Source organism: Oncorhynchus kisutch, linkage group LG23 (assembly GCF_002021735.2).
Source record: "Oncorhynchus kisutch isolate 150728-3 linkage group LG23, Okis_V2, whole genome shotgun sequence".
NCBI classification, from domain to species: Eukaryota; Metazoa; Chordata; class Actinopteri; order Salmoniformes; family Salmonidae; genus Oncorhynchus; species Oncorhynchus kisutch.
In genome coordinates this window covers 47329647-47401735 of record NC_034196.2, presented here as the reverse complement: position 1 = coordinate 47401735, position 72089 = coordinate 47329647, and the positions used below count along the sequence as shown (strand labels likewise).

Genomic DNA, 72089 nt, shown 5'->3' with positions numbered 1-72089 from the left:
CCACTACATATCTACAATACAACACATTATAACACCACTACATATCTACAATACAACACATTATTACACCACTACTCTACCACTACATATCTACAATACAACACATTATAACACCACTACATATCTACAATACAACACATTATAACACCACTACATATCTACAATACAACACATTATTACACCACTACTCTACCACTACATATCTACAATACAACACATTATTACACCACTACTCTACCACTACATATCTACAATACAACACATTATAACACCACTACATATCTACAATACAACACATTATTACACCACTACTCTACCACTACATATCTACAATACAACACATTATTACACCACTACTCTACCACTACATATCTACAATACAACACATTATTACACCACTACACTACCACTACATATCTACAATACAACACATTACACCACTACTCTACCACTACATATCTACAATACAACACATTATTACACCACTACTCTACCACTACATATCTACAATACAACACATTATTACACCACTACACTACCACTACATATCTACAATACAACACATTACACCACTACTCTACCACTACATATCTACAATACAACACATTATTACACCACTACATATCTACAATACAACACATTACACCACTACATATCTACAATACAACACATTATTACACCACTACTCTACCACTACATATCTACAATACATTATTACACCACTACTCTACCACTACATATCTACAATACAACACATTATTACACCACTACTCTACCACTACATATCTACAATACAACACATTATTACACCACCACTACATATCTACAATACAACACATTATTACACCACTACTCTACCACAACATATCTACAATACAACACATTATTACACCACTACTCTACCACTACATATCTACAATACAACACATTATTACACCACTACACTACCACTACATATCTACAATACAACACATTATTACCCCACTACTCTACCACTACATATCTACAATACAACACATTACACCACTACATATCTACAATACAACACATTATTACACCACTACATATCTACAATACAACACATTACACCACTACATATCTACAATACAACACATTACACCACTACATATCTACAATACAACACATTATTACACCACTACTCTACCACTACATATCTACAATACAACACATTATTACACCACTACATATCTACAATACAACACATTATTACACCACTACTCTACCACTACATATCTACAATACATTATAATACCACTACATATCTACAACACAACACATTTTTTGAGGAAAAAGGGGGAGGCTTGCAAGCCAAAGAACACCATCACAACCGTGAAGCACGGGGATGGCAGCATCATAGAATAGTGTGGAATGCAGTTTATACATGTGAGGTGAGTAATGCTAGACTATGGAGACGTTATTACAGAGGCTAGTGTTCCATTTAAAAGTGATTCCTAGTCTAATCGGCAGCCACCCCTGATGTGCTAGTGATGGCAGTTTAGCAGTCTGACGGCCTTGAGATAGAAGCTGTTTTTCAGCCTCTCGGTCCTTGATTATCTTTTTGGCCTTCCTGTGGCATCAGGTGCTGTAGGTGTCCAGGAGGGCGGGAAGTTTGCCCCAGGTAAATGGGGTAATGGGTTAACCGCACCACCCTCTGGAGAGCCCTGCGGTTGTGGGCGGTGCGGTTGCCATAATAATAATAATAATGCTGTTTCTGCCAAGGCTATGTACCATTCCTTATATGAGGGAGGGTCCACCTCCCTCCAGTGTCTCAATATGGCTGGCTGTGGTTAGAGCATCTTTTAGCCAGTTTAAACATGAGCTTTTCAGTCTATCAAAATCCTTAGTGATATTCAATAATAGGAAAGCAGGATTTTGCAGGTATTGTGGTACCCAGATTATCCCTAATATTTTCCATTACCTTCTGCCAAAAAGGTATGTAAAGTTTGGACAGTCACAGAACATATAAATCATGTCACCTGTACTTGACTTTGATAGACTCCAGCATAGACTGGATTCTATCAAACCTATTCTGTTCAACCTCAGAGGATAATCAATAAAACCTATTGAACACTTTTTAAAAAATTGAATCAGCTTGGACCAGGCATCTCTCATAGGAAGGAGCAGGCATCTCTCATAGGAAGGAGCAGGCATCTCTCATAGGAAGGAGCAGGCATCTCTCATAGGAAGGAGCAGGCATCTCTCATAGGAAGGAGCAGGCATCTCTCATAGGAAGGAGCAGGCATCTCTCATAGGAAGGACCAGGCATCTCTCATAGGAAGGACCAGGCATCTCTCATAGGAAGGACCAGGCATCTCTCATAGGAAGGACCAGGCATCTCTCATAGGAAGGACCAGGCATCTCTCATAGGAAGGAGAAGGCATCTCTCATAGGAAGGAGCATCTGTTGTACTCTTATAATCTACTCCTCCTCTCCAGATGTTACCTCCAGGTCTTTTTTCCCCCATACGGCTTTTAGGCCCTTACAAGTTCCCCCAAGTCCACCTATAAATTGGCTATATGTAAGCTCTGCAGGTATGTGGTAATTGGCAAAGGATTTCTATCTTAACACATATCAGAATGTACAGAAAATGTGTTGTTATTCTGTCCTACCTTAAAATATACAATCTCCGAACTGGAGAAATCTCCAAAAGTCTTGTTTCTCTGTAAATTATACTTGAACTTTAGTTCTTCAAAAGAGGTAAAGGTGTTTTCTTGATAGAGACAACCAATGTTCTCTATCCCCTTTCTATACCAGCCTTTCCAGGAAACCATGTGTCCCCCTAGTTTCATTGTAGTTCCATAATGAAGCAGAGCTTGTCAAGAAAGGTGAAGATTTCTCTCATGAATCTGACTCCACATATTTCTTTGTATGGGACATTATTGCATTCTGCAGTCCCACATTTTGTTGACTCAAATAATCTGATGCTCCGATTGGGGAATTGAGTTCCTCTTCCATGTCCACCCAAATTGGCCTATTGGAGTTCTCAATAAAGAGAGCCTATTAAGAGTTCTCAATAAAGAGAGCCTATTAAGAGTTCTCAATAAAGAGAGAGCATATTAGAGTTCTCAATAAAGAGAGAGTATTAGAGTTCTCAATAAAGAAAGAGCCTATTAGAGTTCTCAATAAAGAAAGAGCCTATTAGAGTTATCAATAAAGAGAGAGCCTATTAGAGTTCTCAGTAAAGAGAGAGCCTATTAGAGTTCTCAATAAAGAGAGAGTATTAGAGTTCTCAATAAAGAGAGCCTAGAGTTCTCAATAAAAAGAGAGCCTATTAAGAGTTCTCAAAGAGAGCCTATTAGAGTTCTCAATAAAGAGAGAGCCTATTAGAGTTCTCAATAAAAAGAGAGCCTATTAGAGTTCTCAATAAAAAATAGCCTATTAGAGTTCTCAATAAAAAGAGAGCCTATTAGAGTTCTCAAAGAACGGCTGGCTGCAAACTTTCTACTTTTAAACTCGGACAAAACAGAGATGCTTGTTCTAGGTCCCTAGAAACAAAGAGATCTTCTGTTGAATCTGACAATTAATCTTAATGGTTGTACAGTCGTCTCAAATAAAACTGTGAAGGACCTCGGCGTTACTCTGGACCCTGATCTCTCTTTTGAAGAACATATCAAGACCATTTCAAGGACAGCTTTTTTCCATCTACGTAACATTGCAAAAATCTGAAACTTTCTGTCCAAAAATGATGCAGAAAAATTAAACCATGCTTTTGTCACTTCTAGGTTAGACAACTGCAATGCTCTACTTTCCGGCTACCCGGATAAAGCACTAAATAAACTTCAGTTAGTGCTAAATACGGCTGCTAGAATCCAGTGCTAGCCTCTCTACACTGGCTTTCTGTCAAAGCAAGGGCTGATTTCAAGGTTTTACTGCTAACCTACAAAGCATTTTTTTAATTTTTTACCTTTATTTAACCAGGCAAGTCAGTTAAGAACACATTCTTATTTTCAATGACGGCCTGGGAACAGTGGGTTAAGCACTGCCCACCCATCTGTCTCCCACCCTGGGAGCATCCTTTAGTTAAGCACTGCCCACCCATCTGTCTCCCACCCTGGGAGCATCCTTTAGTTAAGCACTGCCCACCCATCTGTCTCCCACCCTGGGAGCATCCTTTAGCTAAGCACTGCCCACCCATCTGTCTCCCACCCTGGGAGCATCCTTTAGTTAAGCACTGCCCACCCATCTGTCTCCCACCCTGGGAGCATCCTTTAGTTAAGCACTGCCCACCCATCTGTCTCCCACCCTGGGAGCATCCTTTAGTTAAGCACTGCCCACCCATCTGTCTCCCACCCTGGGAGCATCCTTTAGTTAAGCACTGCCCACCCATCTGTCTCCCACCCTGGGAGCATCCTTTAGTTAAGCACTGCCCACCCATCTGTCTCCCACCCTGGGAGCATCCTTTTCCAGTAGGTGGGTCTCTTGGAGCATAATGAACCTAATCTGTTCACATTCCACAACGTAACAATCACATTGAATGAATACCCCCCACCTAGAACACTAAACTAATGGCTGGTAGTACCCCCCCACCTAGAACACTAAACTAATGGCTGGTAGTACCCCCCCACCTAGAACACCAAACTAATGGCTGGTAGTACCCCCCCACCTAGAACACTAAACTAATGGCTGGTAGTACCCCCCCACCTAGAACACTAAACTAATGACTGGTAGTACCCCCCCCACATAGAACACTAAACTAATGACTGGTAGTACTCCCCCACCTAGAACACTAAACTAATGACTGGTAGTACTCCCCCACCTAGAACACTAAACTAATGACTGGTAGTACTCCCCCACCTAGAACACTAAACTAATGACTGGTAGTACCCCCCCACCTAGAACACTAAACTAATGGCTGGTAGTACCCCCCCCCCACCTAGAACACTAAACTAATGACTGGTAGTACCCCCCCACCTAGAACACTAAACTAATGGCTGGTAGTACCCCCCCACCTAGAACACTAAACTAATGACTGGTAGTACCCCCCCCCCCCAACTAGAACACTAAACTAATGACTGGTAGTACCCCCCCACCTAGAACACTAAACTAATGGCTGGTAGTACCCCCCCCCACCTAGAACACTAAACTAATGGCTGGTAGTACCCCCCCACCTAGAACACTAAACTAATGGCTGGTAGTACCCCCCCACCTAGAACACTAAACTAATGACTGGTAGTACTCCCCCACCTAGAACACTAAACTAATGGCTGGTAGTACCCCCCCACCTAGAACACTAAACTAATGGCTGGTAGTACCCCCCCACCTAGAACACTAAACTAATGACTGGTAGTACCCCCCCCCCACCTAGAACACTAAACTAATGACTGGTAGTACCCCCCCCCCCCACCTAGAACACTAAACTAATGACTGGTAGTACTCCCCCACCTAGAACACTAAACTAATGACTGGTAGTACCCCCCCCCCCCACCTAGAACACTAAACTAATGACTGGTAGTACTCCCCCACCTAGAACACTAAACTAATGACTGGTAGTACTCCCCCACCTAGAACACTAAACTAATGACTGGTAGTACCCCCCCACCTAGAACACTAAACTAATGACTGGTAGTACCCCCCCACCTAGAACACTAAACTAATGACTGGTAGTACCTCCCCACCTAGAACACTAAACTAATGACTGGTAGTACCCCCCCCCCCCCCACCTAGAACACTAAACTAATGGCTGGTAGTACCCCCCCACCTAGAACACTAAACTAATGACTGGTAGTACCCCCCCACCTAGAACACTAAACTAATGACTGGTAGTACCTCCCCACCTAGAACACTAATGACTGGTAGTACTCCCCCACCTAGAACACCAAACTAATGACTGGTAGTACTCCCCCACCTAGAACACTAAACTAATAACTGGTAGTACCCCCCCACCTAGAACACTAAACTAATAACTGGTAGTACCCCCCCACCTAGAACACTAAACTAATGGCTGGTAGTACTCCCCCACCTAGAACACTAAACTAATGACTGGTAGTACCCCCCCCCCCCCCTCCTAGAACACTAAACTAATGACTGGTAGTACCCCCCCCCCCCCACCTAGAACACTAAACTAATGACTGGTAGTACTCCCCCACCTAGAACACTAAACTAATGACTGGTAGTACCCCCCCACCTAGAACACTAAACTAATGACTGGTAGTACCCCCCCACCTAGAACACTAAACTAATGACTGGTAGTACCTCCCCACCTAGAACACTAAACTAATGACTGGTAGTACTCCCCCACCTAGAACACTAAACTAATGACTGGTAGTACTCCCCCACCTAGAACACTAAACTAATGACTGGTAGTACTCCCCCACCTAGAACACTAAACTAATGGCTGGTAGTAAATCCGTTATGTGAAATCCATAGATTAGGGCCTAATGAATGTATTCCCAGTCATATGAAATCCATAGATTAGGGCCTAATGAATGTATTCCCAGTGATGTGAAATCCATAGATTAGGGCCTAATGAATGTATTCCCAGTCATGTGAAATCCATAGATTAGGGCCTAATGAATGTATTCCCAGTCATGTGAAATCCATAGATTAGGGCCTAATGAATGTATTCCCAGTCATGTGAAATCCATAGATTAGGGCCTAATGAATGTATTCCCAGTCATGTGAAATCCATAGATTAGGGCCTAATGAATGTATTCCCAGTCATGTGAAATCCATAGATTAGGGCCTAATGAATGTATTCCCAGTCATGTGAAATCCATAGATTAGGGCCTAATGAATGTATTCCCAGTCATGTGAAATCCATAGATTAGGGCCTAATGAATGTATTCCCAGTCATGTGAAATCCATAGATTAGGGCCTAATGAATGTATTCCCAGTCATGTGGAATCCATAGATTAGGACCTAATGAATGCATTCCCAGTCATGTGAAATCCATAGATTAGGGCCTAATGAATGTATTCCCAGTCATGTGAAACCCATAGATTAGGGCCTAATTCATTTTTCTCAATTGACTGATTTCCTCATATGAACTGTAACTCAGTAAAATCGTTGAAATTGTTGCGTGTTGCGTTTATATTTTCGATCAGTATGAGTCAGTTCTTGCATTAATATCAGTTTGTACAGGGCATTCGGAAAGTATTCAGACCCCATGACTTTTTCTACATTTTGTTATGTTAGTCTTGTTCTAAAATTGATGAAACTGTTTTCTTTTCTACTGAATTTATACACAATACCCCATAATGACAAAGCAAAACTGGTTTTTAGAAATATTTGCAAATGAATTACACAATAAAAATTGGAAATATCACATTTATATCAGCATTCAGACCCTTTACTCCGTACTTTGTTGAAGCACCTTTGGCAGCGATTACAGGCTTGAGTCTTCTTGGGTATGACGCTTACAAGCTTGGCACACCTGTATTTGGGGAGTTTCTCCCATTCTTCTCTGCAGATCCTCTCAAGCTCTGTCAGGATGGATGGGGAGCATCGCTGCACAGATATTTTCAGGTCTGTCCTGTGATGTTCGATCAGGCTCAAGTCCGGGTTCTCACTGGGCCACTCAAGGACATTCAGAGATTTGTCCCAAAGCCACTCCTTCGCTGTCTTGGCTGTGTTCTTAAGGTCGTTGACCTGTTGGAAAGTGAACCTTCACCCCAGTCTGAGGTCCTGGGCGCTCTGGAACAGGTTTTTGTGACAATAAAACGTGTACGAACTCGAACCCAGGCGCAGAGAAACACAGCAAGGAGAGGTAGGGGTAAATCCAGAATGTTTACTTAAGAGTCTTAAAAGAAACAAGACAAGAGCACACTAATAAAACACGAGACCACATCAACGGTACAGGCCAACGGAGGATCCTGAATAACCAGGCAACCAGGTGAACAGAGAAGGTAATTAAACACAGGTGAAACCAATAAGACATAATCAGGGGGACCTGGAAACTAGAGAACAAGGTAAGGGTGCCCTCCAGTGGTAACCTGAGGAAACAACACTCAAATAAAACACAACCCGTGACAGTGATCATCAAGGATCTCTCTATTAAACGGGTCAATGTCTGTCACCTTGATTACTCTCCACCTGTGTGCACATACGTTGTAAACTTTCATTCATTGACTAGATTGTAGCAACCTGATGATGGGTGCAGGGGAAATCTGAGTATCATGTAGTAGCCTAAACCTATACAGTAGATGTAACATTGAACTGGGTGAATGGAATATGAATGACAGTCATCCCAACATGCTGTAATAGAAATAAGGCCATGCTCATGAAAAAAATAAAGATTGTCCTACTTCATCGTCAACGGCAACGACCGCAGCTACAGACCAGACAACCCTGACTATGATGCTATTGCGTATAAGCTAGCTAGCTACCCAATGTCCTTATCCTCTTTATAGATCATATACATAGATTTGTTTTCCAATCACATCTAAAGCTTCCTAATATACCAAGCCAGTTGATAGTACAGTAGCTAGGATGAATGTAATGTGTGACATTAGTTCCTACATGAGTGACGTTAGATAAATGAGTTACAGATATCCACTGGCAAATCTTTACATAAATTAGTTAATCAAAAAAACACGTTGAAATAGCATTAGCCTGAATTAGCTATCTAGCTTTCTTACCTAAAATAAGAAACGCCTTGAGGGGAAGTCCTCCGTGTTGCAGTGTGGCTACTGGCTAGCTACCTGGGGGTGTAAACGTCCCGTTGGTCCTGACTGTCATTTAGCTAGCCAATCACTGGCATTGTAACAAAAAGCAGTGCTGTGACTGACTATCATATTTGAGTAACATGCGACACCCGACACACACATGGAGTTATAGTCACAAATCAAACAAAGGGTTAGTCATAACCATCTTTACTATGGTGGCGGGGCGCAGTTCACGAAAGAAGACGGAGAACAAGGGAAGCAAGGGGAACACATTGTGAGTAAACATGAAGCGAGGCACAAGCCTTCTGGGAGATCTGCCGAAGGACAAGATGGTGGATAAGGAAATTAGTAATTGACAGGAAAAATCATTTCTACATCAATTATAGTCAGTCTCTCCCCTTAATTAACGTAACTAGGGGGAATGGGATGGAGAAATGGTTTACAATAGGCAGGGTGGGGCTCAACAGGTGGAATGAGTCCGGTTAGGTTCTGAACAAACAGAGTAAAAACAACAACTCAAAACAGACAACTAGAAAAAGCTCAAACCAAGCTAATTCAACCACTGGGTCATACAGCCGGGAGAAACAACATACTCCATCTGTTGACCTTATCTGGAGTGGAGTTCCACATCCCTCATGGTCCCGGTTCCTCAGAAACTGGTCTGCCTTATCAGGAACTGAAACCAGACTGTTGCCCTTTGCATCCCTCCTTAGGACCATTCAGATTCAACAGGAACATACTGTATTTGAACAGAATATGAACTTTCCTCACTAAGTAACGTTCTACACACCTAGAACTTCTTGACCCTTCCTAAAATATACGTTCCTTTTCCTTACACATGTAAAGTTATCAATACGTTGTAACATGAATAAGTATATTTCCAGCTATATGGGCAGCCTGATGGATCCAGAGCAGGTTAATTATGGACTTTAATACTACTTACAGGGACCCTGTAATGCAACATGCAGGGACCCATAGGACATTATACAGGGAAAAGTTATAGTATGTTAGCCAGCAATACGCAATGTGGGTGTCGCACCCTGATCTGTTTCACCTGTCTTTGTGCTTGTCTATCCCCCAGGTGTCTCTAATCTTCCCCCGTATCCCTAGTGTATTTATACCTGTGTTCTCTGTTTGTCTGTTGCCAGTTCGTTTTGTTTTCGTGAAACCTACCAGCTTTTGTTTTTCTAGTCCTTCCCGGTTTTGACCCTGAGCCTGCCTACTGTTCTGTACCTTGCCCCACCTCACTGAATTACTGACCCCTGCCTGCCCTGACCCTGAGACTACCTGCTGTTATGGACGTTTTGCACCCTCTCTGGTTTACTGACCCTTGACCTGTCGTTTCCACACCCCTGTACTAGAAATAAACGTTTGTTTCTTCGACACTGTCGGGTGTTTTACAGAAAAAAATATCTTACTTAGCTAGGCATCGTATTTGTCATCTGTCCTCTTGGTGTTGGCATCGGCTGTAGCTGAGCGTCAAACGTTAGCTAAATCCAACTCTTTGTTTCGAATCCCCTGCCCTATATTCCGGTTGAAACATGAATGTTTGAACGTCAACGTGTAGCTAATAGATGCTCCGCTGTTGAATTTGTGTTGATGAGAGGAATCACTTGAAGAGGTAGAGATACTCTGAATGATCAGCTATGGACCCTGACCTGCTGGAGAGGTAGAGATACTCTCAATGATCAGCTATGGAACCCAGACCTGCTGTTTTCAACTCTCTAGAGACAGCAGGAGAGGTAGAGATAATCTGAATGATCAGCTATGGACCCTGACCTGCTGGAGAGGTAGAGATACTCTCAATGATCAGCTATGGAACCCAGACCTGCTGTTTTCAACTCTCTAGAGACAGCAGGAGAGGTAGAGATAATCTGAATGATCAGCTATGGACCCTGACCTGCTGGAGAGGTAGAGATACTCTCAATGATCAGCTATGGAACCCAGACCTGCTGTTTTCAACTCTCTAGAGACAGCAGGAGAGGTAGAGATACTCTGAATGATCGGCTATGAAAAGCCAACTGACATTTACTCCTGAGGTGCAGACCTGTTGCACCCTCGACAACCACTGTGAAAATTATTATTTGACCATGCTGGTCATCTATGAACATTTGAACATCTTGGCCATGTTCTGTTATAATCTCCACCCGGCACAGCCAGAAGAGGACTGGCCACCCCTCAGAGCCTGGTTCCTCTCTAGGTTTCTTCCTAGGTTGACCAGAGCCTTGTGGCACCCTATTCCCTATATAGTGCACTACTGTTGACCAGAGCCCAGTGGCACCCTATTCCCTATATAGTGCACTACTGATGACCAGAGCCCAGTGGCACCCTATTCCCTATATAGTGCACTACCGTTGACCAGAGCCTTGTGGCAAGTAGCCTTGTCCAAGACAGAATGTCCTGTTTCCTGAAGTGTGAGGCAGCTTGATAGACAGGTACACCCCTTGGACACAATACTAGTCTATCGTTGACCCCGATAGGCTGGCCTAGGTCTAAAATAGTGCACTATATTGGGAATAGGGTGCAATTTGAGACACAGGAAACACTTTGATACTGTGGTCCACTAGAACTGCCAGAACATCAACAACATGGCCTGATACTCCAACCTGCCAGTCAGATTCATTACTTCACCTGATCACCAGTCACTAGGTAGTTATCCTCATGTCCTGCTACACACATCACAGCAAGTTATACCATGAGCTAGATGTTATGATGATGCTGAACATCGTATCAGTGAGACAAAAATCAGGTCACCTAATTGTCACATGCTGAACAAACTGCACACAAGTTGATTTTGTTCACCCATACCAGAAGCAAATCAGGACAGCATTACTACAACCGACTGGAGCGTGGACCTAAGTTCATCTTTCAATCACCCACGTGGGTATTTGCTCCTATAAACCAATGAGGAGATGGGACGTGGGTATATACTCCTATAAACCAATGAGGAGATGGGACATGGGTATATACTCCTATAAACCAATGAGGAGATGGGACATGGGTATATACTCCTATAAACCAATGAGGAGATGGGACATGGGTATATACTCCTATAAACCAATGAGGAGATGGGACATGGGTATATACTCCTATAAACCAATGAGGAGATGGGACATGGGTATATACTCCTATAAACCAATGAGGAGATGGGACGTGGGTTTATGCTCCTATAAACCAATGAGGAGATGGGAGAGGCCGGACTTGCAGCGAGTTGAGCATCACAAATAGAACCAAGTTCTATTTTAGCTCCTGGCCACGCAGACTCTCGCGAGCAGTGTGGGTGCAATGACATAACATGTAGATGTACATTTATATTTGCGACGTTCGCACACGGTGTGGTCAGCACGTTAGGTACCATGAGTACAGAAGACTTCACTCACAGAAAAACTTTCAAAGTTGAAATTTTCCCAGTTTGACTGACCTTCACGTCTTAAAGTAATGGACTGTCATTTCTCTTTACTTATTTGAGTTGTTCTTGCCATAATATGGACTTGGTCTTTTACCAAATAGGGCTATCTTCTGTATACCAGCCCTACCTTGTCACAACTCAACTGATTGGCTCAAATGCATTAAGAAGGAAAGAAATTCCACATGAACCTTTAACAAGGCACACCTGTTAATCGAAATGCATTCCAGGTGACTAGCTCATGAAGCTGGTTGAGAGAATTGCAAAAGAGCTGACATCAAGGCAAAGAAAGGGTGGCTATTTGAAGAATCTCAAACAAATAAAAATATATTTTGATTTGTTAAACACTTTTTGGTTATTACATGATTCCATATGTGTTATTTCATAGTGTTGATGTCTTCACTATTATTCTACAATGTAGAAAATAGAACAAATAAAGAAAACCCCTTGAAGGATTAGGTGTGTGTCTAAACCCTTCACTGTGGTAGTGTGTGTTTTATTCATAGAGACTCTGAAGCAGACAGAAATAATAAACCTAGTCCAGTTCCCCACAATAATACAATCTTTTTATTTTATTTGCAATGTTCACAAAGGCCATCAATAGCATGGACACAGACACACACACGCGCAGACACACACACACACAAAATAAGTCTAAACTAGGAAATATACAGTGCATTGTAGACTTGTCAATCAATGAGGTGAACAGATTGACCAGAAGATACTTTAGTTGAAAGAAGAGGGAGACCAGCAGTCTGACTACAGCTCTGATAATCACTCACAACCATGAAGAGAACAGTTGAAAGAGGAGGGAGACCAGCAATCTGACTACAGCTCTGATAATCACTCACAACCATGAAGAGAACAGTTGAAAGAGGAGGGAGACCAGCAGTCTGACTACAGCTCTGATAATCACTCACAACCATGAAGAGAACAGTTGAAAGAGGAGGGAGACCAGCAGTCGGACTACAGCTCTGATAATCACTCACAACCATGAAGAGAACAGTTGAAAGAGGAGGGAGACCAGCAGTCTGACTACAGCTCTGATAATCACTCACAACCATGAAGAGAACAGTTGAAAGAGGAGGGAGACCAGCAGTCTGACTACAGCTCTGATAATCACTCACAACCATGAAGAGAACAGTTGAAAGAGGAGGGAGACCAGCAGTCGGACTACAGCTCTGATAATCACTCACAACCATGAAGAGAACAGTTGAAAGAGGAGGGAGACCAGCAGTCGGACTACAGCTCTGATAATCACTCACAACCATGAAGAGAACAGTTGAAAGAGGAGGGAGACCAGCAGTCTGACTACAGCTCTGATAATCACTCACAACCATGAAGAGAACAGTTGAAAGAGGAGGGAGACCAGCAGTCTGACTACAGCTCTGATAATCACTCACAACCATGAAGAGAACAGTTGAAAGAGGAGGGAGACCAGCAGTCGGACTACAGCTCTGATAATCACTCACAACCATGAAGAGAACAGTTGAAAAAGGAGGGAGACCAGCAGTCTGACTACAGCTCTGATAATCACTCACAACCATGAAGAGAACAGTTGAAAGAGGAGGGAGACCAGCAGTCTGACTACAGCTCTGATAATCACTCACAACCATGAAGCAAGATGGCTGCCAGATCATATATATATAATGCTCACCTAGGCAATCGTCCCAAAATGTCACCTTAAATTCTAGTAGCAAACATTGTTCAAACCTCCACGGTGCGTGTTGCTACTGTCATCTATTGTGGCATAATCAGCTCTAACTAAAAACCTAACAATTATTTACAGGCATTATTCCATTCAATATTGTTTTCCAAGTCTTATTCAACTACACAAGTTGTATAGATTTTTATAAACAAGTTGTATAGATTTTTTATACATCTTTCAATAACATCTGAAATCTTTCAATACGAGACGGGAAGATAAATCTATGATGTATTCCTTATCGCTGTTACTTCTGTCTTTGTCACCAAGGACAATCTTTACATCCCAAATGGCACCCTATTCATTACATAGTGTACTAGTTTTGACCCGGGCCCATCACGAGACCAGGGTCCAGTCAAAACTAGTGCACTTCATAGGGAATAGCATGCCATTTGGCCTTCACCCTGTGTTATTGATGGGGCTCTGGAATCTCAATGGCTTCTGTATCCCTGGTCCGGCCTGAGACTTTCCCTGGGCTTAAACCCTGGTGTCCGGCCTGAGACTTTCCCTGGGGTTAAACCCTGGTGTCCGGCCTGAGACTTTCCCTGGATAAACCCTGGAGTTGCACCCCGTCAGACCACTATCTCCCTAGCCTGGTCATGATGAATTTATATGGTTCTGTTCAGTCGTATCTATAAGGCAGGGGGGGGGGATCCCAAAATGGCACCCTATTCCCTATACATAGAGTACAAAACATTAAGAACACCTGCTCTTTCCATGACATAGACTGACCTGGTGAATCCAGGTGAAAACTATGATCCATTATTGATGTCACTTGTTAAATCCACTTCAAATCAGTGTAGATGAAGGGGAGGACACAAGGTTAAAGAAGGATGTTTAAGCCTTGAGACAATTGAGACATGTATTGTGTATGTGTACCATTCAGAGGGTGAATGGACAAGACTAAATATTTAAGTCCCTTTGACCAGGGTTTGGTAGTAGGTGCCAGACGCACCGGTTTGAGCTAAGAACTGCAACGCTGCTGGGTTTTTCACTCTCAACAGTTTCCTGTCTGCGTCAAGAATGGTCCACCAACCACAGGACATCCAGCCAACTTGACACAACTGTGGGAAGCATTGGAGTCAACATGGGCCAGCATCGCTGTGGAACGCTTTCGACACCTTGTAGAGTCCATGCCCCGATGAATTAAGGCTGTGCTGAGGTCACGTGGCCTCTCTTTTGACCCATAGGGAGACACCCAGACCCTTCTCATTAGACCCGTCTGTACATTCCTCATTAACACTGGAACACATGCCCTCTCTCTCCCCCAGACGTGGGCTATCTGGCTCACCATTGTAAATGAATGGGTCTGTGTCCCAAACTGCACCCTATCCCCTATTTAGTGCATTACCTTTGACCAGGGCTCTGGTCCAATTTGGGACACATCCAGGGACTTTCTGAGCTCAATATGTTAAACGCTCCACTCTACTGATTCATCTCCTGGAATAATGAACAGCAGCTGATTATCTGACTTCACAATACTGCTCTATGTCCAGACAGCCTGGGGAGGGAGAGAGACAGGGAGGCTACATGGACAGAGAGGGAGAGAGAGGGAGAGGGAGACAGGGAGGCTACATGGGCAGAGAGAGAGAGAGAGGGAGAGGGAGAGAGAGAGGGAGACAGGGAGGCTACATGGACAGAGAGGGAGAGAGAGGGAGAGGGAGACAGGGAGGCTACATGGGCAGAGAGAGAGAGAGAGGGAGAGGGAGAGAGCGAGGGAGAGACAGGGAGGCTACATGGACAGAGAGGGAGAGAGAGAGGGAGACAGGGAGGCTACATGGACAGAGAGGGAGAGAGAGAGGGAGAGACAGAGACAGGGAGGCTACATGGACAGAGAGGGAGAGAGAGAGGGAGGCTACATGGACAGAGAGGGAGAGAGAGAGGGAGAGAGAGGGAGGCTACATGGACAGAGAGGGAGAGAGAGAGGGAGAGAGAGGGAGGCTACATGGACAGAGAGGGAGAGAGAGAGGGAGGGAGGCTACATGGACAGAGAGGGAGAGAGGGAGAGGGAGAGACAGGGAGGCTACATGGACAGTGAGGGAGAGAGAGAGAGAGGGAGAGAGAGACAGGGAGAGACAGGGAGAGAGAGAGACAGGCAGGCTACATGGGCAGTGAGGGAGAGAGAGAGAGAGAGAGAGAGACAGGGAGAAAGAGAGAGAGAGAGAGAGAGAGAGAGGGAGAAAGAGAGGGAGAGAGAGACAGGGAGAAAGAGCAGGAGAGGGAGGGAGAGAGAGAGAGAGAGAGAGAGAGGGAGGGAGAGAGAGGGAGAGACAGGGAGAGCGAGAGAGAGAGAGAGACAGGGAGGCTACATGGGCAGTGAGGGAGAGAGAGGGGGAGAGAGAGAGAGACAGGGAGAGAGAGAGAGAGAGAGAGAGAGAGAGAGAGAGAGACAGGGAGGCTACATGGGCAGTGAGGGAGAGAGAGAGACAGGGAGAGAGAGAGAGACAGGGAGAGAGAGAGAGACAGGGAGAGAGAGAGAGAGAGAGACAGGGAGAGAGAGAGACAGGGAGAGAGAGAGAGACAGGGAGAGAGAGAGAGACAGGGAGAGAGAGAGAGAGAGACAGGGAGAGAGAGACAGGGAGGCTACATGGGCAGTGAGGGAGAGAGCGACAGGGAGAAAGAGAGGAGGGAGAGACAGGGAGAGTGAGAGCGAGAGAGACAGGGAGAGAGAGAGAGAGAGAGAGAGAGAGAGAGAGAGAGAGAGGGAGACAGGGAGACTACATGGGCAGAGAGGGAGAGATATAAATTGTTGACATATAATAGATTTAAAAAGTATTCACATTACAAAGTATTCTGTTGTATGTATAGGTTTACCATCTAACCCCAGAGTCTAAGCCTGGTAGCACAGTAGTCACACTACGGATACAGTCACACGACAAAAGACCTAGGCTGTGTCACAAATGGAACCCTGTTCACCCTACATAGTGCACTACAGAGCTATATGGGACTAGGTCAAAAGCAGTAAAAGATAGGGAATAGAGTGCCGTTGTGGACGCACAACCTACAGCTACAGAACTTCCACACTACACAATGTGACACCAATGAAATACACTTTGAAATCACAAAAAGGTTTCAGCCTAAACTTTATATTCCGTCTTCTTCTGTTTAAAATGACAGAACACTGACAGACCAGACAGTCAGAGGAACTTCACGGGACGATGAGGATTGCTTCACGGGAGTGAAGATGAGGATTGCTTCAGGGGACGATGAGGATTGCTTCACGGGAGTGAAGATGAGGATTGCTTCAGGGGACGATGAGGATTGCTTCACGGGAGTGAAGATGAGAATTGCTTCAGGGGACGATGAGGATTGCTTCAGGGGAGTGAAGATGAGGATTGCTTCAGGGGAGTGAAGACGGAGGATTGCTTCACGGGAGTGAAGATGAGGATTGCTTCACGGGAGTGAAGATGAGGATTGCTTCAAGGGAGTGAAGATGAGGATTGCTTCACGAGAGTGAAGATGAGGATTGCTTCACGGGAGTGAAGGTAGAACAGAGCGTCATACTGTAGGGTCAGGCTTTTGTTCCAGCCCTGCACTAACACACCCAATCAGCTAATCATGGTCCAGACCAAAGTGTGTTAGTGCAGGGCTGGAATAAAAGCTTGCACAGCCAGGAAGTAACCCTGAAGGAGCTGAGCAGGAGACTCCTGATGAGTAAGTACAGCTGTGATCTTGTTGGCTCAGGTAACTACAGATCAGCGTACCAGCACATGGCGAGAAAATACATCTGACCAGGCAACAAACAAACACAGAGCAAAGGGAATTCAGCTTTCAGTAGTTCTCATATTTATAAAACCAAAAAGTCAGCGGAGAAGGATTTTATTCTAGAGTTAGTGCTGCTGGAGACCTAGCGATATTGTACCAACATATTAATGATAGCACAGTGAAGCTTACTGTAGGAAGTGCACATCTTATCCCCAAAGACTGGCTGAAGAGAGTAACGCTATTTACAAATGGCACCCTATTCCCTTTATAGGGCCCATAGGGCTCTGGTCAAAAGTAGTGCACTATATAGGGAACAGGGTGCATTTGGGACACAACCCTTCTCTCCTGCCATGGGCCCGTTCTCCCTATTGGAGAATAGTCCAAGCAAGAGTTTTAAAATGAAAAACAGGAAAGAAGAGCGAGCACCAGTAACAAAGAATTAAAACATTTTAACACAGGTTAAAAACAGCCAACACTTTGGATGATTCCATAGCTGTTTCTTTCTTCTTCTTCTCAATGTCACCGTCTCTTTGGACGCGTCCCCAACTGTACCATATTCCTTAAATAGTCCACTACTGTTGAGCAGAGCAGAATGTACGGGCAAGTGTGGGCCCGGGTCAGAAAGTGCACTATTTAGGGAATAGGGTGCCATCTGGGAAATCAGTTCAGTCTGTGTCTGGTATTGTCTCTGGGGGTGATTGGATCCAGGGTATTGTCCCTGTAGGTGGGACTCATGCAGGTAGCTATACGTCCAGGATCTCATCGGCCGTACCTCCGCATCGTAACCTGTAGCGCCCCGTTCTCCAGCTGATGGTGGGGTCCCACAGGGCTGATAGAAAGATCTGGATGGTCATGGACTCTCTGATGAACCAGGCTACAGCGTAGTCCAGTTTGGAGAAGGCCGGCGCACCGCCCTGTGAGATCAAATGAAGGAATATTTCGTTCCGGCTACAGCTTTATTCTCCATGTGTCTGTCTCAAGGTACAGGAAGTCGTCGCTACTCGAGTCTCTTGACTTTCGAACATCTCTGGCTCTAGCTAGCATTGGCCGCACAGATTAAACCTCTCTGTCTCTAGCTAGCACTGGGCTGTACAGATTAAACCTCTCTGGCTCTAGCTAGCACTGGGCTGTACAGATTAAACCTCTCTGGCTCTAGCTAGCACTGGGCTGCACAGATTAAACATCTCTGGCTCTAGCTAGCACTGAGCCGTACAGATTAAACCTCTCTGGCTCTAGCTAGCACTGGGCTGTACAGATTAAACCTCTCTGTCTCTAGCTAGCACTGGGCTGTACAGATTAAACCTCTCTGGCTCTAGCTAGCACTGAGCCGTACAGATTAAACCTCTCTGGCTCTAGCTAGCACTGGGCTGCACAGATTAAACCTCTCTGTCTCTAGCTAGCACTGGGCTGTACAGATTAAACCTCTCTGGCTCTAGCTAGCACTGAGCCGCACAGATTAAACCTCTCTGTCTCTAGCTAGCACTGGGCTGCACAGATTAAACCTCTCTGGCTCTAGCTAGCACTGGGCCGCACAGATTAAACCTCTCTGGCTCTAGCTAGCACTGGGCCGCACAGATTAAACATCTCTGTCTCTAGCTAGCACTGGGCTGCACAGATTAAACATCTCTGTCTCTAGCTAGCACTGGGCTGCACAGATTAAACATCTCTGTCTCTAGCTAGCACTGGGCTGTACAGATTAAACCTCTCTGTCTCTAGCTAGCACTGGGCTGTACAGATGAAACCTCTCTGTCTCTAGCTAGCACTGGGCTGCACAGATTAAACATCTCTGGCTCTAGCTAGCACTGGGCTGCACAGATTAAGTGTGACAATGGACAATGTGAAAGCCGCTATTGCGAGCCAGTATAGTGTTAGGAATAGAGAGTACTCCATCCAGTACCTAAACCAGCCTGTGGACTCCTCGAAGCTGGATGTAGTCAGAGATGAACCATACTAGACAGTGTGTGTGTGTGTGTGTGTGTGTGTGTGTGTGTGTGTGTGTGTGTGTGTGTGTGTGTGTGTGTGTGTGTACCTGAACTCCTCGAAGCTGGATGTAGTCAGGATGAACCATACTAGACAGTGTGTGTGTGTGTGTGTGTGTGTGTGTGTGTGTGTGTGTGTGTGTGTGTGTGTGTACCTGAACTCCTCGGAGCTGGATGTAGTCAGAGATGAACCACGCCAGACAGTGGCACATGAAGAAGACCATAATATCCCAGTGGAACACGTGATGCGCGGCCCAGCCAATTATCAGGCTGGCTAGGAAACACTCTGAGATGGGCTCACAGATGGTGGCGGGGAGCATGTTGATACGAAGCTTGGCCCATCTGAGAGGGAGGATCAGACAGCATAGTAGAAACTGAAGAATTTCCCCCCAAATGTAGCAGGCCAGTCAGTGGACTTCAAATGGACTACTAAGAGACTAATACAACAACTAAATAAACATGCTGATATAAACTAGAACAATGTGTTGAACTCAGTTCCTGGAGGGCTGTGTCTGCTGTGGTCTTCACGCATCCATCAAGTCCAAAGAAGAGCACAATCCCACAGACCCGTGGCCCTCCAGGGAACTCCGTTCCCACAGACCCGTGGCCCTCCAGGGAACTCCGTTCCCACAGACCCGTGGCCCTCCAGGGAACTCCGTTCCCACAGACCCGTGGCCCTCCAGGGAACTCCGTTCCCACAGACCCGTGGCCCTCCAGGGAACTCCGTTCCCACAGACCCGTGGCCCTCCAGGGAACTCCGTTCCCACAGACCCGTGGCCCTACAGGGACCCGTGGCCCTCCTTTCCCACAGACCCGTGGCCCTCCAGGGAACTCAGTTCCCACAGACCCGTGGCCCTCCAGGGAACTCAGTTCCCACAGACCCGTGGCCCTACAGGGAACTCAGTTTTACACCCCTGCTCTAGAACAATGGGTGTGTGAGACACTTTATAGCTCTGGGTCTTCCACTATGAGATACGGGGACAAACACAAAGCCCCGATGGCTTACCTGATCATTCGGGACTGGAACTGAGCAATCGAATAGGACCCAGAGTTCTGCATGGCTACCTGTGTTGCCATGGAGAACTTCCATCCCCTGTGAGAAAAGGGAGGGACAAAGGAAACAATGAGCCTTCAGTTAAAAAGGGAAGGTCAAGTTGCAATCACTCCCTTTGATTGTTAGCTAGCAGTGGTTTGGGTTAAATTAGCTTGCGTTTCTAGTGTTGTTTTACAGAAAACTGACTGTGGATTACAGTTTGTCCTGGCCTATTCAGGGTGAGGAGTGTAGAGAAATGCTATTTCTTATGTAGGTGACCAGACTATTGTTAAGGGGGGGGTACCACTCAGAGTTGAGCCTGTGGGGTCCCCTACAGGATAGCTCCCGCATTACACTAATGGCCAAAACCAGCGCACACACACATGATCTCCTTTGTCTCTTAACATTGTGTGTCCGAAGAGGATTCTACGATGACGGACAGACTACTGAGCCAATGGCGGAAGACTACAGACTACACCCCAGCTGAACCAATCCAAAGATCCGATCTTCCAGAATCAACCTACTTTCTTTTCTATATAATAGTGGTGTACTGATTGTAACGGTCTCTTCTTCGTCTGCGCTTCCGTACGAACCAGCGGGAGAGCCGTAATTACGCTGTTCTAGATATCTTCACTCTGAATAAACTGTAGCTTGTCATACAATTTACCACCTTGTCTGAATCGATCCTTGACCGACTCGTCCGTCTACATATCCAATTTCTAACAGGAGCCTTCATCGTTGACTTCCCGTTTAACACCTATAGTAGGACCTGGACCACAGCCATACACTATTTGTTTTCAGGGTAGCCCAATTAAGACCAGGGTCTCATTCCAATGGAAGTGCATCAATAAACCATATCACAGCATGATCAATTACTGATGTTTAGTGGCACGATAATCAATAAAACAGGCCACTGTGTTGGGGCAGGACGAGAGACGGGCCACCGTATTGGGGGAAGACTAGAGACGGGCCACTGTGTTGGGGGAGGACTAGAGACGGGCCACCGTGTTGGGGCAGGACGAGAGACGGGCCACCGTATTGGGGGAGGACTAGAGACGGGCCACCGTGTTGGGGGAGGACTAGAGACGGGCCACCGTGTTGGGGGATGACTAGAGACGGGCCACCGTGTTGGGGGAGGACTAGAGACGGGCCACCGTGTTGGGGGAGGACTAGAAGGCAAAGACGTAAACAATAGAACTCCGCCTAGCATTAACACAGTCAACTCCGCCTAGCGTTAACACAGTCATCAACTCCGCCTAGCGTTAACACAGTCATCAACTCCGCCTAGCATTAACACAGTCATCAACTCCTAGCGTTAACACAGTCAACTCCTCCTAGCGTTAACACAGTCAACTCCTCCTAGCGTTAACACAGTCAACTCCTCCTAGCGTTAACACAGTCAACTCCTCCCAGCGGTAACACAGTCAACTCCTCCTAGCGTTAACACAGTCAACTCCTCCTAGTGTTAACACAGTCAACTCCTCCTAGCGTTAACACAGTCAACTCCTCCCAGCGGTAACACAGTCAACTCCTCCCAGCGGTAACACAGTCAACTCCTCCCAGCGGTAACACAGTCAACTCCTCCTAGCGGTAACACAGTCAACTCCTCCCAGCGGTCACACAGTCAACTCCTCCCAGCGGTCACACAGTCAACTCCTCCCAGCGGTAACACAGTCAACTCCTCCTAGCGGTAACACAGTCAACTCCTCCTAGCGGTAACACAGTCAACTCCTCCCAGCGGTCACACAGTCAACTCCTCCCAGCGGTCACACAGTCAACACCTCCTAGCGTTAACTCAGTCAACTCCTAGCGTTAACTCAGTCAACTCCTAGCGTTAACTCAGTCAACTCCTAGCGTTAACTCAGTCAACTCCTCCTAGCGTTAACTCAGTCAACTCCTCCTAGCGTTAACTCAGTCAACTCCTCCTAGCGTTAACTCAGTCAACTCCTCCTAGCGTTAACTCAGTCAACTCCTCCTAGCGTTAACACAGTCAATTCCTCCTAGCGGTAACACAGTCAACTCCTCCTAGCGTTAACACAGTCAACTCCTCCTAGCGGTATTACAGTCAACTCCTCCCAGCGGTAACACAGTCAACTCCTCCCAGCGTTAACACAGTCAACTCCTAGCGTTAACACAGTCAACTCCTCCTAGCGGTAACAAAGAAGATAAAGTAATGACTGCACCTGTCAGCGATAGCCTTCGCCATGAAGTAGTCCTCAGCGATGTATTGAGCGAAGGCGATCAGCCCTCCAGCCTGGTCCAGGATATCTTTTCTCATCAGACAGGACATTCCGGTCACACACTTAATACCCGTCACATTGGCTGAGATGTAGGAGCGCGGGTGGGACGTGCCAAAATACACCTGTTAGGAAATGGAGGTAGATTACTGGTAGGACAGATTACAGATCATTGAGACAGGCCTAAGACCCCTAGACCAGGGATAATCAATTAGATTCAGCCGTGGGCCGATTCTTTCTTGAGTGGATGGTCAGGTGGCTGGGTCATAATTACAAATCATTTGTAGACTGCAAATTGTCTGCAATGTGGCCAAACAGATATAATATTTAACTAAAACATAAGCACATTACATTTGTATACAATCACAAACTCGGCAAAAAAACAAGAAAACGTCCCTTTTACAGCATGGAAACAACAAGTTACACCAGGAACATACATCCCCTCCATGAGTTCTCAGACTGTCTGCAATAGGCTGAGAGAGGCTGGACTGAGGGCTTGTAGACCTGTTGTAAGGCAGGTTCTCACCAGTGTCATGACGTTGGCCTCTTTGGGTATAGCAAGCCCATCCCCCTCTCCCTGCCTCCCCCTTGCCTCCTTCAACTAGGCTGCTGTGGTCAAGAGAGAGGTCGTAAATTCCTGAGGAGGACCTCAGGACACACAGTTATAGAGAACTCACAGAACTTGAGGTACGAACAAATGTCATGTTCCGGAGAAAGTATAAAAGATAGTTGAAGAATCCAGCTACGAACTGGTCCGTTTGTCACAACTTGGGAAGCTCATGGGAGATGGTGTGGCCACATTACCATAACGCCGTTTATATAATAGCCCAAGATATAAGGTTTACATCTAATTGTTGAATAAGATGAATGAGTGAGTATGATACTGTTTACACAATTTTCAATGTGATTTTGGACTGTTTAATGAAGGAAAACTCAAAAAGGGAATTGGATTTGAACTAAAATCAGAGGACCGCCCCTGAGCCCAGTTAGGGTAAGACATCCTGGGACAGCCCTCTTCTGCCATTCTGAATAAAATTCAACTTTGAGAAATTATCATCAGACCATGTTTTTCTCCATTAGGAGGGGGACTAAAGGTTGCAGGCCATTGCTGAATCTTTTTAACCATACCACGTGGTTAAACTCTTAGACTATCGATACCGACAGGATAAGAACAAGTCTTTGATACTAATTACTAGTCTGCAGCTAGGAATTCGGTATCATTGAATGCGAAGAACGACAACCGCCGAAACACCCATTCTATAACGAATGTCACTCTGAACAATCCCCTCTAACCACAACCGAGAGAGAGAGGGAGAGAGACGGACAAATCTACAAAATAAATGAACTTTTACCAGCGATCAAGACGACACACAGAGCGTAAATATATATTGTTCCCGACTGAGTGAGCGATGTGTAAGGATTAGCATTTCAATTGTTATAGTTATCACCTTGTAGTGACTTCTCAGTCGACCCCCACTTCCCCTTTTGTCTAACAAGCCGCCATGCCGGTTTAGCCCACTAGGGGCACATCCTCCTATCACCACATTTACCTTGTTTGTTTGTTTGTTTATGCATTTCTGTGAATTACTTAGTTAGTAATAAATAAATGATTTAAGACAATTGATGTATGGATGACTCATAGTGAAGACTGGGTTCATGCAGATAACCAACAATTTACGACATTTGGAATGAGACTAACGTGAGGTAAAGCAAATAATTCATTAATTCGAAGACTAATTGATCAGATAAAATATCAGAAAAGTTAGGAAATGATAACTTTGTAATCTGAATATTTTTTCCTTGGTGCCCCGACTTCCTAGTTAATTAGTTACGTGATTAATCAGTTGATCGCATAGTAACTAATTACAGAGAATCTTTGATAAAAAACGATCAGTCTTCAGTTAATGATAGTAAAGACACGACACCAGGCAGGTTCACACCAGACATCACAGGCAACATTGTCGCCTATGGGCTCAAACCCACCGTTGAGTCGCAGTTTTGTCTCATCAGGTGATGGTCGGATTCGCGTTTATCGTCGAAGGAATGAGCCTAACACCGAGGCCTGTAATCTGGAGCGGGATCAATTTGAAGATGGAGGGTCCGTCATGGTCTGGAGCGGTGTGTCACAACATCATCGGACTGAGCTTGTTGTCATTGCAGGCAATCTTACAGGGAAGACATCCTCCTCCCTCATGTGGTACCCTTCCTGCAGGCTCATCCTGACATGACCCTCCAGCATAACAATGCCACCAGCCAAAATGCTCGTTCTGTGCGTGATTTCCTTCAATACATGAACGTCAGTGTTATGCCATGGCAGCGAAGAGCCCGGATCTCAGTCCCATTGAGCACATCTGGGACCTGTTGGATCAAAGGGTGAGGGCTAGGGCCATTCCCCCCAGAAATGTCTGGGAACTTGCAGGTGTCTTGGTGGAAGAGTAGGGTAACATCTCACAGCAAGAACTGGCAAATCTGGTGCAGTCCATGAGGAGGAGATGCACTGCAGTGCTTAATGCAGCTGGTGGCCACACCAGATACTGACTGTTACTTTTGATTTTGACCCCTTCTTTGTTCAGGCACACATTATTCCATTTCTGTTAGTCACATGTCTGTGGAACTTGTTCAGTTTATGTCTCAGTTATTGAATCTTATGTTCATACAAATATTTACACATGTTAAGTTTTCTGAAAATAAACAAAGTTGACAGTTTATTTTTTTGCCCAGTTTATATATATCTCTCTATAATGCGTGGGACTACTTTGGAAAACATTTTCAAAATCACTGGTGTTTTTAGACTTATGTCCATCTCACCAAAAAACAAGTAAATATTTGTTTTGCTCAGAAAACACAGATAAAAATAAAAATCCCGCCAGTTGGGGAACCCTGTCCTAGAACTTGCCCAAGTACACCTGACAAAAAATACATATACAATACCAGTCAAAAGTTTGGACACAAGGGTTTTTATTTTTTACTATTTTCTACATTGTAGAATAATAGTGACGACATCAAAACTATGAAATAACACATATGGAATCATGTGGTAAACAAATCAATGTTATATTTGAGATTCTTCAAAGTAGCCACACTTTGCCTTGATGACAGCTTTGTACACTCTTGGCACTTTCTCAACCAGCTTCATAAGGTAGTCACCTGGAATGCATTTCAATAAACAGGTGTGCCTAGTTAAATGTTAATTTGTGGAATTTCCTTAATGCATTTCAACCAATCAGTTGTGTTGTGATAGGGTAGGGGTGGTATACAGAAGATAGTTGTATTTGGTAAAAGGCCAAGTCCATATTATGACAAGAATATTATGACAAGAACAGCTCAAATAAGCTAAGAGAAATGACAGTCCATCATTACTTTAAGGCATGAATGTCAGTCCATCCAGAAAATATAAAGAACTTTGAAAGTTTCTTTTAGTGCAGTCGCAAAAACCATCAAGGGCTATGATGAAACTGGCTCTCACGAGGACCGCCACAGGAAACTGGCTCTCGCGAGGACCGCCACAGGAAAGAGGCTCTCACGAGGACCGCCACAGGAAAGAGGCTCTCACGAGGACCGCCACAGGAAAGAGGCTCTCGCGAGGACCGCCACAGGAAAGAGGCTCTCGCGAGGACCGCCACAGGAAAGAGGCTCTCGCGAGGACCGCCACAGGAAAGAGGCTCTCACGAGGACCGCCACAGGAAAGAGGCTCTCACGAGGACCGCCACAGGAAAGAGGCTCTCACGAGGACCGCCACAGGAAAGAGGCTCTCACGAGGACCGCCACAGGAAACTGGCTCTCACGAGGACCGCCACAGGAAACTGGCTCTCACGAGGACCGCCACAGGAAACTGGCTCTCACGAGGACCGCCACAGGAAAGAGGCTCTCACGAGGACCGCCACAGGAAAGAGGCTCTCACGAGGACCGCCACAGGAAAGAGGCTCTCACGAGGACCGCCACAGGAAAGAGGCTCTCACGAGGACCGCCACAGGAAAGAGGCTCTCACGAGGACCGCCACAGGAAAGAGGCTCTCACGAGGACCGCCACAGGAAACTGGCTCTCACGAGGACCGCCACAGGAAACTGGCTCTCACGAGGACCGCCACAGGAAACTGGCTCTCACGAGGACCGCCACAGGAAACTGGCTCTCACGAGGACCGCCACAGGAAAGAGGCTCTCACGAGGACCGCCACAGGAAAGAGGCTCTCACGAGGACCGCCACAGGAAAGAGGCTCTCACGAGGACCGCCACAAGAAACTGGCTCTCACGAGGACCGCCACAGGAAACTGGCTCTCACGAGGACCGCCACAGGAAACTGGCTCTCGCGAGGACCGCCACAGGAAACTGGCTCTCGCGAGGACCGCCACAGGAAACTGGCTCTCACGAGGACCGCCACAGGAAACTGGCTCTCACGAGGACCTCCACAGGAAAGAGGCTCTCACGAGGACCTCCACAGGAAAGAGGCTCTCACGAGGACCGCCACAGGAAAGAGGCCCGCCACCATTTTGTTTGTTGCTACATCTTGTTCAGCCAGTGTTGTGTCAAGTCACTCTGGTTCACACTGACCATGGCGTGTTGCAGAAAGTAGCCCTTCACAACTTTATCCAACTGATCTGTCGCCTGCTACATTCAGGGCATAGCCCTTCACAACTTTATCCAACTGAACTGTCGATAGCGCCTGCTACATTCAGGGCATAGCCCATCACGTTTTCCAACTGATCTGTCGATAGCGCCTGCTACATTCAGGGCATAGCCCATCACGTTTTCCAACTGATCTGTCGATAGCGCCTGCTACATTCAGGGCATAGCCCATCACAACTTTATCCAACTGATCTGTCGCCTGCTACATTCAGGGCATCAATGTTGTGGAGAAAAGTAGAAAAACATATCATTCTCGATGGCTAATGTTATATATTTAAACACCACCACGGTATAAAAGGACAATCAACACATACTGAGTAATGTAGCAGGAAGCCCTGTCTGTAAGAACACTCACCTGTTCTAGTGTAGCAGGAAGCCCTGTCTGCAAGGCCACTCACCTGTTCTAGTGTAGCAGGAAGCCCTGTCTGTAAGAACACTCACCTGTTCTAGTGTAGCAGCGAAGCCCTGTCTGTCGGCCACGTAGGGAAGGCCATGGACTAACCCCACCTTCTCCGTCATCTGATAGGCCATATCCGTCAGGGTGTCCGGTTTCACTGGCAAGTAAGAGGACAGGATTGGCCAATCAATCAATAGTTGTCACCAAAAGCTTTTACAAATCAGGAAATGGGATAAAATAACTTATCATGGGCAAAGTATTTAATCCAACAGCAGTATTTGAATCAAATAGTAACATGTTTGTAAGTAGAGCAATCAAAGCCTGATGACAGTTGAAGTCAGAAGTTTACATGGAGTCATTAAGGTTGGAGTCATTAAGGTTGGAGTCATTAAGGTTGGTGTCATTAAGGTTGGAGTCATTAAGGTTGGAGTCATTAAGGTTGGAGTCATTAAGGTTGGAGTCATTAAGGTTGGAGTCATTAAGGTTGAAGTCAGAAGTTTACATACACTTGGAGTCATTAAGGTTGGAGTCATTAAGGTTGGAGTCATTAAGGTTGGAGTCATTAAGGTTGGAGTCATTAAGTTTTTCAAAAACTTCAAATGTATTGCTAACAGACTATAGTTTTGGCAAGTCGGTTAGGACATCTACTTCGCATGACACAAGGAATTTTTCCAACAATTGTTTACAGACAGATTATTTCACTTATAATTCACTGTATCACAATTCGAGTGCGTCAGAAGTGTACATACACTAAGTTGACTGTGCCTTTTAACAGCTTGGAAAATTCCAGAAAATGATGTCATGGTTTTAGAAGCTTCTGATAGGCTAATTGAAATCATTTGAGTCAATTGGAGGTGTACCTGTGGATGTTTTCAAGGCCTACCTTCCAACTCAGTGCCTCTTTGCTTGACATCATGGGAAAATCAAAAGAAATCAGCCAAGACCTCAGAAAAATTATTTTAGACCTTCACAAGTCTGGTTCATCCTCGGGAGTAATTTACAAATGCCTGAAGGTACCACGTTCATCTGTACAAACAATAGTATGCAAGAATAAACACCATGGGACAACGCAGCCGTCATACCGCTCTGGAAGGAGACGTGTTCTGTCTCCTAGAGATGGATGTACTTTGGGCGAAAAGTGCAAATCAATCCATGAACAACAGCAAAGGACCTTGTGAAGATGCTGGAGGAAACAGGTACAAAAGTATCTATATCCACAGTAAAACAAGTCATATATCGACAAAACCTGAAAGGCCGCTCAGCAAGGAAGAAGCCACCGCTCCAAAACCGCCAGACTACGGTTTGCAACTGCTCATGGGGACAAAGATCGTACTTTTTGGAGAAATGTCCTCTGGTCTGATGAAACAAAAATAGAACTGTTTGGCCATAATGACCGTCGTTATGTTTGGAGGAAAAAGGGGGATGCTTGCAAGCCGAAGAACACCATCCCAACCATGAGGCCCTGGGGTGGAAGCATCATGTTGTGGGGGTGCTTTGCTGCAGGAGGGACTGGTGCACTTCACAAAATAGATGGCAAATGATGTGGAAGCAACATCTCAAGATGGTCACAAATGGGTCTTCCAAATGGACAATGACCCCAAGCATACTTACAAATTTGTGTCAAAATAGCTTAAGGACAACAAAGTCAAGGTTTTGGAGTGGCCATCACAAAGCCCTGACCTCAATCCTATAGAAAATGTGTGGGCAGACCTCAAAAAGCATGTAGCTCGAGGAGGCCTTCCAACCTGACTCAGTTACACCAGCTCTGTCAGGAGGAATGGGCCAAAATTCACCCAACTTATTGTGGGAAGCTTGTGGATGGCTACTCGAAACACTTGACCCAAGTTAAACTATTTAAAAGGCGATGCTACCAAATACAAATTTTGTGTATGTAAACTTCTGACCCACTGGGAATGTGATGAAAGAAATAAAAGCTGAAATAAATCATTCTCTCTACTATTCTCTCTAGCCCTAGTGAAAAGACACACATCAGCCCTAGTGATAAGACACCCATCAGCCCTAGGGATAAGACACACATCAGCCCTAGGGATATTCTGACATTTCACATTCTTAAAATAAAGTGGTGATCCTAACTGACCTAAGACAGGGAATTTATACTAGGATTAAAATGTCAGGAATTGTGAAAAACATGTATTTGGCTAAGGTGTATGTAAACTTCCCATTTCAACTGTAGGTTCAAGGTTCAAAACTAGAGCTGAATGGAACCTCCATTATCTAATGGGAAATACATCAGCCCTAGGGATAAGACACACATCAGCCCTAGTGATAAGACACACATCAGCCCTAGTGATAAGACACACATCAGCCCTAGTGATAAGACACACATCAGCCCTAGGGATAAGACACACATCAGCCCTAGTGATAAGACACACATCAGCCCTAGTGATAAGACACACATCAGCCCTAGTGATAAGACACACATCAGCCCTAGTGATAAGACACACATCAGCCCTAGTGATAAGACACACATCAGCCCTAGGGATAAGACACACATCAGCCCTAGTGATAAGACACATCAGCCCTAGGGAAAAGACACACATCAGCCCTAGTGATAAGACACCCATCAGCCCTAGGGATAAGACACACATCAGCCCTAGGGATAAGACACACATCAGCCCTAGTGATAAGACACACATCAGCCCTAGGGATAAGACACACATCAGCCCTAGTGATAAGACACATCAGCCCTAGGGAAAAGACACACATCAGCCCTAGTGATAAGACACCCATCAGCCCTAGGGATAAGACACACATCAGCCCTAGGGATAAGACACACATCAGCCCTAGGGATAAGACACACATCAGCCCTAGGGATAAGACACACATCAGCCCTAGGGATAAGACACACATCAGCCCTAGTGATAAGACACCCATCAGCCCTAGGGATAAGACACCCATCAGCCCTGGGGATAAGACACCCATCAGCCCTAGGGATAAGACACCCATCAGCCCTAGGGATAAGACACCCATCAGCCCTAGGGATAAGACACACATCAGCCCTAGGGATAAGACACATCAGCCCTAGTGATAAGACACACATCAGCCCTGGCGATAAGAATGATGAAATTGGAGTAAGAATGCGTCCCAAATGGCACCCTATTCCCTATGCAGTGCACTACCTTTGACCAGGGTAGTGCACTGTAGGGAATAGGGCACCATTTGGGACAGAGTGTTTCCTACCTCGTATTCCACTGTCGCAAATCCACACCAGGCCATGCTTTGCCCCCTCATAACCTGGCATCAGGTTATTAATCTTTGGGTTGATGCCAACCTTCTTCCCTCCTGGAATGAAAACAAACAATGTCAGCTTTCTGGCCTGAGGTGTCCCAGCCATAATGACAGACTGATCGACAGAGACATTTTCTTCAACCTGTATTCTTTCACTTCCATTTAAAGCAGAAATCCTTAAAAATGGGGAAAACACCACTTCCTTTTCCAACAAAGGAGTCACAGCGAACAGCGAACACTTGTCTTTTATTCTCGGGCGTCATTGCACACGCAATAGAAGAGCAGAATATGTACTGTAACGTGTGTTACCACGACGCAACAACACAAAAACAACAGCTGTTTCCTCCTTTAGGATCTCACCTTACAGACAAATAGGATTGGGAGAGGGTCGTCTGTTAATCTAAATGGCCACACCAAGCCGTTCAGGGTCGTCTGTTAAACTAAATGGCCACACCAAGCCGTTCAGTCTAACAGAGAGTATAATGGCCACACCAAGCCGTTCAGTCTAACAGAGAGTATAATGGCCACACCAAGCCTTTAGGTCTCTAACAGAGAGTATAATGGCCACTCCAAGCCTTTAGGTCTCTAACAGAGAGTATAATGGCCACACCAAGCCGTTCAGTCTAACAGAGAGTATAATGGCCACACCAAGCCTTTAGGTCTCTAACAGAGAGTATAATGGCCACACCAAGCCTTTAAGTCTCTAACAGAGAGTATAATGGCCACACCAAGCCTTTAGGTCTCTAACAGAGAGTATAATGGCCACTCCAAGCCTTTAGGTCTCTAACCGATGGGCAGAGGCTAATGGCCACACCAAGCCTTTAGGTCTCTAACAGAGAGTATAATGGCCACTCCAAGCCTTTAGGTCTCTAACCGAGAGTATAATGGCCACTCCAAGCCTTTAGGTCTCTAACCGAGAGTATAATGGCCACACCAAGCCGTTCAGTCTAACAGGGAGTATAATGGCCACACCAAGCCTTTAGGTCTCTAACAGAGAGTATAATGGCCACTCCAAGCCTTTAGGTCTCTAACCGAGAGTATAATGGCCACTCCAAGCCTTTAGGTCTCTAACAGAGAGTATAATGGCCACACCAAGCCGTTCAGTCTAACAGAGAGTATAATGGCCACACCAAGCCTTTAGGTCTCTAACCGATGGGCAGAGAGTATAATGGCCACACCAAGCCTTTAGGTCTCTAACAGAGAGTATAATATAGTCACATTTTGCAACCCTTTAAAAAGCAACAAATCCCTTTGAAAACAGCCTGTGTGGCATCAACATGAGTCAGAAACATTTATTCTCGTGTCAAAATACACTACAAAGTGTAAATAGGATATTTTTGGTCATGAAGTCAGTCTGGTAGAAAACAGAGATTTGAAAATCCGTGCGTCACAAACGGGTAAATGAAGGTTGTGGTTTTATTTGTCCATTTGCTCACTAACATGGAGTGAACAGCTGCTGTGTTGCTCTCTATCCAATACCACAGACGGTGAGAAAGAACTGCTTAGGAGCTCTGACTGTTTACACAAGACAACACGGCGTCTCTAGGGTTGTACATTTTGGGGAATACGTAGAGGTGGAAACTTTCCTTGGGAATTAACGGGAATATATGCAAATTCATATTAATACTATTTAAAATGTAGATGTTCTTTTTTGCATTGGATATATTGTCCATATCATATGGAGACAGAAACAGAAAACTTTAACCTTACCATAAGTAGACATCATTGCAAATGATTAAATCCTTCCAATAGAAATGTTAAAAACTATTTAGTTATGAATTGAACTTTAATTAAATGAGTTGACTCTTCACATGGGATGATTTCACTGAACAACCAAAGAAAGGGAATATTGAATGATCCCCAATGATCCATCGCATCTCCCAAAAACATTTAACATCTGTAAAATGATAGTTTAGAAACTAAAGCTTTGATTGGCTTCCTCTCAGGCTTCCATGTCTTCTCCCTGGTCCTCTTCAATGTCCACCTCTTGAACATCAGACTCTGAGGCCTCATCTTCACCGTCACTTTCCAACCTTGTTGAGGATGGCTCGTTGTCAGGCTCAAAAAGCCTCAAATTCACCCGGATAGACAATTTTTCAATCCTTGTATTGGTCAGCCTGTTGCGTGCTTTGGTGTGTGTGTTCCCAAACAAGGACCACTTGCGCAGTTGATGTTGGTGGGATTTGGAAGATGATGGAGGCAACATGGGAAAGAGCCTCAGATCCACGTGTATGGGCTTCAGGCAGAAGTCTTCACGCTTTTTGATGTATTTCAGAACTGCAGTGTCCTCTGCTTGGAGCAACAGTGAAGTGGGCAGGGCAGTACGGATTTCTTCTCTTACATCTGCAAGCAGAGTCTGAACATCAGACAGGATGGCATTGTCTCCCTCAATCCGTGCAATGGCTACTACTATAGGTTTCAGGCTGCTTACCACTCTCTCCCAAAATATAACATCCAGGAGGATCTTCTTGATGGAGCGGTCCATATCGGCAGACTGTGAAATGGCCATTTCTTGGAGAGACTCCTTCCCATCCAGGAGACTGTCAAACATGATGACAACACCACCCCAACGGGTGTCGCTGGGCAGCTTCAATGTGGTGCTCTTATTCTTCTCACTTTGCTTGGTGAGGTAGATTGTTGCTATAACTTGATGACCCTTCACATACCTAACCATTTCCTTGGCTCTCTTGTAGAGTGTATCCATTGTTTTTAGTGCCATTATGTCCTTGAAGAGCAGATTTAATGCACAAGCAGCACAGCCAATGGGTGTGATGTGAGGGTAGGACTCCTCCCACTTTAAACCAAGCAGCCTTCATGTTCGCAGCATTGTCTGTCACCAGTGCAAATACCTTCTGTGGTCCAAGGTCATCGATGACTTCCTTCAGCTCGTCTGCAATGGAGAGACCGGTGTGCCTGTTGTTCCTTGTGTCTGTGCTCTTGTAGAATACTGGTTGAGAGGTGGAGATGTAGTTAATTATTCCTTGCCCACAAACATTCAACCACCCATCAGAGATGATTGCATTACAGTCTGCTTTCTCTATGATTTGCTTGACCTTCACTTGAACTCTGTTGAACTCTGCATCCAGCAAATGAGTAGATAAAGCATGTCTGGTTGGAGGGGTGTATGCTGGGTGAAGAACATTCAGAAATCTCTTCCAATACACATTGCCTGTGAGCATCAGAGGTGAACCAGTTGCATACGCAGCTCAAGCAAGATATTCATCAGCATTTCTGTGACTACGTTCCTCCATTGAGTAAAAAAAAAAACGTGGATTCCCGGAGGACCGTGAACTGTTGCTATCGAATAAGGTGTCTGATTCATCATTTTCACCTCAAATAGAAGTAGGGGGACTTTTGTCAGAGGTTGCTTGTTGTGAGCGCTGAGGGAACTTTATGCACTTGGCCAGATGATTCTGCATCTTTGTTGCCTTCTTCACATATGATTTGGCACATTATTTGCAAATGTACACAGCTTTTCCTTCTACATTAGCTGCAGTGAAATGTCTCCACACATCAGATAGTGCCCGTGGTATTTTCCTGTAAAGATTAGAATTGTTTTTGTTGTAAAAAACCCCACATACAATTGCATGTACATATAAATAGTTCAGCAGTTAGATTAAACAACTCCTTTGTAAGATTAATGTTTTACAATGAAACATGTATGGAAACAGGTGAAATAACACTCCTCAGTTAGCAGGCTCAAGCAAGCTAAAACCCACATGGTAGCAAAAACTATCTAGCAGAAATTGTTGACAAGTTAGAAATTACTTAAACACACTTTGCTGTAGGCTACTATTTACTAGTTAACAAAAAAATCATGCATGTTGTATAAAGTATATTCACCCCACCCAGTATTGTAATCAAAACTTACCAGAAAGCATGTTGTCCTTGGCTCAGACAGTGTAGCAGTCTGGGCTCAATAGCATCTCATTAGTGTGCAATATCTTGAGAATCAGCTGTACATGTGATGGAAAAATGCACATCTGGAGTATCTGGAGCATCAGCATTTGTGGGTTCGATTCCAGGCTCAAAGTGGCCAGAAACAAAGACCTTTCTTCTAAAACTCGTCAGTCTATTCTTGTTCTGAGAAATGAAGGCTATTCCATGTGAGAAATTGGCAAGAAACTAAAGATCTCGTACAGCGCTGTGAACTACTCCCTTCACAGAACAGCGCAAACTGGCTCTAACAAGAATAGAAAGAAGAGTGGGTAGGCCCCGGTGCACAACTGATGAAGAAGACAAGTACATTAGAGTGTCTAGTCCTCAACTGGCAGCTTCATTAAATAGTACCCGCAGAACACCAGTCTCAACGTCAACAGTGAAGATGCGACTCCGGGATGCTGGCCTTCTAGGCAGAGTTCCTCTGTCCAGTCTCAACGTCAACAGTGAAGAGGTGACTCCGGGATGCTGGCCTTCTAGGCAGAGTTGTAAAGAAAAAGACATCTCAGACTGGCCAATAAAAATAAAAGATTAAGATGGGAAAAATAACACAGACACTGGACAGAGGAACTCTGCCTAGAAGGACAGCATCCCGGAGTCGCCTCTTCGCTGTTGACGTTGAGACTGGACAGAGGAACTCTGCCTAGAAGGACAGCATCCCGGAGTCGCCTCTTCGCTGTTGACGTTGAGACTGGACAGAGGAACTCTGCCTAGAAGGACAGCATCCCGGAGTCGCCTCTTCGCTGTTGACGTTGAGACTGGACAGAGGAACTCTGCCTAGAAGACCAGCATCCCGGAGTCGCCTCTTCGCTGTTGACGTTGAGACTGGACAGAGGAACTCTGCCTAGAAGGACAGCATCCCGGAGTCGCCTCTTCGCTGTTGACGTTGAGACTGGACAGAGGAACTCTGCCTAGAAGGACAGCATCTCAGAGTCCCAAATCCTGTTTTTGCTTTGTCATTATGGGGTATTATATTGGATTGATAAGAAAAAACATTTATTGTAACGTAACAAATGTGGAAAAAGTCAAAGGGGTCTGAATACTTTCCGAATGTGCACATATAAAAACATGGACACCATTTCAAATTTGTAGATTCAGCTATTTCAGCCACACCTGTTGCTGACAGGTATATAAAAATCCAGCACACAGCCATGCAATCTCCATAGACAAACATTGGTAAGGCCATTCTACTGCCAAAGAGCTCAGTGACGTTCAACATGGCACCGTCATAGGATGCCACCTTTCCAACAAGTCAGTTCGCGTCTAATTTCTGCCCTGCTAGAGCTGGGTCAACTGTAAGTGCTGTTATTGTCAAGTGGAAAACGTCTAGGAGCAACAACGGCTCAGTCGCGAAGTGGTAGGCCACAAAAGCTCACAACAAGACGGCCGAGTGCTGAAAAGCGTATTGATCGTCTGTCCTCGGCTGCAACACTCACTACCAAGTTCCAAACTGGAAGCAACATCAGCACAATAACTATTCAGGAGCTTCATGAAATGGGTTTCCATGGCCGAGCAGCGGAACACAAGCCTAAGATCACCATGCGCAAAGCCAAGCGTCAGCTGGAGTGGTGTTAAGCTTCCCCCCTATTGGACTCTGGAGCAGTGGAAACTGGCCCATTAGTTCCAGGGAAGGGAATTCTTAACACTACAGCATACAATTACATTCTAGACAATTCTGTGCTTCCAACTATGTGGCAACAGTTTGAGGAAGACCCTTTCCTGTTTCAGCATGACAATGCCCCCGTGCACAAAGCGAGGTCCATACAGAAATGGTTTGTTTAGATCGGTATGGAAGAACTTGACTGGCCGGCACAGAGCCCTGACCTCAACCTCATTGGGGCGGCAGCGTAGCCTAGTGGTTAGAGCGTTGGACTAGTAACCGGAAGGTTGCGAGTTCAAACCCCCGAGCTGACAAGGTACAAATCTGTCATTCTGCCCCTGAACAGGCAGTTAACCCACTGTTCCCAGGCTGTCATTGAAAATAAGAATGTGTTCTTAACTGACTTGCCTAGTTAAATAAAGGTAAACATTTTTTTTTAAATCTAACACCTTCGGGATGAATTGGAAGGCTGACTGCGAGCCAGGCCTAATTGCCCAACATCAGTGCCCGACCTCACTAATGCTCTCGTGGCTGAATGGAAACAAGTCCCTGCAGCAATGTTCCAACATCTAGTGGAAAGCCTTTCCAGAAGAGTGGAGGCTGTTATAGCAGCAATGTTCCAACATCTAGTGGAAAGCCTTCCCAGAAGAGTGGAGGCTGTTATAGCAGCAATGTTCCTACATCTAGTGGAAAGCCTTCCCAGAAGAGTGGAGGCTGTTATAGCAGCAATGTTCCTACATCTAGTGGAAAGCCTTCCCAGAAGAGTGAAGGCAGTAAAGGAGGGGACCAACTCCATTTGGAATGAGATATTCGACAAGCAGGTGTCCACATACTTTTGTTAGTGTAGTGTAGGCTTCCATGTGTACAGTGTCTCATAGGGGACAAACATCATAAACCAAACAGTGAATCGGTCAGGAGACACACCTCCCAGACTAGAATCTAGTTTTTATAATAATAATAATAAGAAGAAGTGCCAATCGGTGGCGCTTTAAAGGGATACTGTGAGATTTTGGTTGTTGATCTACTTACCAGTCAGACAAACTCATGGATACCATTTTCCTGTCCCTGTGTGCAGTTTTATTAGGACATTTACTGTTGGATTAAAACATGGCAACTAGCAGGGGGTTATATTTACAATTAACTAATGAGGTTCCACTTCCTCGGGTGATGAATTAGCACCAATTCAATAAGGCCTTCATATAGTATTGGTGTAAATAAAAGATTAAAAAGGCGAATTCAATTCTAATTAACCATTTTTTTTTGCCTAATTGTCACCCCAAAATTCATGACAATCACTGAATAAGGCTGCAAATCCTCCCTTCCTGCATGTTACATGTAACAACGTCTTTATCGAATACCATGTCAGGAGTCTATTGCACCTCTTAATAAAGCTGTGAATGACTTTATACTGACTTCATAAGATCTATTGGAGGGCCTCCCGGGTGGTGCAGTGGTTAAGGGCGCTGTACTGCAGATAACTACTACTCAAATGTAGTCTAATGGAGGGCCTCCCGGGTGGTGCAGTGGTTAAGGGCGCTGTACTGCAGATAACTACTCAAATGTAGTCTATTGGAGGGCCTCCCGAGTGGTGCAGTGGTTAAGGGCACTGTACTGCAGATAACTACTCAAATGTAGTCTATTGGAGGGCCTCCCAAGTGGTGCAGTGGTTAAGGGCACTGTACTGCAGATAACTACTCAAATGTAGTCTATTGGAGGGCCTCCCAAGTGGTGCAGTGGTTAAGGGCGCTGTACTGCAGATAACTACTCAAATGTAGTCTATTGTTTCACGCTGCAGAATCTTTTTTGGGGGGGGCCACCGACTGAAATATTCCTGCCGTTCAGACAGCACAGTGTGGATCCCTGTCTGTCAGACAGCACAGTGTGGATCCCTGTCTGTCAGACAGCACAGTGTGGATCCCTGCCTTTCAGACAGCCCAGTGTGGATCCCTGTCTGTCAGACAGCACAGTGTGGATCCCTGTCTGTCAGACAGCACAGTGTGGATCCCTGTCTGTCAGACAGCACAGTGTGGATCCCTGTCTGTCAGACAGCACAGTGTGGATCCCTGTCTGTCAGACAGCCCAGTGTGGATCCCTGTCTGTCAGACAGCCCAGTGTGGATCCCTGTCTGTCAGACAGCACAGTGTGGATCCCTGTCTGTCAGACAGCCCAGTGTGGATCCCTGTCTGTCAGACAGCCCAGTGTGGATCCCTGTCTGTCAGACAGCCCAGTGTGGATCCCTGTCTGTCAGACAGCCCAGTGTGGATCCCTGTCTGTCAGACAGCCCAGTGTGGATCCCTGTCTGTCAGACAGCCCAGTGTGGATCCCTGTCTGTCAGACAGCCCAGTGTGGATCCCTGTCTGTCAGACAGCATACTTGAGGACTCAGATGTTGCTAATGAGCTAGAATCAACAGCTTCTCCAAATGGCCTCACTGTGTTGGCTAACTACACACAGCTTGTTTATGGAATAGGGTGACATACTACACACACAGCTTGTTTATGGAATAGGGTGACATACTACACACACAGCTTGTTTATGGAATAGGGTGACATACTACACACACAGCTTGTTTATGGAATAGGGTGACATACTACACACACAGCTTGTTTATGGAATAGGGTGACATACTACACACACAGCTTGTTTATGGAATAGGGTCTATAGTCTATATATAAAACACACACACTATACTATCTATATACACACTATACTAATATACATACACACACACACACACACACACACACACACACACACACACACACACACACACACACACACATATATATACTAGTATGCCTTGGATGCAGTGTATAAAACTGTTAATACCAGCGAGTTCCTCACTTCAATACTACACATAAACATATTTATTAGACAGATTGTAGAAATGTCAGAAACATGAATAATAATAAACAGTTTGTTCTAATAATACATCAAGTCAAGCTCTTACCTATAAACAACCTGGCATCTACGTTGGGATATTTGCCCAGGAGCTTTTTACACACATCAACGGCTGGGTCGTCATAGTCCTGCACACATAACAGGATCTCATACTGCGGAGAGAAACACAGACAGAGAGAAACATTAGTAAAATACTGTAGAGAGAAACACAGACAGGGCCTCCCGGGTGGCGCAGTGGTCTAAGGCACGCATAGCTTTCGACCTTCGCCTCTCCCGAGCCCGTACGGGAGTTGCATCGATGAGACAAGACTGTAACTACTAACAATTGGATACCACAAAATTGGTGAGAAAAAAGGGGTAAAAATATATATATTCTTTTACTTAAAATAAGAGATACACAGACAGAGAGAAACATCAGTCCAATACTGTAGAGAGAATAAGTCACGGACAGCCTTAACAGAGACATCTTAAGAGGGATCTGGGCCAAGGACTCGAACGGAGGCTTACGGAGCACAAATCACACAGGAGGAGTTTGCCGCGAGACACCGGTATGAGCCGCCTCGGGACACCGGTCTGAGCCGCCTCGGGACACCGGTCTGAGCCGCCTCGGGAGTCGCAGAAATCACAGAGTGATGCAGCGAACTAAGGCACTGCATCAGTCCTGAGGCGCCACTACAGCCTAGGGTTTGAGCCTCATATTGACAGCTGCCATGTTATTACCCTGGTCTGGTTAACGGGCCTCATATTGACAGCTGCCATGTTATTACCCTGGTCTGGTTAACGGGCCTCATATTGACAGCTGCCATGTTATTATCCTGGTCTGGTTAACGGGCCTCATACTGACAGCTGCCATGTTATTACCCTGGTCTGGTTAACGGGCCTGCCATGTTATTATCCTGGTCTGGTTAACGGGCCTCATACTGACAGCTGCCATGTTATTACCCTGGTCTGGTTAACGGGCCTCATACTGACAGCTGCCATGTTATTATCCTGGTCTGGTTAACGGGCCTCATACTGACAGCTGCCATGTTATTACCCTGGTCTGGTTAACGGGCCTGCCATGTTATTATCCTGGTCTGGTTAACGGGCCTCATACTGACAGCTGCCATGTTATTACCCTGGTCTGGTTAACGGGTCTGCCATGTTATTACCCTGGTCTGGTTAACGGGCCTGCCATGTTATTATCCTGGTCTGGTTAACGGGCCTCATACTGACAGCTGCCATGTTATTATCCTGGTCTGGTTAACGGGCCTCATACTGATAGCTGCCATGTTATTATCCTGGTCTGGTTAACGGGCCTGCCATGTTATTACCCTGGTCTGGTTAACGGGCCTCATACTGATAGCTGCCATGTTATTACCCTGGTCTGGTTAACGGGCCTCATACTGCCATGTTATTACCCTGGTCTGGTTAACGGGCCTCATACTGACAGCTGCCATGTTATTACCCTGGTCTGGTTAACGGGCCTCATATTGACAGCTGCCATGTTATTACCCTGGTCTGGTTAACGGGCCTCATATTGACAGCTGCCATGTTATTACCCTGGTCTGGTTAACGGGCCTCATATTGACAGCTGTATTGTTATTACCCTGGTCTGGTTAACGGGCCTCATATTGACAGCTGCCATGTTATTACCCTGGTCTGGTTAACGGGCCTCATACTGCCATGTTATTACCCTGGTCTGGTTAACGGGCCTCATACTGACAGCTGCCATGTTATTACCCTGGTCTGGTTAACGGGCCTCATACTGCCATGTTATTACCCTGGTCTGGTTAACGGGCCTCATACTGACAGCTGCCATGTTATTACCCTGGTCTGGTTAACGGGCCTCATACTGCCATGTTATTATCCTGGTCTGGTTAACGGGCCTCATACTGATAGCTGCCATGTTATTACCCTGGTCTGGTTAACGGGCCTCATACTGATAGCTGCCATGTTATTACCCTGGTCTGCTTAACGGGCCTCATACAGACAGCTGCCATGTTATTACCCCCATCTTGTGATGCTAGCATAAAGATCTGCATGTCAATGTGTCAGTCAGGGGAAAACACTGCATGAAACCTTTACTCTTCAGTTAAACACACACACACACACACACTGCCTTCAAAAAGTATTGACCCTTGACCTTTCCCACATGTTATTGTGTTACAGCCTGAATTTAAAATGTATTACATTTAGATTTGTCTACACACAATACCCCATAATGACATCACAATACCCCATAATGACATCACAATACCCCATAATGTCAAAGTGGAATTATATTTAGACATTTTAACAAATTAATTTTAAAAACTGAAAAGCTGAGATGTCTTGAGTCAATACGTATTCAACCCTTTTGTTATGTCATAAATAAGTTCAGCAGTAAAAATGTGCTTAACAAGTCACATAATAAGTTACAGGATTGTTTAATGATTACCTCATCTCTGTACCCCGCACATACAATTACAGAGAATTGTAAGGTCCCTCAGTCCAGCAGTGAATTTCAAACACAGATTCGACCAGGGAGGTTTTCCAATGCCTCACAAAGAAGGGCACCGATTGGTAGATGGGTAAAAAAATAAAACTGACATGGAATATCCCTTTGAGCAACATGGTGGAGTTATTAATGACACGTTGGATGGTGGATCAATACACCCAGTCACTACAAAGATACAGAGGTGTCCTTCCTAACTCAGTGTATCAATACACCCAGTCACTACAAAGATACAGAGGTGTCCTTCCTAACTCAGTGTATCAATACACCCAGTCACTACAAAGATACAGGCGTCCTTCCTAACTCAGTTGCTGGAGAGGAAGGAAACTGCTCAGGGATTTCACCATGAGGCCAATGGTGACTCTAAAACAGTTACAGAGTTTAATGGCTGTGATTGGAGAACACTGAGGATGGATCAACAACATGGTAGTTACTCCACAATACTAACCTAAATGACAGAGTGAAAAGAAGGAAGCCTGTACAGAATACAAATAAATATATTCCAAAACATGGATCCTGTTTGCAACAAGTGTAATGCTCGTCGTCATAAAGAGTGGACCAAAGCGCAGCGTGGAAAGTGTTCATGATCTTTATTGTCAAGAATCACTCAAACAAAAATAACGAATACAAAAACTAAAGCGAACAGTTCCGTCAGGTACAGATACTAAACGGAAAATCACAACTTATATATGATCCCCAATCAGAGACAACGATAGACAGCTGCCTCTGATTTGGGAACCACACATGGCAAAATCAACAAAGAAATAGAAAACATAGAAAACATAGAAACAGAAAACCTAGAACGCCCACCCTAAATCACACGCTGACCTAACCAAAAATAGAGAAATAAAAGGCTCTCTATGGTCGGGGCGTGACAACAAGGCACTATAGTAAAACTGCAAAAAATGTGTCAAAGCAATTATATTTTTGTCCTGAAGACAAAGTGTGATGTTTGGGGCAAATCCAATCCAATACATTATGGAGTACCACTCTCCATATTTTCTAGCATAGTGGTGGCTGCATCAAGTCATTTACCGAGATGATGGATAATGTTCTTGAGTTGCCAAGTAACACTTTAGACATAAAAATACGTGAAAATCTATGGCCTGAAAATGGTTGTCTAGGAAACAACCAATTTGACAGCGCTTGAATCATTTTGAAATGAATAAATGGGCAAATGTTGCATCATCCAGGCTTTTATAGACTTACAGCTGTAATCGCTGCCAAACGTGCTTCTACAAAGTATTGATTCAGGGGTGTGAATACTTATGGAAATCAGATAGGAAAAATATATATAAAAACCGGTTTTTCACCTCTCCAATAGTGTGTGTAGATGAGTGAGAAAATAAAATAAAAAACATACAATCCATTTTAAATTCAGGATGTAACACAAAATGTAGAATAAGCATATATACTTTCAAGGCAATGTACACACATTGCTTCAAACTGTTAAAAAAAACACTAGGCACCAAACATTATTTAAAAGAGCACCAGAAATAAATAGATTTTAGACAGGTTTCCATGAATGAAACCTACCTTTGAAACACATCTCATGAGTAGCAGAACACGTTCCTTTCTTCCTGTCCCAATCAAATTAGCCTAAACCTACTGTCAGGTTGACAGGTTGTTAGCTAGTTAAGTAAAGTGACTGAACAACGTTGTTTGTTATCAAACCAATAATTAGCGACCCAGGATTCGTTTTTAAAAAACATCCCGCGACATGGTTTGTTAAATTAAATCAAATGTAATTTCACACAGGATTGAAAAAAAAAAAAAATGGCCCCAGTAATATAATTAATTTTTTTACCGTTTGAGATGAGACTTTTTCTTTGCTGTAAAGCCTGTAGTGTAGCTCCTCTGTCACTCAGAGGCCACGTGACAGCAAACTTGCAATTGAAAAGCCTACACAGGCAGGCCGGTGCTCTTGGTTATTTTTATTTATTTAACTAGGCAAGTCAGTTAAAACTTCTGCAGGATTGGTGGGTCCCCTGCGCGACGGTTGAGCTAACGGAAGCTAATGCTTTAGCATGAAGTTGTAAGTAACATTTCCAAGGACATAGACATGTCTGATATTGAAAGAAAGCTTACATTCTTGTTAATCTAACTGCATTGCCCAATTTACAGTAGCTATTACAGTGAAATAATACCATGCTACTGTTTGAGGAGAGTGCACAGTTTCGAACTTGAAAAGTAATTAATAAAGAAATTAGGCACATTTGGGCAGTCTTGATACAACATTTTGAACAGAAATGCAATGTGGATTAGGATAAAACTTAGCACGTGCACTGTTGCCATCTAGTGGCCAATATCTAAATTGCACCTGGGCTGGAATAATACATTATGGCCTTTCTCTTGCATTTCAAAGATGGAATATCATTTTTTTTCTTTGTTTTATCTTTTACTTTTTTAAAGTGTTATATTCTCCAACATTCCTTTCACATTTCCACAAACTTCAAAGTGTTTCCTTTCAAATGGTACCAAGAATATGCATATCCTTGCTTCAGGTCCTGAGCTACAGGCAGTTAGATTTGGGTATGATATTTTAGGAGAAAATTGAAGAAAAAAAAGGGCCAATCCATAAGAGGTTTTAAGAACAAATTCTTATTTACAATGATGGCCTAGCAGGGAACAGTGGGTTAAACTGCCTTGTTCAGGGGCAGAACAACAGATTTTTACCTTGTCAGCTCAGGGATTCGATCCATCAACCTTTCGGTTACTGGCCCAACGCTCTAACCGCTAGGCTACCTGCTGCCCCAGGCAATGAAATGATAGTGTATTAAAAGTTGGGTGCTCTGCACGCTGCTCCAACGTATCAACACTGCTCAACAGGGGCTGCATCCCACTCGTCATCACGGCTACCTAGTTCGTTTTGTTTTATAACAGACTAGCCTTAACCCATCCCTCCTCACCTCATGTTGAAGTGATGTATGTACCGTGGTATAATGTTGACGCAAATCAACATCAAGTAATAGTTGTGAAAGGCTAACGTTGTGTCAATCATCTGGCTTGGTTGGTAACCTGCACCAACATCAAGGATACTTTGTGTAATGTTTTCACAAGTATATTGAACAAGTTGTTGCTACAGGAATCTGCACTTGTAGCTACAGGAAGCAGCACGTAGTACTTGTACTACAGGAAGCAGCACGTAGTACTTGTACTACAGGAAGCAGCACGTAGTACTTGTACTACAGGAAGCAGCACGTAGTACTTGTTCTACAGGAAGCAGCACGTAGTACTTGTACTACAGGAAGCAGCACGTAGTACTTGTTCTACAGGAAGCAGCACGTAGTACTTGTTCTACAGGAAGCAGCACGTAGTACTTGTTCTACAGGAAGCAGCACGTAGTACTTGTACTACAGGAAGCAGCACGTAGTACTTGTACTACAGGAAGCAGCACGTAGTACTTGCTCTACAGGAAGCAGCACGTAGTACTTGCTCTACAGGAAGCAGCACGTAGTACTTGTTCTACAGGAAGCAGCACGTAGTACTTGCTTGTGGTGCCTGCAACCTATAATGCATGACTTTGCCCTGTCTAACTGCACTGCAACATTCTAACAGCAGACTGATAGAGAGTCACTGAAACCTTGTGGCGAGACCGTCTGGGAGAGAAACAGTGTTGTTCGTACCGTGGGGTAGTTATGCTCAAGCCTATAGAAGAGGTTCCAATTAGGATATAGACACGTACAATATAGAACAGGTAGTACCTTGGGCGAGGGTATAGACACGTACGATATAGAACAGGTAGTACCTTGGGGTAGGATATAGACACGTACGATATAGAACAGGTAGTACCTTGGGGTAGTTGAGGGATAGGATATAGAACAGGTAGTACCTTGGGGTAGTTGAGGGATAGGATATAGAACAGGTAGTACCTTGGGGTAGTTGAGGGATAGGATATAGAACAGGTAGGATATAGAACAGGTAGTACCTTGGGCTCGCCCAAGCCTCTCCAGGTTCTCCTTTAACCAAATCCAGATAGCAGATATTCTGAAAGAGCTGCAAAACCTGGACCCGTACAAATCAGCTGGGCTTGACAATCTGGACCCTCTATTTCTGAAACTATCTGCCACCATTGTCGCAACCCCTATTACCAGCCTGTTCAACCTCTCTTTCATATCGTCTGAGATCCCCAAGGATTGGAAAGCTGCCGCAGTCATCCCCCTCTTCAAAGGGGGAGACACCATGGACCCAAACTGTTACAGACCTATATCCATCCTGCCCTGCCTATCTAAGGTCTTCGAAAGCCAAGTCAACAAACAGGTCACTGACCATCTCGAATCCCACCGCACCTTCTCCGCTGTGCAATCTGGTTTCCGAGCCGGTCATGGGTGCACCTCAGCCACACTCAAGGTACTCAACGATATCATAACCGCCATCGATAAAAGACAGTACTGTGCAGCCGTCTTCATCGACTTTGCCAAGGCTTTCGACTCTGTCAATCACCATATTCTTATCGGCAGACTCAGGAGCCTCGGTTTTTCGGATGACTGCCTTGCCTGGTTCACCAATTACTTTGCAGACAGAGTTCAGTGCGTCAAATCGGAGGGCATGCTGTCTGGTCCTCTGGCAGTCTCTATGGGGGTGCCACAGGGTTCAATTCTCGGGCCGACTCTTTTCTCTGTGTATATCAATGATGTTGCTCTTGCTGCGGGCGATTCCCTGATCCACCTCTACGCAGACGACACCATTCTATATACCTTCGGCCCGTCTTTGGACACTGTGCTATCTAACCTCCAAACAAGCTTCAATGCCATACAACACTCCTTCCGTGGCCTCCAACTGCTCTTAAACGCTAGTAAAACCAAATGCATGCTTTTCAACCGGTCGCTGCCTGCACCCGCATGCCCGACTAGCATCACCACCCTGGATGGTTCCGACCTAGAATATGTGGACGTCTATAAGTACCTAGGTGTCTGGCTAGACTGCAAACTCTCCTTCCAGACTCATATCAAACATCTCCAATCGAAAATCAAATCAAGAGTCGGCTTTCTATTCCGCAACAAAGCCTCCTTCACTCACGCCGCCAAGCTTACCCTAGTAAAACTGACTATCCTACCGATCCTCGACTTCGGCGACGTCATCTACAAAATGTCTTCCAACACTCTACTCGGCAAACTGGATGCAGTCTATCACAGTGCCATCCGTTTCGTCACTAAAGCACCTTATACCACCCACCACTGCGACTTGTATGCTCTAGTCGGCTGGCCCTCGCTACATATTCGTCGCCAGACCCACTGGCTCCAGGTCATCTACAAGTCCATGCTAGGTAAAGCTCCGCCTTATCTCAGCTCACTGGTCACGATGGCAACACCCATCCGTAGCACGCGCTCCAGCAGGTGTATCTCACTGATCATCCCTAAAGCCAACACCTCATTTGGCCGCCTTTCGTTCCAGTATTCTGCTGCCTGTGACTGGAACGAATTGCAAAAATCGCTGAAGTTGGAGACTTTTATCTCCCTCACCAACTTCAAACATCAGCTATCTGAGCAGCTAACCGATCGCTGCAGCTGTACATAGTCTATTGGTAAATAGCCCACCCTTTTTCACCTACCTCATCCCCATACTGTTTTTATTTATTTACTTTTCTGCTCTTTTGCACACCAATATCTCTACCTGTACATGACCATCTGATCATTCATCACTCCAGTGTTAATCTGCAAAATTGTAATTATTTGCCTACCTCCTCATGCCTTTTGCACACATTGTATATAGACTCCCCCTTTGGTTTCTACTGTGTTATTGACTTGTTAATTGTTTACTCCATGTGTAACTCTTTGTTGTCTGCTCACACTGCTATGCTTTATCTTGGCCAGGTCGCAGTTGCAAATGAGAACTTGTTCTCAACTAGCCTACCTGGTTAAATAAAGGTGTTCTCAACTAGCCTACCTGGTTAAATAAAGGTGTTCTCAACTAGCCTACCTGGTTAAATAAAGGTGTTCTCAACTAGCCTACCTGGTTAAATAAAGGTGTTCTCAACTAGCCTACCTGGTTAAATAAAGGTGTTCTCAACTAGCCTACCTGGTTAAATAAAGGTGTTCTCAACTAGCCTACCTGGTTAAATAAAGGTGTTCTCAACTAGCCTACCTGGTTAAATAAAGGTGTTCTCAACTAGCCTACCTGGTTAAATAAAGGTGTTCTCAACTAGCCTACCTGGTTAAATAAAGGTGTTCTCAACTAGCCTACCTGGTTAAATAAAGGTGTTCTCAACTAGCCTACCTGGTTAAATAAAGGTGTTCTCAACTAGCCCACCTGGTTAAATAAAGGTGTTCTCAACTAGCCCACCTGGTTAAATAAAGGTGTTCTCAACTAGCCTACCTGGTTAAATAAAGGTGTTCTCAACTAGTCTACCTGGTTAAATAAAGGTGTTCTCAACTAGCCTACCTGGTTAAATAAAGGTGTTCTCAACTAGCCTACCTGGTTAAATAAAGGTGTTCTCAACTAGCCTACCTGGTTAAATAAAGGTGTTCTCAACTAGCCTACCTGGTTAAATAAAGGTGTTCTCAACTGGCCTACCTGGTTAAATAAAGGTGTTCTCAACTAGCCTACCTGGTTAAATAAAGGTGAAATAAAAAAAATAAAAAAAAGGTAGTACCTTGGGGTAGGATACAGACACGTACGATATAGAACAGGTAGTACCGTGGAGGGATAGGGTATAGATATGTAGGATATAGAACAGGTAGTACTGTGGGGGGATAGGGTATAGATATGTAGGATATAGAACAGGTAGTACTGTGGGGGGATAGGGTATAGATATGTAGGATATAGAACAGGTAGTACTGTGGGGGGATAGGGTATAGATATGTAGGATATAGAACAGGTAGTACTGTGGGGGGATAGGGTATAGATATGTAGGATATAGAACAGGTAGTACTGTGGGGGGATAGGGTATAGATATGTAGGATATAGAACAGGTAGTACTGTGGGGGGATAGGGTATAGATATGTAGGATATAGAACAGGTAGTACTGTGGGGGGATAGGGTATAGATATGTAGGATATAGAACAGGTAGTACTGTGGGGGGATAGGGTATAGATATGTAGGATATAGAACAGGTAGTACCGTGGAGGGATAGGGTATAGATATGTAGGATATAGAACAGGTAGTACCGTGGAGGGATAGGGTATAGATATGTAGGATATTGAACAGGTAGTACCGTGGGGTAGTCGAGCTCAAAGAAAGTCTCCAGGTTATTGATGAGGTTGGGGTCTACTCCTTTCAGAGGCTTCAGTAGAGAGACCCCCGACAGCTTACTGTAGGGCTGCTTGTCAGGGCTCTTCTTATTGAGACAGAGTCGGCTACAGGAGAGACAGACAAGCACAATTACAACGTTATTGTCAGGGCTCGTCTTATTGAGACAGAGTCGGCTACAGGAGAGACAGACATTTGCTTCTGCGTGTGTTGCTGCATTGTAGGGGTAAGGCCTAGGCAACCAAAGACTTGTTTGTTGCTTGTTTCAGCAAGAGGCAACGCAGTTTAATCACGCTGTTAAGAGTCTATGTTACCACAGAACGGACTCAACCACACGAATAGGGCTGGGCGAAATGGCCACAAAAATCATATTTCAATTTTTTTTCAAACTTAACAGCGATTGACGAGATAATATTGATAGATATTATACATCTATATACTACATTATATTAGAAAAATTATTATTATTATTATTATAATTATTACTACAAAATATTCTCTAAATAAGCTTTGTTGTACAATTAAAAAGGTAAAAATACTCCACATTTCAAACAGCAATAATTTAATGAATTCAGTGTTTATGAAATCAGGCTAATAATATCATTATTTTATCAAAATAGTTTAACCTGTTGTTTTGTTGTTGTTGCAATAACCAGTGATCTGGCTTTCAGGTCGATCTACGAAAACAACCTTTTTGTTCAATTTAACCAGTACGCACATCCACTAATAAATACTCCCTACTGTATATAGCCTGTCTTTTTACTGTTGTTTCATTTCTTTACCCATCTATTGTTCACCGAATACCTTTTTTTTTTGCACTATTGGTTAGAGCCTGTAAGTAAGCATTTCACTGTAAGGTCTACTACACCTGTTGTATTCAGCATTTCACTGTAAGGTCTACTACACCTGTTGTATTCAGCATTTCACTGTGAGGTCTACTACACCTGTTGTATTCAGCATTTCACTGTGAGGTCTACTACACCTGTTGTATTCAGCATTTCACTGTAAGGTCTACTACACCTGTTGTATTCAGCATTTCACTGTCAGGTCTACTACACCTGTTGTATTCAGCATTTCACTGTAAGGTCTACTACACCTGTTGTATTCAGCATTTCACTGTAAGGTCTACTACACCTGTTGTATTCAGCATTTCACTGTAAGGTCTACTACACCTGTTGTATTCAGCATTTCACTGTAAGGTCTACCTACACCTGTTGTATTCAGCATTTCACTGTAAGGTCTACTACACCTGTTGTATTCAGCATTTCACTGTAAGGTCTACTACACCTGTTGTATTCAGCATTTCACTGTAAGGTCTACTACACCTGTTGTATTCAGCATTTCACTGTAAGGTCTACTACACCTGTTGTATTCAGCATTTCACTGTAAGGTCTACTACACCTGTTGTATTCAGCATTTCACTGTAAGGTCTACTACACCTGTTGTATTCAGCATTTCACTGTAAGGTCTACTACACCTGTTGTATTCAGCATTTCACTGTAAGGTCTACTACACCTGTTGTATTCAGCATTTCACTGTAAGGTCTACACCTGTTATATTCAGCATTTCACTGTAAGGTCTACACCTGTTGTATTCAGCATTTCACTGTGAGGTCTACTACACCTGTTGTATTCAGCATTTCACTGTAAGGTCTACTACACCTGTTGTATTCAGCATTTCACTGTGAGGTCTACTACACCTGTTGTATTCAGCATTTCACTGTAAGGTCTACTACACCTGTTGTATTCAGCATTTCACTGTAAGGTCTACTACACCTGTTATATTCAGCATTTCACTGTAAGGTCTACTACACCTGTTGTATTCAGCATTTCACTGTAAGGTCTACACCTGTTACATTCAGCACTTCACTGTAAGGTCTACTACACCTGTTGTATTCAGCACTTCACTGTAAGGTCTACTACATCTGTTATATTCAGCACTTCACTGTAAGGTCTACACCTGTTATATTCAGCACTTCACTGTAAGGTCTACCTGTTGTATTCAGCGCACGTGACAAATAAACTTTTATTTGAAAGACCAACTTCTGGTAGCAGGCAGTATAGATCATTAACAAGGCCTCATAAACAATCTCTCAAGCACAAGTCCACATGCTAGTGAGTAGCCAGCTAAACTTCATATTTAAAGTCCAGATGTTTTAACAACAAGCCTGGTGGCTTTGCCTACATGGCGAAATCAAGTGGCCTACCTGGATAAGATGCTTATTTCTCAGAATGAGAAGCCAATTCTTTATAAAAAACAAAGTGTATTTTTATGCTCACTGAACATGAATAAAAGGAAACACATCTGCTCTGTTCATTGATCCTCTCGTTTTAGTAGGATCTGCTCTGTTCATTGATCCTCTCGTTTTAGTAGGATCTGCTCTGTTCATTGATCCTCTCGTTTTAGTAGGATCTGCTCTGTTCAACATGTTCATTGATCCTATCGTTTTAGTAGGATCTGCTCTGTTCATTGATCCTCTCGTTTTAGTAGGATCTGCTCTGTTCATTGATCCTCTCGTTTTAGTAGGATCTGCTCTGTTCAACATGTTAGGAGTTGAGACATAAATAGGGTATTATTAGAAAGGTCAAGGTCTCCTCTATTACAGTCAAATAGTGTCTCTATGCTTCGGGGTCCATATGACCGATTCTGTTGTAGCAAACCTCAAATAGCGAGTTGAATCTGCTCGTTGTCAGAGAACAAGATATCTTTTGTCTTCTGTTGTTGTTGTTGTGAGCGGCAGAGGGAGGGGCTTGGCGTCTGTGGAGAGGGAAGGTGCACAGTGCACAGAAGGAGATGAGACCAAAGACACAGAACGCTCTTAAAAAATGTCAATAAAAACCTTGATTCTTGCGCTATACTTTAAGCAATAAGGCACGAGGGGGTGTGGTATATGGCCAATATACCACGGCTAAGGGCTGTTCTTAAGCACGACGCAATGTGGAGTGCCTGGATACACAGAACACTGGCATCCTTCATAGCGACCTAGCGAGAGACAGAAAGAGAGGGGAGGGACACAGAACACTGGCATCCTTCATAGCGACCTAGCGAGAGACAGAAAGAGAGAGGAGGGACACAGAACACTGGCATCCTTCATAGCGACCTAGCGAGAGACAGAAAGAGAGAGGAGGGACACAGAACACTGGCATCCTTCATAGTGACCTAGCGAGAGACGTAAAGAGAGAGGAGGGACACAGAACACTGGCATCCTTCATAGCGACCTAGCGAGAGACAGAAAGAGAGAGGAGGGACACAGAACACTGGCATCCTTCATATCGACCTAGCGAGAGACAGAAAGAGAGAGGAGGGACACAGAACACTGGCATCCTTCATAGCGACCTAGCGAGAGACAGAAAGAGAGAGGAGGGACACAGAACACTGGCATCCTTCGTAGCGACCTAGCGAGAGACAGAAAGAGAGGGGACACAACACAGGCAGGTCGGCCAACATGCAGACAGTCAGAACCATGGCCTAGGCCTACCATGGCCTAGGCCTACCATGGCCAGTCAGAACCATGGCCTAGGCCTACCATGGCCTAGGCCTACCATGGCCTATCTATCGGCAATTAAAAGCTGTATCTTGCAATGTCTCACAACTTCTGTAAAGCAGGTCCTATCATTAATGAATAAGCTAGGATATTGATATGAGTGAGATGCAACACTCGGCTCTCACACAGTATCTGAGCATGTGCAAGGGTTTGCTGTTAGCCAGGGCACCTAAACAGACGCAAAATGGAACCTCCTAGCTTCAACGCTCTTCGTTGTTGCGGAAACTGACCCACTTGGCGGTTTACATAATAAAAACATTTTGATTCGGGATTTTAGGATGTTTTAAAGCTGCAATCTGACCAAATTCACATAGAAATGTGAGTTATAGATCTTTTTTATTTTTTTATTTTACCTTTATTTAACTAGGCAAGTCAGTCATTGAAGCCAAGTCTATATTCTGTGTGTGTTATTTCTATGCTATCTGTGCTTAAGTTTTGCTTTTGCATCTTTTACGTTTGGTTTTGTCCACCAGCTTCAAACAGCTGATAACTCAAAATATTGTATTATGGAACATATATTTCACAGCGGTTTAGATGGTACAATGCCTCCCGGGTGATGTGGACAACAAGGACTTGAAGCTCTCAACCTGCTCCACTACAGCCCCATCGATGAGAATGGGGCCTACTCGGTCCTCCTTTTCCTGTAGTCCACAATCATCTCCTTTGTATTGCTCACGTTGGGGGAGAGGTTGTTGTCCTGGCACCACACGACCAGGTCTCTAACCTCCTCCCTATAGGCTTGTCTCATTGTTATCGTTGATCAGGCCTACCACTGTTGTGTTGTCGGCAAACTTAATGATGGTGTTGGAGTCGTGCTTGGCCACGCAGTCATGAGTGAACAGGAAGTACAGGAGGGGACTAAGCGCACACCCCTGAGGGGCCCCCCATGTTGAGGATCAGCGTGGCGAATGTGTTGTTGTCTACCTGGTCAGAGTTGCCAAATGGAGGGCGAGGGAGAGCTTAGTTCCGCGTCTCTGTGTGTGGAGTAAAGGTGGCCTAGAGGTTTTTTTCCACTCTTGTTGCACATGTAACAGTTTCCCTGCATTAAAGTCCCCGGCCACTAGGAGCGCCACCTCTGGATCAGCATTTTCTTGTTTGCTTATGGCCTTATAGAGTTGGTTGAGTGCGGTCTTCGTGCCAGCATCGGTTTGTAGTGGTAAATAGACGGCTACGAATAATATAGATGAGAACTTTCTTGGTAAATAGTGTAGTCTACAGCTTATCATGAGATACTCTACCTCAGGTGAGCAAAACCTTGAGACTTCCTTAATATTTGATTTTGCACACCGGCTGTTGTTGACAAATAGATACAGACCACCAGCCCTTGTCTTACCGGAGGCAGCTGTTCTATCTTGCTGATGAACGGAAAACCCAGCAAGCTGTTATCCGTGTCGTCGTTCAGCCTCGGTGAAAAATAAGATATCACAGTTTTTAATGACCTGTTGGTAGGATAGTCTTGAACCGAGCTCAAATGTATAAACGTATAAACCATGTTTCCTCTAACTACAGTCTATGCTATACCATTTTGAAGCCGTCTTTACTTTTATACAAAGCAAATCACTCGAAGGGATTTTTAACGTCAACTTCATATTCATTATCTTCAGCAGCACTCCAACATAAGCTTATGTAAAAACAGCGTTTCTATGTTTCGCGGTCAAAAAGATAGATGTGTTTTCAATGACTTTATTTGTATACATACCGTGTGATTACAATGCTTCCTTTAAACTGTAGCCTCCATGTTTTAGTGTTTTATGTTGTTGTGTCTTGTATGTACCACTTGCACAATACCCTAGATGCAGTTGCACCCCTAAAAACTAAAAACATTTGTCATAAGAAACTAGCTCCCTGGTATACAGAAAATACCCGAGCTCTGAAGCAAGCTTCCAGAAAATTGGAACAGAAAGGGCGCCACACCAAACTGGAAGTCTTCCGACCAGCTTGGAGAGACAGTACCGTACCGTACCGAAGAGCCCTTACTGCTGCTCCACCAAACTGGAAGTCTTCTGACCAGCTTGGAAAGACAGTACCGTACCGAAGAGCCCTCACTGCTGCTCCACCAAACTGGAAGTCTTCCGACTAGCTTGGAAAGACAGTACCGTGCAGTATCGAAGAGCCCTCACTGCTGCTCCACCAAACTGGAAGTCTTCCGACTAGCTTGGAAAGACAGTACCGTGCAGTATCGAAGAGCCCTCACTGCTGCTCCACCAAACTGGAAGTCTTCCGACTAGCTTGGAAAGACAGTACCGTGCAGTATCGAAGAGCCCTCACTGCTGCTCCACCAAACTGGAAGTCTTCCGACTAGCTTGGAAAGACAGTACCGTGCAGTATCGAAGAGCCCTCACTGCTGCTCCACCAAACTGGAAGTCTTCCGACTAGCTTGGAAAGACAGTACCGTGCAGTATCGAAGAGCCCTCACTGCTGCTCCACCAAACTGGAAGTCTTCCGACTAGCTTGGAAAGACAGTACCGTGCAGTATCGAAGAGCCCTCACTGCTGCTCCACCAAACTGGAAGTCTTCCGACTAGCTTGGAAAGACAGTACCGTGCAGTATCGAAGAGCCCTCACTGCTGCTCCACCAAACTGGAAGTCTTCCGACTAGCTTGGAAAGACAGTACCGTGCAGTATCGAAGAGCCCTCACTGCTGCTCCACCAAACTGGAAGTCTTCCGACTAGCTTGGAAAGACAGTACCGTGCAGTATCGAAGAGCCCTCACTGCTGCTCCACCAAACTGGAAGTCTTCCGACTAGCTTGGAAAGACAGTACCGTGCAGTATCGAAGAGCCCTCACTGCTGCTCCACCAAACTGGAAGTCTTCCGACTAGCTTGGAAAGACAGTACCGTGCAGTATCGAAGAGCCCTCACTGCTGCTCCACCAAACTGGAAGTCTTCCGACTAGCTTGGAAAGACAGTACCGTGCAGTACCGAAGAGCCCTCACTGCTGCTCCACCAAACTGGAAGTCTTCCGACTAGCTTGGAAGGACAGTACCGTGCCGTATCGAAGAGCCCTCACTGCTGCTCCACCAAACTGGAAGTCTTCCGACTAGCTTGGAAGGACAGTACCGTGCAGTATCGAAGAGCCCTCACTGCTGCTCCACCAAACTGGAAGTCTTCCGACTAGCTTGGAAAGACAGTACCGTGCAGTATCGAAGAGCCCTCACTGCTGCTCCACCAAACTGGAAGTCTTCCGACTAGCTTGGAAAGACAGTACCGTACCGTATCGAAGAGCCCTCACTGCTGCTAGATCATCCTATTTTTTCAACTTAATTGAGGAAAATAAGAACAATCCTACATGTATTTTTGATACTGTTGCAAAGCTATCTAAAAAGCAGCATTCTCCAAGAGAGGATGGCTTTCACTTCAGCAGTAATAAATTACTTAACATCTTTGAGGAAAAGATCATGATCATTAGAAAGCAAATTACGGACTCCTCTTTAAATCCTTCAAAGCTCAGTTGTCCTGAGTCTGCACAACTCTGCCAGGACCAAGGATCAAGGGAGACACTCAAGTGTTTTGGTACTATATCTCGACACAATGATGAAAATAATAATGGCCTCTAAACCTTCAAGCTGCATACTGGACCCTATTCCAACTGAACTACTGAAAGAGCTGCTTCCTGTGCTTGGCCCTCTTATGTTGAACATAATAAATGGCTCTCTATCCACCGGATGTGTACCAAACTCACTAAAAGTGGCAGTAATAAAGCCTCTCTTGAAAAATGCCAAACCTTGACCCAGAAAATATAAAAAACTATCGGCCTATATCGAATCTTCCATTCCTCTCAAAAAAAAATTAAAAAGCTGTTGTGCAGCAAGTCACTGCCTTCCTGAAGACCAACAATGTATACGAAATGCTTCAGTCTGGTTTTAGACCCCATCATAGCACTGACACTGCACTTGTGAAGGTGGTAAATGACCTTTTAATGGCGTCAGACCGAGGCTCTGCATCTGTCCTCGTGCTCCTAGACCTTAGTGCTGCTTTCGATACCATCGATCACCACATTCTTTTGGAGAGATTGGAAACCCAAATTGGTCTACAAGGACAAGTTCTGGCCTGGTTAGATCTTATCTGTCGGAAATATATTAATTTGTCTCTGTGAATGGTTTGTCCTCTGAAAAATCAACTGTAAATTTCAGTGTTCCTCAAGGTTCCGTTTTAGGACCACTATTGTTTTCACTTTATATTTTACCTCTTGGGGATGTCATTTGAAAACATAATGTTAACTTTCCCTGCTATGCGGATGATACACAGCTGTACATATTTCAATGAAACATGGTGAAGCCCCAAAATTGCCCTCGCTAGAAGCCTGTGTTTCAGACATAAGGAAGTGGATGGCTGCAAACTTTCTACTTTTAAACTCAGACAAAACAGAGATGCTTGTTCTAGATTCCAAGAAACAAAGAGATCTTCTGTTGAATCTGACAATTAATCTTGATGGTTGTACAGTCATCTCAAATAAAACTGTGAAGGACCTCGGCATTAGTCTGGACCCTGATCTCTCTTTTGACGAACACATCAAGATTGTTTCAAGGACAGCTTTTTTCCATCTACGTAACATTGCAAAAATCTGAAACTTTCTGTCCAAAAATGATGCAGAAAAATTCATCCATGCTTTTGTTACTTCTAGGTTAGACTACTGCAATGCTCTACTTTCCGGCTACCCGGATAAAGCACTAAATAAACTTCAGTTAGTGCTAAATATGGCTGCTAGAATCCTGACTAGAACCAAACAATTTGATCATATTACTCCAGTGCTAGCCTCCCTACACTGGCTTCCTGTTAAGGCAAGGGCTGATTTCAAGGTTTTACTGCTAACCTACAAAGCATTACATGGGCTTGCTCCTACCGATCTCTCTGATTTGGTCCTGCCATACATACCTACACGTACACTACGGTCACAAGACGCAGGCCTCCTAATTGTACTTAGAATTTCTAAGCAAACAGCTGGAGGCAGGGCTTTCTCCTATAGAGCTCCATTTTTATGGAATAGTCTGCCTACCCATGTGAGAGACGCAGACTCAGTCTCGACCTTTAAGTCTTTACTGAAGACTCATCTCTTCAGTGGGTCATATGATTGAGTCTAGTCTGGCCCAGGAGTGTGAAGGTGAACGGAAAGGCTCTGGAGCAACGAACCGCCCTTGCTGTCTCTGCCTGGCCGGTTCCCCTCTCTCCACTGGGATTCTCTGCCTGAGTCACTGGCTGACTGGTGCTCTTCCATGCCGTCCCTAGGAGGGTTGCGTCACTTGAGTGGGTTGAGTCGCTGATGTGGTCTTCCTGTCTGGGTTGGCGCCCCCCCCTTGGGTTGTGCAGTGGTGGAGATCTTCGTGGGCTATACTCGGCCTTGTCTCATGATGGTAAGTTGGTGGTTGAAGATATCCCTCTAGTGGTGTGGGGGCTGTGCTTTGGCAAAGTGGGGGGTGTTATATCCTGCCTGTTTGGCCCTGTCCGTGGGTATCATCGGCCACAGTGTCTCATGACCCCTCCTGTCTTAGCCGCCAGTATTTATGCTGCAGTGGTTTATGTGTCGGGGGGGGGGCTATGTGTCAGGGGGCTAGGGTCCGTCTGTTATATCTGGAGTATTTCTCCTGTCTTATCCTGTGTGAATTTAAGTATGCTCTCTCTAATTCTTTCTTTCTCTGAGGACCTGAGCCCTAGGACCATGCCTCAGGACCACCTGGCATGATGACGCCTTGCTGTCCGCCAGTCCACCTGGCCGTGCTGCTGCTCCAGTTTCAACTGTTCTGCCTGTGGCTATGGAACCCTGACCTGTTCACCGGACGTTCTACCTGTCCCAGACCTTCTGTTTTCAACTCTCTAGAGACAGCAGGAGCGGTGGAGATACTCTCAATGATCAGCTATGAAAAGCCAACTGACATTTACTCCTGAGGTGCTGACCTGTTGCCTCGACAACTACTGTGATTATTATTATTTAACCCTGCTGGTCATCTATGAACATTTGAACATCATGGCCATGTTCTGTTATAATCTCCACCCGGCACAGCCAGAAGAGGACTGGCCCCCCCTCAGAGCCTGGTTCCTCTCTAGGTTTCTTCCTAGGTTTTGGCCTTTCTAGGGAGTTTTTCCTAGCCACCGTGCTTCTACACCTGCATTGCTTGCTGTTTGGGGTTTTAGGCTGGGTTTCTGTACAGCACTTTGAGATATCAGCTGAATACATTTGATTTGATCACCACACATGAAGTTCGCTCCCAGGAAATAAATGTTATTTGGAACGGCAGAGGGGCAAGGAACTCTTTGTTATTGGTCTATTAACCACATGATGAAGTCACCTGGGAAAGACTAAACTCCCACCTATACAAACCTGCTGATTAGAAGGTCCTGTCTAGATAGTTGCTGGTTGAAAAAACAAAAGCAGGATTAACACTGATAAATAAAATAAAATCACATCGACAGAACTGGGCCTTTTAAAAACTTACAGAAAGCAAATAATTTCTCCAAAACTAAATATAAGTGTTGATACTAGTTGTGTTTTGATGCATTTGATGTAAGCAGCAAACCCATTAGCTACACATGTATACATTACAATGGTCAGCCTCCCCATCCATTAGCTATAGTAGTGAACTGAATAGGGTTCCACATCTCCAAGAACACCACATCTCTCCTGTCCAGACTCCTGTGTGCATCCCAAATGGCACCCTATTCAGTTCACTACTTTAGATCAGATCCCTATATAGTGCACTACTTTAGACCAGAGCCCTATTCCTTATATAGTGCACTACTTTAGACCTAGGCCCTATAGAACCCTATTCCCTATATAGTGCACTACTTTAATCCAGAGCCCTATTGTACCCTAATAGGGGACTTGCCTAGTTAAATAAAGGTATGTAGGGCACTACTTTAGACCAGAGCCCTATTCCCTATATAGTGCATTACTTTTGACCAAAGGACATATTGCACTACATAGAAGGGAATAGAGAGGCATTTCTTGGGCACCCCCCAACACTTGATTTTACCTTTATTTAACCAGGCAAGTCAGTTAAGAACAAATTCTTATTTTCAATGACGGCCTAGGAACAGTGGGTTAACTGCCTGTTCAGGGGCAGAACGACAGATTTGTACCTTGTCAGCTCGGGGTTTGAAATTGCAACCTTCCGGTTACTAGTCCAACGCTCTAACCACTAGGCTACCCTGCCGCCCCAACTTCCCTATCCCAGGCTCTGAGTAAAGAATTTACAAATCAGCTATGTCTATGTACATATGAGTAAGAGCCTACATCTGTCTAGACTCAAAACTAGTAGTTAGAAATGAAATACTATCTACATCTGTCTAGACTCAAAACTAGTAGTTAGTATTTAATTTCTATCTACATCTGTCTAGACTCAAAACTATTAGTTAGTATTTCATTTCTATCTACATCTGTCTAGACTCAAAACTAGTAGTTAGTATTTCATTTCTATCTACATCTGTCTAGACTCAAAACTAGTAGTTAGTATTTCATTTCTATCTACATCTGTCTAGACTCAAAACTAGTAGTTAGTATTTCATTTCTATCTACATCTGTCTAGACTCAAAACTAGTAGTTAGAAATGAAATACTAACTACATCTGTCTAGACTCAAAACTAGTAGTTAGTATTTCATTTCTATCTACATCTGTCTAGACTCAAAACTAGTAGTTAGAAATGAAATACTATCTACATCTGTCTAGACTCAAAACTAGTAGTTAGAAATGAAATACTATCTACATCTGTCTAGACTCAAAACTATTAGTTAGTATTTCATTTCTATCTACATCTGTCTAGACTCAAAACTAGTAGTTAGTATTTCATTTCTATCTACATCTGTCTAGACTCAAAACTAGTAGTTAGTATTTCATTTTACAATGGTTCGTGTAATGTGCACATGAGCAGCTAGAACACATTGATCGTGTTTTATTTCCTTCCTGTCGGCAAAGCTGATTTAGTGTGTCTGAACTCTGTCTAGAGAGGTTTGTGCCTGAGACAGAAACGGGGCTGACCTAAAAAAAAAACGATGGCTCCACCTCGTAGAGTTGAATCGACTAACTCGCCATCAAATAGGGGTTACGGTGCTTTCTCACGGTAATGAAAATGACAAGAGGTAACGGGTGTCCTTATCCCCAAGAGCGGGTACTACTAGATACCAAGCCACTAGGTAAAGGAACCATCTAGTTACTGTAGATCACACCACATCAGAAACACAAGGAAGCGCTGAGAAACACCGGTTTAAACAACAACAAGTAGCATTAGTTACCAGTATCTTTGGTAGTATCTTACAAAATAGTTAGCTAACAACTGTTACTAGTTACGTTTTTAGTTAACCAACTTTACAGTGCCCACTTAACCTTAGTTAGGTAACTAGTCAGCTGACTTTAGTGTTTCTCTCGCCATGTGGTTCACGGTGACTAGCTAGTTATATGCGAGGTTAGGAGTACTAAAACAAAATCAGTATAACGGGATAGATAACTAGTTAGATAGATAGCAAGCTGCTACTATTTGACAACTTTGAGTTGCCCACCGTTAGCTTGCTTCCCTTGTGTTGAGCGACTTACCCAGCCGACTGAACTCAACGCTTTACGGTTGAGCGGCGACTGGTTTGGACGGACCGGACTACTACTGATTTCAGCACCCAAACAATAGGCCGTAATTACGCATAATAATGTCCTGTGTAAAATTGCAGGCTATTCTATTCTTTGGGTGCTGAAATCGTTCGTTTTTGATTAAAAACTTCATTTGATGTGACTCAGAGCTCATCTCTGCCCACACTCATGTTAGTTACGGATCAACTCGTCGGTTAAATCGGCTCCGGTACTAAAACCAGGCAATACTTACACATAGATGATGGACATGAAATGCATAAACCAGAGTACGAGAAAAAGAATGAATCCAAAGACGGAGAGCCCTTGCATGGCAAGATCCACAAGGTCCATGTTTGCGCCTTGTTGTTGTAGCTACACCACGGGTGTAAATACCCACGCAGACTGGTGAGCGAATCACCGAGGTACAGACTCTGCTCCAAAACGTCGCGTACGGTACGAACTGGGCGGGGTACGGCACTTCCGCCCATGACAACAGTAGTCTTCTGACTCAAAAAAGACCTCGACTTCTTAGAACAGAGAACCACGTCTCTCTCGTCCACTACTACAGATCATATTGCGCTATATTGCAGACAACAGACAATCGAGCAAGGGGGTACAATATCACATTACAATTACAACACGGACCTAAAGGGACATACAATTCTAACAGATGTTTTGTTAGTAGAGCATTTAACCGTCTTAAAATACAGTTCAATTTATTTTTGTTGGGTACGAAAATGTGGTTTTCGTTTTGTAAATTTACATTTGTGGATATGAAATTTGGCCAAAAGAATAATGAAATTAATTACATAAAATGGTTCCGCTTATTTCTATTGTATGTAAAGAATCCAAACAGTACATCTCTCCACAATAGTGTAAAATCTTCATAAATGTGTTCAATTATAAACCTACTGATGTCTTGCCACAGTTTTCTTACATGCATACAATGGCAAAAAAAGATGCAACACTGTTTCTGGGTGGTCATTACAAAAGGAGCAATTTGAGTTGATGTTTTCCTTAAACTTCTTCATATAGTGGTTGGCAGGATAATATTTATGAATAATTTTAAAGGAAACTTCCTTCATTTTGTTGACAAGTAGGTATGTGTGTGGCAACATCCAAACTTTTTTCCAACAGATATTATCAATAAATCCATTCAAATAAGGCATGACATAAGGTATACAACATCCTGCTGAAACAAGGATCGTATCGCTCTGTTGTTGAATGGACCAAAAGAGAAACAAACCTTTCCTACTGATGAGTCAACAGGGTCAATAGAAGGTAGGCTCTGAGGGTCAAGTCTTGACACGTTCCTGAATAACAGAGCAACAACTGAGGGAATGGCATCTAAAACAATGGCAAAATCTTTAGGTGTTACAGGGACCTTGTAAAGTGATAAGAATTCTTTATAACTGAGTAAACGACCCTCTGCATTTACCAGTTGGCTCACCAATAGGATATTATTTCAGAACCAATATTCTAAAAACAAAGAAGTATTTTCATACAATATATCCCGATTATTCCATATATAATATCTGTGTGGAGAAACATTGTGTTTATAAATTAAGGACCATGACAAGAAAACCTGCAGATTTCCATTGTCAGTGAGAGTGAGGCAATACTGAGCAGGTAAGAGATGTTGGCATATTAAATATCGGTGGAAAGATACAGTGAGGCAATACTCAGCAGGTAAGAGATGTTGGCATATTAAATATCGGTGGAAAGATACAACCGAAGGAGAAACTCCAGTCACATGACACCATATCCATGGGAACAAGAGTACCATCATTCATTCTTATAGAAAGGATTGGGTGTGATGTTCTAGACAGGAGATGTGATTGTGTTGTTACCAAGTATACCCATTCAGTACACAATAGGTCATAAATATGTCATTTTCAAAGTAATTCCCAAAAACAACAAATTGAAAACTTTGTGACACATGAAACGTTCATGAATGAATTAACACACAAACTGGCCACACATGAACAGTACAAAATATTTCAACATTAACAAATAACAGACAGGTGATAATCTATCAAAATGAATCCATAGAGCGTACATTTATTTATCTAGGCAAGTCAGTTAAGAACAAATTATTTTTTACAATGACGGCCTACCCCGGGCCTAACCCGGACGACGCTGGGCCAATTGTGCGCCGCCCTATGGGACTCCCAATCACTGCCTGGTTGTGATACAGTCTGGAATCGAACCAGGGTCTGTAGTGACACCTCTAGCACTGAGATGCAGTGCCTTAGATCTCTGCGCCACTCAGGAGCCTAAAATACATAACCTTCATCCATACAGTATGTTGGTTTGTTTACTACAATAAACTTGACCTTTCTGGTGCTCTTTAACAACCTCTGACGCGAGAATACTGATTACTGTAGTAACACTCAGACTTTGTCCTGTAAAATAATCTCACCCTTCTCCATAAAATCATTCTAAATGTATTAAGGCTCATTCAACAGTGTCTTACTGTTTTACAGCATATTGTTTTCAATGGGGATTGACTCACCCTATTCCAATGAAATGCTGTTGTAATGGAACAGACAATTATGGATTTACTTTTGTTTTTAGCTAGGTAGTAACCTAGCCTCTGGGGGAAGTAACTGGTTTATGATAGTAAAGGCGTCCATCTTGTGGTGGATTGAAGGTGTTGCAGTAGTTGAGGCGTTTACAAGCCTCGTAAGAAGAAAGGGACAGTAAAAGAGTCTCCAGTTTTGAGTGAGGGTAGCCTGCATTAAAAAAAGAACAGAAGTGGAGAAAACCACTCAAAGTGTGAATGACCTATGACCTCCCCAAATAGAAAAGGTAACTCAGTGTGAATGACCTATGACCTCCCCAAATAGAAAAGGTAACTCAGTGTGAATGACCTATGACCTCCCCAAATAGAAAAGGTAACTCAGTGTGAATGACCTATGACCTCCCCAAATAGAAAAGGTAACTCAGTGTGAATGACCTATGACCTCCCCAAATAGAAAAGGTAACTCAGTGTGAATGACCTATGACCTCCCCAAATAGAAAAGGTAACTCAGTGTGAATGACCTATGACCTCCCCAAATAGATTAGGTAACTCAGTGTGAATGACCTATGACCTCCCCAAATAGAAAAGGTAACTCGGTGTGAATGACCTATGACCTCCCCAAATAGAAAAGGTAACTCAGTGTGAATGACCTATGACCTCCCCAAATAGAAAAGGTAACTCAGTGTGAATGACCTATGACCTCCCCAAATAGAAAAGGTAACTCAGTGTGAATGACCTATGACCTCCCCAAATAGAAAAGGTAACTCAGTGTGAATGACCTATGACCTCCCCAAATAGAAAAGGTAACTCAGTGTGAATGACCTATGACCTCCCCAAATAGAATAGGTAACTCAGTGTGAATGACCTATGACCTCCCCAAATAGAAAAGGTAACTCAGTGTGAATGACCTATGACCTCCCCAAATAGAAAAGGTAACTCAGTGTGAATGACCTATGACCTCCCCAAATAGAAAAGGTAACTCAGTGTGAATGACCTATGACCTCCCCAAATAGAAAAGGTAACTCAGTGTGAATGACCTATGACCTCCCCAAATAGAAAAGGTAACTCAGTGTGAATGACCTATGACCTCCCCAAATAGAAAAGGTAACTCAGTGTGAATGACCTATGACCTCCCCAAATAGAAAAGGTAACTCAGTGTGAATGACCTATGACCTCCCCAAATAGAATAGGTAACTCAGTGTGAATGACCTATGACCTCCCCAAATAGAAAAGGTAACTCAGTGTGAATGACCTATGACCTCCCCAAATAGAAAAGGTAACTCAGTGTGAATGACCTATGACCTCCCCAAATAGAAAAGGTAACTCAGTGTGAATGACCTATGACCTCCCCAAATAGAATAGGTAACTCAGTGTGAATGACCTATGACCTCCCCAAATAGAAAAGGTAACTCAGTGTGAATGACCTATGACCTCCCCAAATAGAAAAGGTAACTCAGTGTGAATGACCTATGACCTCCCCAAATAGAAAAGGTAACTCAGACCTTTCTATTGCGTCTATTCAACTAGTAAGAAAAACGTTTTTTTTTGTATTATTATTTATTTTATTTAACCTTTATTTAACCTTTATTTAACCTTTATTTAACCTTTATTTAACCTTTATTTAACTAGGCAAGTCAGTTAAGACCAAATTATTATTTACAATGGTAGGCCTTCAAAAGGCAAAAGGCCCCCTGCGGGGACGGAGGCCTGGTATTAAAAAAAGAACTATAAAATATAAGGACAAAACACACATCACGACAAGAGAGACTCAACACTACATAAAGAGAGACAACACAACACTACATAAAGAGAGACAACACACCACTACATAAAGAGAGACAACACAACACTACATAAAGAGAGACCTAAAGACAACACAACAAGGCAGCAACACATGACAACACAACATGGCAACATGGTAATAACACAACATGGTAGTAACACAACATGGTAGTAACACAGCATGACAACAACATGGTAGCAGCACAACATGGTAGTAACACAACATGGCAACATGGTAGTAACACAACATGGTGGTAACACAGCATGACAACAACATGGTAGTAACACAACATGGTAGCAACACAACATGGTGGTAACACAGCATGGTAGTAACACAACATGGTAGTAACACAACATGGTAGTAACACAACATGGTAGTAACACAACATGGTAGTAACACAACATGGCAACATGGTAGTAACACAACATGGTAGTAACACAACATGGTAGTAACACAGCATGGTAGTAACACAGCATGGTAGTAACACAACATGGTAGTAACACAACATGGTAGTAACACAACATGGTAGTAGCACAACATGGCAACATGGTAGTAACACAACATGGTGGTAACACAACATGACAACAACATGGTAGAAACACAACATGGTAGTAACACAACATGACAACATGATAGTAACACAACATGGCAACATGGTAGTAACACAACATGGTAGCAACACAACATGGTAGTAACACAACATGACAACAACATGGTAGCAGCACAACATGGTAGTAACACAACATGGTAGCAACATGGTAGCAACACAACATGGTAGCAACACAATATGGCAGTAACACAACATGGTAGTAACACAACATGGTAGAAACACAACATGGTAGAAACACAACATGGTAGCAACACAACATGGTAGTAACACAACATGACAACAACATGGTAGTAACACAACATGGTAGTAACACAACATGACAACAACATGGTAGTAACACAACATGGTAGCAACACAACATGGCAGTAACAACATGGTAGTAACACAACATGGTAGAAACACAACATGGTAGTAACACAACATGGTAGTAACACAACATGACAACAACATGGTAGTAACACAACATGACAACAACATGGTAGTAACACAACATGGTAGCAACACAACATGGCAGTAACAACATGGTAGTAACACAACATGGTAGAAACACAACATGGTAGAAACACAACATGGTAGTAACACAACATGACAACAACATCGTAGTAACACAACATGGTAGTAACACAACATGACACCAACATGGTAGTAACACAACATGGTAGCAACACAACATGGCAGGAACCACATGGTAGTAACACAACATGGTAGAAACACAACATGGTAGAAACACAACATGGTAGTAACACAACATGGTAGAAACACAACATGGTAGAAACACAAGATGGTAGCAACACAACATGGTAGTAACACAACATGGTAGTAACACAACATGGTAGTAACACAACATGGTAGTAACATAATATGACAACAACATGGTAGCAACACAACATGGTAGCAACACAACATGGCAGTAACAACATGGTAGTAACACAACATGGTAGAAACACAACATGGTAGTAACACAACATGGTAGAAACACAACATGGTAGAAACACAACATGGTAGCAACACAACATGGTAGCAACACAACATGGTAGTAACACAACATGGTAGTAACACAACATGGTAGTAACACAACATGGTACAAACATTATTGGGCACAGACAACAGCACAAGGGGCAAGAAGGTAGAGACAACTATACATCACACAAAGCAACCACAACTGTCAGTAAGAGTGTCCATGACTGAGTCTTTGAATGAAGAGATTGGAGTTAAAACTGTCCAGTTTGAGTGTTTGTTGCAGCTCGTTCCAGTCGCTAGCTGCAGCGAACTGAAAAGATGAGCGACCCAGGGATGTGTGTGCTTTGGGGACCGTTAACAGAATGTGACTGGCAGAACGGGTGTTGTATGTGGAGGATGAGTGCTGCAATAGATATCTCAGATAGGTGGGAGTGAGGCCTAAGAGGGTTTTATAAATAAGCATCAACCAGTGTGTCTTGTGACGGGTATACAGAGATGACCAGTTTACAGAGGAGTATAGAGTGCATTGATGTGTCCTATAAGGAGCATTGGTGGTAAATCTGATGGCTGAATGGTAAAGAACATCTAGCCGCTCAAGAGCACCCTTATCTGCCGATCTATAAATTATGTCTCCGTAATCTAGCATGGGTAGGATGGTCATCTGAGTCAGGGTTAGTTCGGCAGCTGGGGTGAAAGAGGAGCGATTACGATAGAGGAAACCAAGTCTAGATTTAACTGTAGCCTGCAGCTTTGATATGTGCTGAGAGAAGGACAGTGTCCCGTCTAGCCATACTCCCAAGTTCTTGTATGAGGTGACTACCTAAAGCTCTAAACCCTCAGAGGTAGTCATCACACCTGTGGGAAGAGGGGCATTCTTCTTACCAAACCACATGACCTTTGTGTTGGAGGTGTTCAGAACAAGGTTAAGGGCAGAGAAAACTTGTTGGACACTAAGAAAGCTTTGTTGTAGAGCATTTAACACAAAATCCAGGGAGAGGCCAGCTGAGTATAAGACGGTATGATCTGCATATACATGGATGAGAGAGCTTCCTACTGCCTGAGCTATGTTGTTGATGTAATTTGCCTAGGATTGAGCCTTGGGGAACTCCCTTGGTGACAGGCAGTGGCGGAGACAGCAGATGTTATGACTTTATACACTGCACTCATTGAGAGAGGTAGTTAGCAAACCAGGCCAAAGAGCCCTCAGAGACACCAGTACTCCTTAGTCGGCCCACAAGAATGGAATGGTCTACCGTATCAACAGCTTTGACCAAGTCAATAAAAAATAGCATCACAATATTGCTTAGAATCAAGGGCAATGGTGACATCATTGAGGACCTTTAAGGTTCCAGTGACACATCCATAACCTGAGCGGAAACCAGATTGCATACCAGAGAGAATACTATAGACATTGAGTGATGGTAGCCAATATGTACTGTTTAAGCAGGCACAGTAAAAAAATTAAAATAAAAATTAAAGATTTATTTAACCAGGTAGGCCAGTTGAGAACAAGTTCTCATTTACAACTGCGACCTGGCCAAGATAAAGCAAAGCAGTGCGACACAAACAACAACACAGAGTTACACATGGAATAAACAAGCGTACAGTCAATAACACAATTGAAAACAACGTTTATATACAGTGTGTGCAAATGGCGTGAGGAGGTAAGGCAATAAATCGGCCATAGTTGCGAATTAATTTTTATTTAGCAATTTAACACTGGAGTGATAGATGAGCAGATGATGTGCAAGTAGAGATACTGGTGTGCAAAAGAGCAGAAAAGTAAATAAAAACAACATGGGGATGAGGTAGATAGATTGGATGGGCTATTTACAGATGGACTATGTACAGCTGCAGTGATCGGTTAGCTGACAAGATAGCAGATGTTTGAAGTTAGTGAGGGAGATAAGTCTCCAACTTCAGCGATTTTTGCAATTCGTTCCAGTCACAGGCAGCAGAGAACTGGAAGAAAAGGCAGCCAAATGAGGTGTTGGCTTTGTGGATGATCAGTGAAATACACCTGCTGGAGCGCGTGCTACGGGTGGGTGTTGTTATCGTGACCAGTGAGATAAACCTGCTGGAGCGCGTGCTACGGGTGGGTGTTGTTATCGTGACCAGTGAGATAAACCTGCTGGAGCGCGTGCTACGGGTGGGTGTTGTTATCGTGACCAGTGAGATAAACCTGCTGGAGCGCGTGCTACGGGTGGGTGTTGTTATCGTGACCAGTGAGCTGAGATAAGGCGGAGCTTTACCTAGAAAAAACTTATAGATGACCTTAAAGAGGACTTAAAATGACGACTTAAAATGACATTACCCTATCTTCATCTGGTGATGACAAACAACTGCCACTGGGAAACCACTAATAAAATCATTAAAGGGGAAATCAGGAAATTCACACAATAATGTCTATGTCATTCCTTTAAAAGTCTATGTAACGATCCCAGATTGGTCTTTTAAAAAGATCCAATGCAGACATTTTTTTTATCTCAAAATCAAATCACTTCTGGGTAACAATTAACTACCTTACTGAGATTATTTTCAATTAAAATGGTAATTTTTATTTTTTAAATAGCTTTTTAGCAAAGAGCAATTTCTCAAGCAAGAAGTGGTTTCAGTGGGGAGGGGAAAACTGAAAATTAGTTGTTATTGGCAGAGAGGTTTGGAACTGTTTCTTATTGGTCTAGCTAGGGGGGTCCCCTGAGCATCGTTACCCATCATTACCCAAGCTTCAGAAAGGAAATGAACAACCTCACCTCTCTGTCATATTTAAAATAATGTATTTCTACATACATTTTGGCCTCAGCTCAGCTCTTTTACAGACAGATGGCCTTCTGTAGTTCCTAATGTTCCTTATTTGTTTGCCATGCATTCTCGATAAAAAAAAATGTTTGCCTTTATTCCAATGCATTCGAGGTATCAGTTAATTTATCATTGTTTGCTTTTGTCAGTCAGCTCATTGCCAGTCAGCTCATTGCTTTGTTTTTCAGGTGCGTGCTGGGTATTGAGTGTTCTCTGAGTTGTCCGTGGCCACAAGAAGTAGACCCTTTCATTTTAGCTCTATTCTTTTCTATCAATACTTGTTTTCGTTCCTGGATCAGCTGATGATGGTCGACAACATCACTGATATTAGCCTACAGCTAGACACCAATATCACTAGACAACAATATCACTGGACAACAATATCACTAGACAACAATATCACTAGACAACAATATCACTAGACAACAATATCACTAGACAACAATATCACTAGACAACAATATCACTAGACAACAATATCACTAGACAACTGGCCTACAGCTAGACACCAATATCACTAGACAACTGGCCTACAGCTAGACACCAATATCACTAGACAACTGGCCTACAGCTAGACACCAATATCACTAGACAACTGGCCTACAGCTAAACACCAATATCACTAGACAACTGGCCTACAGCTAGACACCAATATCACTAGACAACTGGCCTACAGCTAGACACCAATATCACTAGTCAACTGGCCTACAGCTAGACACCAATATCACTAGACAACTGGCCTACAGCTAAACACCAATATCACTAGACAACTGGCCTACAGCTAGACACCAATATCACTAGACAACTGGCCTACAGCTAAACACCAATATCACTAGACAACTGGCCTACAGCTAGACACCAATATCACTAGACAACTGGCCTACAGCTAGACACCAATATCACTAGACAACTGGCCTACAGCTAGACACCAATATCACTAGTCAACTGGCCTACAGCTAGACACCAATATCACTAGTCAACTGGCCTACAGCTAGACACCAATATCACTAGTCAACTGGCCTACAGCTAGACACCAATATCACTAGACAACTGGCCTACAGCTAAACACCAATATCACTAGACAACTGGCCTACAGCTAGACACCAATATCACTAGACAACTGGCCTACAGCTAAACACCAATATCACTAGACAACTGGCCTACAGCTAGACACCAATATCACTAGACAACAATATCACTAGACAACTGGCCTACAGCTAAACACCAATATCACTAGACAACTGGCCTACAGCTAGACACCAATATCACTAGACAACTGGCCTACAGCTAGACACCAATATCACTAGACAACTGGCCTACAGCTAAACACCAATATCACTAGACAACTGGCCTACAGCTAGACACCAATATCACTAGACAACAATATCACTAGACAACTGGCCTACAGCTAAACACCAATATCACTAGACAACTGGCCTACAGCTAGACACCAATATCACTAGACAACTGGCCTACAGCTAGACACCAATATCACTAGACAACTAGCCTACAGCTAGACACCAATATCACTGGACACCAATATCACTAGACAACTGGCCTACAGCTAAACACCAATATCACTAGACACCAATATCACTAGACAACAATATCACTAGACAACTAGCCTACAGCTAAACACCAATATCACTAGACAACAATATCACTAGACAACAATATCACTGGACAACAATATCACTAGACAACAATATCACTAGACAACAATATCACTAGACAACTGGCCTACAGCTAGACAACAATATCACTAGACAACTGGCCTACAGCTAGACACAAATATCACTAGACAACTGGCCTACAGCTAGACACCAATATCACTAGACAACTGGCCTACAGCTAGACACCAATATCACTAGACAACTGGCCTACAGCTAGACACCAATATCACTAGACAACTGGCCTACAGCTAAACACCAATATCACTAGACAACTGGCCTACAGCTAGACACCAATATCACTAGACAACTGGCCTACAGCTAAACACCAATATCACTAGACAACTGGCCTACAGCTAGACAACAATATCACTAGACAACTAGCCTACAGCTAGACACCAATATCACTAGACAACAATATCACTAGACAACTGGCCTACAGCTAAACACCAATATCACTAGACAACTGGCCTACAGCTAGATACCAATATCACTAGACACCAATATCACTAGACAACTGGCCTACAGCTAAACACCAATATCACTAGACAACAATATCACTAGACAACTAGCCAACAGCTAAACACCAATA

General features: G+C 44.0%; 1 protein-coding gene across 1 annotated transcript; it reads right to left on the bottom strand.

Moving 5' to 3' along the window:
• Positions 1-16526: 16526 nt before the first annotated feature.
• LOC109880877 (ceramide glucosyltransferase) lies at positions 16527-61637 on the bottom strand. Its single transcript, XM_020473062.2, has 9 exons — positions 61405-61637; positions 49026-49167; positions 39446-39548; positions 30910-31011; positions 27753-27865; positions 22636-22814; positions 20426-20512; positions 19575-19761; positions 16527-18354 (listed from the first exon to the last, which is right to left on the bottom strand). Exons 1-9 carry the CDS (start codon positions 61500-61502, stop codon positions 18184-18186), a joined length of 1182 nt encoding a protein of 393 aa, XP_020328651.1. The 5' UTR covers positions 61503-61637; the 3' UTR covers positions 16527-18183.
• Positions 61638-72089: the final 10452 nt, after the last annotated feature.

Excerpts from the sequence above, each read along its gene's own strand:
- LOC109880877 (XM_020473062.2), bottom strand. The coding sequence starts at position 61,502 with ATGGACCTTGTGGATCTTGCCATGCAAGGGCTCTCCGTCTTTGGATTC. Across the intron at positions 27,866-30,909 it reads TTGCGACAGTGGAATACGAG|TGAAACCGGACACCCTGACG; the intron begins GTAGGAAACACT and ends CTTACTTGCCAG. Across the intron at positions 22,815-27,752 it reads TCGCTGCTACACTAGAACAG|GTGTATTTTGGCACGTCCCA; the intron begins GTGAGTGTTCTT and ends ATTTCCTAACAG.